The 72089-nt window shown below is 34.2% G+C and overlaps 5 protein-coding genes across 12 annotated transcripts; 1 reads left to right on the top strand and 4 right to left on the bottom strand.

Moving 5' to 3' along the window:
* Positions 1-36476: 36476 nt before the first annotated feature.
* Positions 36477-39493, bottom strand: LOC110860929. 3 transcript variants are annotated; one of them, XR_004837443.1, is made up of 3 exons: positions 38385-39493; positions 37446-37956; positions 36477-37360 (listed from the first exon to the last, which is right to left on the bottom strand). XR_004837443.1 is itself a non-coding variant. In XM_035860806.1 (3 exons), exons 2-3 carry the CDS (start codon positions 37938-37940, stop codon positions 37202-37204), a joined length of 654 nt encoding a protein of 217 aa, XP_035716699.1. In that variant the 5' UTR covers positions 37941-37956; positions 39074-39482; the 3' UTR covers positions 36477-37201. The 3 variants fall into 3 exon arrangements, 1 of the variants encoding a protein (XP_035716699.1); XR_004837444.1 differs by having other exon boundaries at positions 38456-39492; XM_035860806.1 differs by having other exon boundaries at positions 39074-39482.
* A 4031-nt stretch (positions 39494-43524) lies between these two features.
* LOC118439480 lies at positions 43525-45026 on the bottom strand. The gene is made up of 2 exons (XM_035860807.1): positions 44699-45026; positions 43525-44088 (listed from the first exon to the last, which is right to left on the bottom strand). The coding sequence occupies exons 1-2, from the start codon at positions 44803-44805 to the stop codon at positions 43608-43610; spliced, it is 588 nt and encodes a 195-aa protein (XP_035716700.1). The 5' UTR covers positions 44806-45026; the 3' UTR covers positions 43525-43607.
* Positions 45027-52770: 7744 nt separating this feature from the next.
* LOC118439440 lies at positions 52771-57366 on the top strand. Its single transcript, XM_035860743.1, has 2 exons — positions 52771-55643; positions 55995-57366. Exons 1-2 carry the CDS (start codon positions 53768-53770, stop codon positions 56867-56869), a joined length of 2751 nt encoding a protein of 916 aa, XP_035716636.1. The 5' UTR covers positions 52771-53767; the 3' UTR covers positions 56870-57366.
* Positions 57367-57647: 281 nt separating this feature from the next.
* LOC110860947 lies at positions 57648-61903 on the bottom strand. Of its 4 annotated transcripts, XM_035860744.1 has the most exons (10): positions 61770-61903; positions 61358-61575; positions 60740-60935; positions 60018-60448; positions 59694-59880; positions 59043-59404; positions 58793-58975; positions 58235-58496; positions 57939-58091; positions 57648-57858 (listed from the first exon to the last, which is right to left on the bottom strand). In XM_035860744.1, the coding sequence occupies exons 2-10, from the start codon at positions 61559-61561 to the stop codon at positions 57827-57829; spliced, it is 2010 nt and encodes a 669-aa protein (XP_035716637.1). In that variant the 5' UTR covers positions 61562-61575; positions 61770-61903; the 3' UTR covers positions 57648-57826. The 4 variants fall into 4 exon arrangements, 3 of the variants coding, with proteins under 3 accessions (XP_035716637.1, XP_021965754.2, XP_035716638.1); XM_022110062.2 differs by having other exon boundaries at positions 57648-58091; XM_035860745.1 differs by having other exon boundaries at positions 61358-61896.
* Positions 61904-64193: 2290 nt separating this feature from the next.
* On the bottom strand, positions 64194-68173 carry LOC110860925. Of its 3 annotated transcripts, XM_035860742.1 has the most exons (9): positions 67995-68173; positions 67614-67828; positions 67204-67399; positions 66258-66688; positions 65985-66171; positions 65496-65890; positions 65235-65417; positions 64736-64994; positions 64194-64395 (listed from the first exon to the last, which is right to left on the bottom strand). In XM_035860742.1, the coding sequence occupies exons 2-9, from the start codon at positions 67815-67817 to the stop codon at positions 64235-64237; spliced, it is 2016 nt and encodes a 671-aa protein (XP_035716635.1). In that variant the 5' UTR covers positions 67818-67828; positions 67995-68173; the 3' UTR covers positions 64194-64234. The 3 variants fall into 3 exon arrangements, with proteins under 3 accessions (XP_035716635.1, XP_035716634.1, XP_021965732.2); XM_035860741.1 differs by having other exon boundaries at positions 65235-65890; positions 67995-68169; XM_022110040.2 differs by lacking the exons at positions 67204-67399; positions 67995-68173 and having other exon boundaries at positions 65235-65890; positions 67614-67739.
* Positions 68174-72089: the final 3916 nt, after the last annotated feature.

The raw sequence follows: 72089 nt of genomic DNA, 5'->3' as shown, positions 1-72089 counted from the left end.
GATTTAAATTAGATTTATTAGAAACAAATTGATAGGAAACCTTACCGATTTTGAATTTCCCGGTCAATTTTAACAAATTAAATAGATGGATTTCGCAATTTTACACAATTTACAAACATATCGTACTTTCTTTTGTGATAACTTTTCATTTTATTTTTAACATAACCACAATAATCCAAAGAGATTCCCAATTTTGACGCAAATTCAATAATAATGTTTTATTTAAGTAGAACCAGTTTTTAAAATGATGAGGGCGATCTGTCATTGGAATAAATTGATTGATTGATAGACAGATTTGGAGAAGGTCTGTCAAAGTAAAGTAAAGGTGTCAACATGCCTATCTGAGTCGTGCAAGAAATATGTCATTTTCCAATAAATTTTCAAACTACTACAAAGTCCATTATCATCAACAGAATCTCAGGTTCTAAATATTTCACGAATCAGAATTATTTTGCTAACTCTAAATATTATTATCCCACTTTTTGGGAAGATTTGATTTTAAGCACCTAAATAAAATTAGAATGTGGCCTGCTTATTTTCAAGGCAGGCCAGATCATACAGTTTTAAATGTAATCAGTACTAATAAAAAAGGTTTAGAAAATTCTTTAAATTAATCGTTTACCTTATCTCACCGTGTGAACTTACCTACAATTTGTTTATTTAGTTTGATTAACTAAGTTTCAATTATGGCATCTAAACTGAACAATTTAATCTACATACTGCTAAATCTTGAAATCTTACGCATGTACTGTCTACTTTCAAATAAAAAATCTTGCTAAAAACAAAAATAGATCAGTACACCTAGATAGGTTAGAATTATGCGTTCGTAGATAAAGCTAAAAGATGGTGACAAAATGCGGTAATATTTAAATTTATTTTGTAATGTTTAATAGGTCGTTAGTTCTGTTGTGCGAGTCATGAAAATGTTTTATTTCAAAGTAATCTATCGATCTAGAAAACTAGCATATTTTCAACTGAATCCAAATTCTATAAATTTAATATTGTTCAAATTTTGAATCTGTGTATTACCAAGATTCAGATTAATATTTATGGTGCGAAAATATCAATGTATTTCAAACTTCAGGAGGAGAGCCTCCGCACATGTACATTTTTGATCGGCTCCAAATTTTGGCTCATGGCAGTTGACGCTGAAGCATACAAAAAAATAATAAAACTTCAAGATGGAAATAAGTAAATTCTGTACTTCAGCGTCAAATAATAGAATAAAAATAAATTAATATTATTAGGCGAGGATTTTTCCGTTTTCATTTAATACAGACTAAACCAATAATAAGCCATATGTTTTTAGGCATCATTTTTGACAACTTTGAGGGGGTGTGGCGGGCGCAAATGGAGCCATGGCATCAAAACCTTCAAGGCCCTTCATCTACATACCTAAAACTGCCATGAGCCAAAATTTGGAGCCGATCAAAAATGTACATGTGCGGAGGCTCTCCTCCTCAGCCGAAATTACAGTTTTTTCGGATAAATCTTCAAACTGCAATGTTTAGTAACATTTAATTTGACTGTTTGAATATTTTCACAAATTCGATATCTGAAAAAATCTTAAGTTTGCCAACTCAAACCTTAAGAATTTCTTAAAATATGTAATTAAACCATGTTAATTATCAGATCCTCGGACTGTGCAAAATTTAATTCCCTCGCTAAATAAAAAAATAAAATCAGACACTAGATCTGTCATAAACAATTCAAATTCAAATTAACCTAACAAATTAAACTTATGCCTTAATTTAGCAAATTGGATTTATGGCGTCTAAATTAAACAATTTAACCTATATATTGCGCAATCATACATAAGTTGAATTAAATTTATTTTACTTGTTATAAAATTTCTATCCCCCTCGCAATTATGATTGCTTAACTTTTTGCCGATAAAAAAAGTTTCGCAATTTTTATACATAGAAAAATTTATGTAATAGATAAGCAATTACTACCACTGAGGATATTAGCAATTTAGAAATCTCAAATTTTCAACACAATTGAGGAAAAATTGCGAAACAGACTGCGACACTTTAAATTATTTCTTAATAAATCCCTGTGATTCTCGGAGAAAATTTTACTTCCTCCAGATTACCATCCAAATGGGTGGATTTCGGAATTTTACACAATTTACAAACATATCATACTTTATACTGTGATAACTTTTCATTTTATTTTTAACATAATAACATAAATCCAAAGAGTTTCCCAATTTTGACAAATTGAATTAAAATAATTAGCTGATTCAAACCGTGGTGTTCCTTAATTGAAAAATAGCTTTACAAGTTCATCATTAAGACGCTTCCCAGAAATCGTACCTAATTATAGAAGACTTTCATTTCATAAATTAATTTACAATACTTTCACGCCACAAATAGTGTTAGCAGGAATCCACAGAAAGAAATTAATATTAGATAAATTGGTCGTTTTGCAAATTACTAACGGTATAAAATGATTTCACTCACTTTATGGATCTCATCTGCAATTTCGGTATCTCTGCTCATTGGGGTGGCAGATTTCGCAAGGACGCGCGACTAAGGGATCCCCTTTTTCTAAGGTGACGTAAAAAGCCCATGGTTACAGTTACACCTTAGTATGCATTCGGACCCCCCCCTTCGAAACTTTCCCCGCGCTCTACCGCCAAATGGGTGCGTTTTACAGAAAAATGTCAAGACACCTAAAAATCAATTACGGAGATAATCTAGTGCTATTGACAGGGATTTTTCGATCCGACCTCCCAGAAAAAAGTTTTAATGGTGGTGAATTTTTGAAAATGCGATTTCTCTATGAAGTAGAATATCTGCATAGCTGAGTGGTTGATTTTATGAAAGATCGCACCCATTTTTTATAGTAGAAAAAAAATTTCAACTCAATTGGTCGAAAACCCACCAACTTTTCCTTATGACAAAAATTAGCAATTGGTTACTGGAAAGTAACCTATGGAAAATACTTGTAACTATATAGTTACACCCACACAACGTTGTGTTTTAATGCATGCTTAGTAATTTGCACAGATTTAGTAATTTTTATTGGGGGATCAGCCAATTTGTTGCAGCGGTAGATGCCAAATTTTAACAAATAGAAAGCTGAAATTTGATATGGAGGTCACCGATGACAATTAATGATAGAATATGAAGTAATATTGAAAAAATAAATCGGGGGACCCGATTGGGTTGTCCATACCAATTTTGCCTTACATTTATGTAGCCCGATAAATTTTAATCCTCACCATCACAGAAAAATAATAAAATAAAACATAACTTGAAAAAGTAAAAACTTCTAAGGTGAGGGAAGTGCACTTAAAAGTATGAAACAAGCCCCCCTCCCCCCTTAACATTACCTCGCCTGGGCTGATGAAAGCAACCACAAAGAACTTGAGTTGATTTAATGAATCGTGAAAAACCAACATCTATTTAAAAAGTTTTTATTTACTAAAATTAGACATGTAGGGTGGAGGCTTAATTATTATTATTCTGGAAGGGCTGTTAGGTTCACAAACAATATTTTAGGCACTATCTGGAAATCTGTTTCAAAATGCAAATAACAAAACCAATTTAAACAATGAATGAAATAATTAAGTAAAATATTGTCCACATGAAGTGTTTAATTTGCTAATTAGCAATGCCTTAATTAAGTTAATTGAGTTCTTTGTGGTTGTGATCATCAGCCCAGGCGAGGCAATGTTAAGGGGGGAGGGGGGCTTGTTTCATACTTTTAAGTGCACTTCCCTCACCTTAGAAGTTTTTACTTTTTCAAGTTATGTTTTATGCATTAATATTTTATTTTCAAAAACCTGGTAATTCTAAATTTGTCAATAGTCGACTTAGCGACCTAGTTTAAGATAAGACCCACAATTTTTCTTCTTGAGAAAGATCAATTCTCTGTAATTGCACCGTCATTTGTAAGCCAGTCAGGATCTCCAAGTCCAATCTATCTCTGTCAATTTAGCAAATCAAGACGGATTGTTGCCATTTCTCGTAATTACCGCCTAGACTTTTATTTAGACAAAGATAACAAGCTATGCGGCAAAACCGCTGAAAAATTCTATTTTTTCACATTAAACGTGTGAAATTACGAGTTATTGGCATTAATCTTTGAATTTCAGAAATCGCGCCATATCTCAAAAACCAGGTCAATTTCGAAAAAGTCATAAATGTGAGGAATCTAACAATGCGACATCGTGAAGTGTTTATCGCCAATTTTAATGGGACAAACTTTATTTTGTAGACTGATTAATATTATTAAACAGATTTTTCATCATTTTCGATAATGTTCACTTTGAGTCCAGCAATTTGACCTCAAAGTTCGAAAAAATGGTCTTTTTCATCGTGCGAGGTCAACCAAATTCTCGCTCCACCACTCAACTCGCACCCTAGCTTTCACATCCACACTCAAGTCACTTTCTCGCATTTTTTTTATCAAATTTGTCAACTTGGGTGCAAATCCTTTAAAATATAATTATCATTAGATAAATCTTATTACAAATTCTGATTTTTATTCATAGACTATGAGAATTGCAACATGACGACGTATTCAATTAATATTCGGTATGCTATGTATTTCCTTTTCTAGACGTTTTGCATTAATTAAAAATACTCCTCAAAAAATAATTAGTAGACATTTTGAAGTGTATTTTTATAACTTTATGTAGATGAAGATGGAATAAAAATTAATATCGTTAATCGTTATCGTTATTTAATTGTTGGCAATTGAAGTATAAAAACAAAGAAATTGAAATTTCGCACAATTCAGAAATATTGCTTCACTTTTTTTCACCAATTTCTTTCCAATGATCCCTTATTGTTGCTACTCAAGTGGAATATGTATAATAATTGATATTATTCGGTGGATATGGATTAATTGGAAAAAGCCAAATTTTAAAAACCAAATTTGTTTCAGTCCGAAGAACCGGCATTGCAATCAGATTGACAATATTTCTTTCATTAAATGTAGAGGGTGTAAATTTTCCATCTGTTTTACTTATTTTTATAATAATTGCCACATGAAAACTTGCAACAAGAGTTCACTCAATCAATTAAAAGTTCATTTCATATAAAATTCAATGAGAGGTGAGAAAGTGACTTGAGTGTGGATGTGAAAGCGAGGGTGCGAGTTGGGTGGGGGAGCGAGAATTTGGTTGACCTCGCACGATGAAAAAGACCATTTTTTCGAACTTTGAGGTCAAATTGCTGGACTCAAAGTGAACATTATCGAAAATGATGAAAAATCTGTTCAATAATATTAATCAGTCTACAAAATAAAGCTTGTCCCATTAAAATTGGCGATAAACACTTCACGATGTTGCATTGTAAGTTGAACCTTCCTCTATGCGACACTGTTAAGTTTAGGTCACCAAAATGTATCGTCTTGGCTGTAGCTCAGTGGAGAAATGGGTATCTGAAAGTGCGAAAATTTTCGCAAAAGAGGGTACTGGATTTGCCATGGGAGTTGGGCCACGGACCATTGATTTCTTATTAAAATTCTGGGCCACGCCAAAATTCACGAATTTCAATATTTTCGAATTTTAACCCATGGAGATTTTTTACGATTTAAAAAAAGAACCACAAGGATATATAGCCCGAGCCAGAATTGTGGTTTATGCAACCATTTATGAATTGCCGAAATTGTGTTTAGTATACAAAACTCATGCAGTGTATTTTTTAATAAGTCAGGATCTTTAAATTTTCTTAAGAAATCGTACTATAAGCAACTTCAGGTGGTATTTTAAGATTTGGTACTACTCGTAAATTATTATTGTCGCACACCGTGGTAACTTTGTAACAGTAAAATCTGTGAATTTACGAAGCTTACAAAGAGCTTGGTGTGAATTCACTTTGTAAAAAATGGAAATTAATGTAGGAAATTTGTATTTATTTAAATGGGTCCTTCCCAGGAACCGATGTTCCGATGTTTCAGAATGACTTTGTGACCTCCTGCTCCACACTACTTGAATAAAATTCTTTTTCAAAAAAGGATTCTTAGGTTCGGAGTCGCGGTAAAAAGTGGAAAACAAGTTTATAATGGATAACAACTTTACCTTAATATTTACTATAATTAGCGATTCCTGCACTATTTGCTGAACCGCGGGCCAATTCTTTAGCCATACTGCTTTTGTCAGGAATGTCTATTATCAAAATCTTCCGCAGTAGTATCGGATAATACTTTCTCAGATTGTTTTAAGATTTGAAACTTGTATTGTTATGTAGTGTAATACTTAAAAAATTAGTACCATAACTCGATTTAGTTACCTTTACAATTTTTATGGTAATTATCATTGAATATGTAGAAAATTCGCTATTGGTTTCCAACAATTTTATACTTTTTAAAGTTTAATTTGTTTATAAAATCACAGAATGACGTGTTTTAGGGAAATACTTGAAACTTTATAATATGACAGCGTTTAATTTATCATCATAAACAAAAAAGTACGCATATAATTAAATTATACGACTTAAAGGATTGGCCCGCGGTTCAGCAAATAGTGCAGGAATCGCTAATTATAGTAAATATTAAGGTAAAGTTGTTATCCATTATAAACTTGTTTTCCACTTTTTACCGCGACTCCGAACCTAAGAATCCTTTTTTGAAAAAGAATTTTATTTCCTAGTTTTTATTCGGATCTATTTTATTGTATATCACACCCTGAACGCAGAGAGTATTAATTTACGGTTTACGGATTTAATCCTAATTCTTAAGCCGCGAAGGGCCACAATATATTTAATCCGATACTAATCCAGGATTAAATTTAATCCTTAATCTTAATCCAGAATACCAATATAATTAATAATAAATTACGACCCCAGGTATTGTTTTTGCAACAGGAATTTTTTAAGTTTTCAAATATGTAACCGAATTTGGCTGAATAAATAATTCATTGGTTTGTTATTAAATATTAAATAAATTAAATACAAAATAAAAAATACATAGTTATTAAACACATACATTTAATGAAGTTTAATATTTATTTTATGAAAATGGAAAAAAATCCACATTTTCAAAGTAATTTCAAAATCAGGAGAAAAAATTTTCTCTATTTTTAAGACACATTATTTTAATTTGTAAATTTTAGTCGTATTTACCTTTAAAAAAATTCGAGTGGTAAAAGCAAGTATATGCCAACATTGGACTAGTTGGTGGATTTTATTTTTTAGGCGTAAACCCTACGGTAGCCTGCCTCATCTGCATCTGAAAACATGTACGCCTGAATATGTCTGAATAGAAGGCGACATTCTGAAGGTCGCAGAGTCCGATGTCGGCAGATACTTTGCTTCTCCTCCAAAAATGTCTCTCTGGCTCAATGAAAATCCCCGTGAAATTGCAAATATATTCATATTTTAGGCCACCAGATATTAAATATGCAAACATATTTAGCAAAAAGCCGCCCAATAATTTTTTGACCACCCCCACTATATAAGGGGGTGTGGTGGCTACCTAACTGGCTTGACAAAAATTTATACGTGCATTTATGATGATGTGCAAGTTAAAAAAATGTTGCAAAAATTACACATCCAATGAGATTCGAACTCACAACTCCCTCAGCAAAGGTGTGCGCGGTTTACCTCTAGTCCACTCTTACTATCGGTTACTTGTATCGGTCATTTGGCCGTATTTACTACTAATATTTCCATTTATTTATCTAAATTAAATTCTTAATTAGTGGATCACCAATTCAATAAATTTTTAAGGTCAACACATGTTATATATGAAAAATAGAGCTTATCCTAAAGAATAATTTGTACAATTATGGTAATAAGAAAGTTTAAATTTTTATCAGACATTGGCCGTTTGAAAACTTCAAAAATCGATTGTGACAGAACTACTTAAAATTTTAAAAATTTGAATTTTCGGACACTGGGAAATGGAATTCTCTAACTATTTTGCCTCTTGGCATTTTTCGATAAGATGCGTGGTTTAGGCGTGAGATTTGTGCGACTTTTTCAGAGGTGGGTCGGAATGCATACTTAGGCTTCGCCGGGCCCCACTTGCGCATATTGCATTTGCTTTTTGAGACGGGGCCCAGCTTTCCGGCTTTGCATCACCTAAGAAATATCATAAAATTCGCAATAAATTCGCATATTTTGGCCTGTATCGCGAAAACGGGCTGGGGCCCCCCCTATATTATTGCGGATTCTTAATCTACACAAAATTACGCAAATTTTGATGTATAATACATCAAAATCCTTGGAGCGGAAAAAATTCACCTTATGATTGTATAAGTATGTACTAATAAAGGCAGATTTGCAATTATTTTCCGAAAGTCGGCTATTTGCAAATCTGGTTGATGAAATTTTTGCAAACTTTCGAAATGAGTGCAAAATAATTTTTGGAGCAGTTTTCACCAATATTTGAAAAATTTTGGACGAGTTTTGGCCAATATGCAAATATCTCAAAATTCGCAATAAATTCGCACATTTTGGCTTCTAGCGCAAAAACTGGCTAATGACCATAGCAATATTATTACGGATTCTTAGTCTACGCAAAATTACGCAAATCTTAAGGTATCATACATCAAAATCGTTGGAGCGGAAAAAAATCACCTTATGATTGTATAAGTATGTACTAATAAATGAGAAATATTCAGAAATTTTACCTGATTTCTCGAAAAATCTTATACAGCTTACACAGAAATCTTACACAGCACCTTATAAGATTTTTCCAACTTCATAAAATATTAATTATTTCAGAAAAATTGTTATTTGCCGCTAAATTATATATTTCTTTGTAAATCTAAATCTCATCATATTTTCAAGATCAATCGTTTTTAGATTTTTGGAATATTTTCGTACTAATTCTAAAAAGAGCAAAATTTTGTTTAGCATTGGTTACTGCTGAACTTATTAAATTAACCAAGCTCTGTACTTTTTCTATTTTTAGAATTATTCAGACAATATACTAAATATTCAGCGTCATAAAAGATAAATTAAAGTCTTGGCATTTTGTCTTTTTCTGAAACCTCCTGCACATTAGTTATGGCAGGTACACCACAATTTATTTCTCATCAGAAAGATCAGTTCACCGTAAGCATTTGCAAAATCACATCGTGAATAATTTAACAATTGATCTTAATCAATATTGTATATATTCCGTGCCGCAGAGAAATAATTTAATTAAATTATTTCATTGGAAATAATCAGATTGGTTCTACCTTTTGCAGTAGCTGGTTATACGTAATTAACATTTAACAAATTATTGACAGTATATTTTCCATTTTACAGTCCAATCAAAAAATTTACGTTTTCCATACAAAATTAATTGCTTAAATTTAATTGATCTCGCTCAATTAATTAATTTATTAAATCGGGTCAAAGTATTGCCAAACGTGTCAAACTTGCTTCATTTAAATCTTTCGTATAGGACTTTAAATATTTTACAAGCACCTTAAATAATAATTTGTGCTAAATTAGACACCCTAATATTTAAATGTGGTAACAAAATCCTTACCCGAAATTATTTTCAGTAATAAGTTTTAACCCTTTTCCTAAAACATTATTTTGATTTTAGGAAAAAATGAATTTCAGCATAAAATCATATTTTACCAAATATCTCTCCAAAATTTTATTACCATAGCAGCGTCGGACTAATTCTAAAATGATGTATGTCGATCCTTAATTTGAAAATGACTTATGTGACAACAAAATATGTTTTCACATAAGTCTTTTTAGAATAAGGGTAAACGGAATCGTCGGCTTAATGCTACAATGAGCTAAGTACCGTCTTTGCTTAATTTTAAAATGAGCTAAGTGCTGCAACCATAAGCGTTTGTGACAATGCACTCACAAATGCTCATGGCATGATTTGACCTTCACCTTGCTATATTTAATTTTATAATTAATTAAAATTAATTAAATCATAGAATAGTGAGACGGGGTATTGCAACGCCCACAATTTCCAGGAGAAATAAAGTTTTCCTCGCCTCGTCTCTCTCCTCAGTAGTTAAGAGGTAATAGAGTAGTAAGTTAAGTAGTAATAATATTCCCACGAGGTCTCTCCTCTTTCTAGAAAATAAGTTTCCTAAGTTCATAAAATTTCACTTCGAGCAAATTCAGTCTATATTTAAAGTCTCTCCCATAAATATTTAAAACTTATTTCCACAAAATATAAATTTTGATAATATATTCACGTATGAAATCGACAAACCCACTGTCTTTCACGATTTATTCATCAACAAGACGAGAATATGGTAGAAATCATGCAAAGATTTCTAGGATTAGGTCACACCCTCTCCCCATAGGTAGAAGAGTGTTACAGTGCATATAAATACAATGTTAAATGGCTGCACTTAGCTCATTGCAAAATTAAGTCGACAGTATTACATCTGCGCAACCTCTTGCTCAATTTGGATTGATAATTTATATAATTCGGCGTTAAAATGCGTCATATTAAATTTCTAAGATTTCTACTAAAAAAATTATCTTTACGTAGCCAACAATTAAATTTAGAAATGTGCATGTAAAACATTCCAGTCAAGACAAAATTTAAACTCATAATTTGTCCCAACTTCTAACACATTTTGGACATGCAAACCAGCCCACACGCGCAATATTCTTGTATAAGAGATGAAACAGCAGAAATTATATTAGTTAAATGAAAAGTAAGACGCCTAACAAGAGGACAAATTCAGCACAGCCTAAACCACATTTAACCACATTTAACCTTTAATTATAGCGGGCCTTATGTAATGAATCCGCAACACTTTAGTTAGCGAACGGTGCCAACGTTTTTTTAGCCTTCACACTCCCTCACAATTTTCGTGATAAAGATCATCGATATTATTACTACTATTATTATTATTAATAATTACCGATATTATTTATCGGTGATGCGGGATAGATTGGAAAATATTGACCACTTGGTATTATATTTGTAATTTTTCCAACTTACAGAAAACTAGTAGGAAATTCTGACGTGAGCGAGATCAAATGGGTTTCAAATGTACTGTCTAATGTTTAATAAATTGCTGAGAATATTAATACTGATCTGAAGTGACCTTTTCCCATAGAGATGTGTAGCTATAGAACTTTATGTATGTACTATGCATACGATAATCACTGTTAATAATGTACCTTATTTTTCTAGCTTTTTTACAAAAATCCCTAACACACATGATTACAGTACTAGAAGTTCATGCACCGAATTTGGGAGAGATCCATTTATTTCTCGAGGTATTTTGTTACGGAATAGAATAAGTGATGAGCTAAAACGGGAATCAGATGATTTAGTATTTAAGAGAAAATTGAAAACGTCTTTATTCATATAATATGCTGAAATATTTTACCTTATAATACTAGTTCGAATAATTTACTCAAATATTGTGCCAAATCAATTCAATTATTTTAAGGTATGTAAACCGTATTTTACTCTAAATCTGTGACTTACAGATCCAGTATTTATTGTTTATCGGAGTTCGATGTTTTTTTGAATGCATTTTGGGCGTGATTCTTTGCGAATAAATCTGACCGTGACTAAATTTATGATTAAAATTAGTCTAATTTAGTTTTACGGAATTATAGATCGCTAATTTTCAAGTTTGGAAAGCTAACTAAATTACAAATTTTCTTTTCACGAAAATTTTATTGCTCGTGTTTCATTAACTTGACTTAAGTTTCGTTAACAATTAGTTTATTTAATCGTGCAATTTTTTTTCGAGTATACTAATAATCTGCGACAAGACGGACGGCGTGTCTTTACAGAATTTTGAAATAAATTTTACAATATTCACAATCGGAGCTTATAATTCGCAATTTGTGTCAAATAAATAAAACCTGTCAAACTAATATTCTTTTCCTAAATTGCAATGTAAAATGAGCCCTAATTAAACGGAAAAATTTCATTATTTAAATGACAATTAAGACGTTGACAATCTTATTTGTATCCATATAGTGCACATTCATAAAATCCAAAACCACATTTTAGCCTTGCCTTTGTTTATCTGGAGCTTTAATGAATCAGCAAATTTGTAGTATTCTGGTGTACCCGCATTGGTTAGGTCCAACCCCTACAAAAAGTTGAAATTTCATAAATAACCAGACAAATATTTTCAAAATGCGAAATTTCACGAAATTATATTTCTACGTCATACCTTTTCATATTCATTCAATTAGTATGAGATGAATAATGAGTGAGTGAATAATTCCTTAAAGGAATGCAGAGTGAATGAATAATTCCGCATTTCAAAATAAACGAGTAGATTTTTTATTCATTCATTTGTTGCTCTATGTTAAATACATGGGGTGAATTAAGAATGAATGAATAACTTATTTAATTTCGGGATGAATGAATTTTGAATAACGAACAAAACTTTGAACAAATAGAATATACATGTTTTGATTAAGGTTTTCAAAAACTTGATCTGTACGTTATTTATATGTAATTATAAATCGCTAATTTTCAATTTTGGAGTCCAACATGGACAATAAAAATGGTTGTTTTTCATACAAAATTAATTTTTTAACTTTAAGTAACTACACTTAAGTTTTACTCGGGTCAAGATTTTTACCAATTCTTGTAAATTTCAATCAATTTAAATAAATGTATTTCCTTCATCCGTAGCTTTCTACACAATTTTTTCCTTTGTTTAGTGCAGATTTATTAAATATTACAATTTAAATTGCATTATATAATTAATTAATTATTCTTTAATTTATTCGTAAACTTGATAGGGATTTAGTTATCAGAAAGTGAAGTGGCAGGAATTCAGGTCATTACATTTTACAAGTTGTGCATCATACTTCAAACAATTAAAATATTCTTTATTTTTAACAGAGCGACTACAATAAATCGTGCATGAATTAATTCTGCGAAATTTCTTAATTTTACAGATTCCTACAAAAAACTTGGGCACATTATTTACTTTTCAGTCATTGATCCGATTACAATTTCAGTTCAGCAAGTTAATCTGCATGTTTTTAATCACTTAGCTAAGTATCCAATTAATTAGTCTCACTCTATTTTTTTTACAACAATAATTTATTTAGAAATATTATTTTTAATATAATAATTTATAGTGTAATTTTTTGTATAATAATTAATTTAAATTATCCGCTCAAAATATTAATCCTAAGGAAAAACAAGCATTATTCTATTCTTTAAATAAATTGAATGAATTCTTTTTACAATTTATCATATAGGAGAACGGTAAAACTTTTTCCAAAACGACAACCATTTGCAAAAAAATGTATTTTCAAAAATTGCAGTGTACGTAATTTAATTTTGGCCGCGTAATTAATTTCATTTGTGTATATACATGTACAAATTTTAGCTATTTTACACAGTTGCTCAATTTTCGTAATACCTCACTAATTTACAATTCACTAAAATTATTTAACTAATTATTTGACAGTTCATTTGCGAAAATTTTATTACACGTATAGCTAGTAAAATTGCAAGCGGCGAGATATATGGTGAGGAGGACCCGTCATGGTTTGAAAACCAGAATGAAAGTTTCACAAGAAACTGTTTCTGATATCTGTTGACGTTAAAGGATGTGATTTTTGATTTTATGAATGCTACGAGCGAAGGAAGCATGACTTGAGGACGAATTCGGACTTTCCGCTGATTAGACCTGACATGGAGAAAGCTCTGGAAGCCGCGGTGGAGAAAGTAGCCGACATGGATGATATTGAAATTCAAGAAACCGATGACGATCACCATGACCATTTTCCCGACATGTATAATGGAAGTAATGTCGTAGTTCCACCCCAGCATGATGTCATACCACTTACGGATGAAGCAATTTTTGCTGCAGAGTTGGTGAAAATGAACGCAGAACAAAAACATGTTTACGATCTCGTTAAACGCTACTTAGTCGACCCTACGAATTCGCAACTCAAGTTGTTTATCTCCGGGGCTGGTGGGACAGGGAAATCATTCTTGATTTCTCTAATAACAAACTTAGTACGCACAAATGAATATGGGCCAGGGCATGATGGTGTGGTCTTAGCCGCCCCAACTGGAGTTGCTGCGCTAAACATTAACGGACAAACACTCCACCGCCTTTTTCACCTTGCCGTGGAATCAGGTAGTGTCCCCAGCTACGCAAAACTTGGAGCCCAAATGTTACAACGAATGCGAGACAAGTTCAAGAACGTCGAATGGATCATCATGGATGAAGTTTCTATGGTATCCTATGAGGTGAGTCAACAACATATTTTTTAATGAAACACAGACAAAAGTTTAATATTAATTCTAATTATTCTCTTGGTCGCAATATAGGTTTTTAAACAGATTGATCGACGACTTCGTGAGTGCTTCGACACGGAAATCCCTTTCGGAGGGAAGAATATCATATGCGTCGGCGATCTTTTCCAATTAGAACCTGTCAACGGACATTGCATCTACGATGCTCCTCGACTCTTCATTGGAGAGGACAACATCTGGCATTCGTTCTCATTTCTGGAATTGACTGCTAACATGCGCCAGGGAACAGATCCGCTATTGAAAATTTGCAACAACCTTCGTGAGGGCAACATCACCACGGAAGACCTTGAAATACTAAGAACCAGAGAGCTACGCGATGATGACACTTCCGAACACATGAAAAAGATGCATGAAAAATTTTTGGGACCTGAACTTTTCGCACATGAACAAGCATATGGCGCCTTAAGTCGTGCTAGGACCCTAAGTGGGGTGGCCATTCTACAACAGGACGACACAAAGTTATGCCAATTACCCAATGCTAAGGTAATTGTCGAAATTGAGAGACTTCGAGAATTGTTGGTTCACTAAGTATACTTAATAAATTTGAAATAAATAAATGCCTCATCCTAATTTGACTACAAAAATCAAATAACTGAGAGAAAATTGGTGGACATAATCTATTTTATCCATATGTTTGCATGTAGTAAGAAAGCATTTGATAATCATAATAGCATCTATGCATATGTATAATTCTAGCTAAGGAAGTCATCGTACTTCCTCAAAACAATTAGGAAAGTAGAACAATCGCTTACAAAATTTATATTGTTAAAAAAACTATAAAAAAGTAGATGATTTTCCGCGGTTTTAAGAGTGTTGGAATTTTGGAATAAATAAAACAAATTAGTTTACATAATGAGATTTGTCTATCAAATGTTTATTTAGTTTGCAATAATCCATGAAAGATATCTCGTTTCGCGTGAATGTTCCTAGTTATACATACCTGTAACTGTAAGTTAATGACACTATACTTAACTATGTGTATTCTAAAACATATGTAAAGGAACCCTTCGGTCCTAAGAATAAGGCTAATCTAACATCAATTCCAGAATAATTAAAGTGCTGCACCCACCGGAAGAACAGTGGGGTATGAATGTAGAAATTGGTGGTTTCAAGAAAACTGCTACCACCATCTTTCAGTGCAAATTAATATAAAAGCAATTAAACAAGTTATACAATAAAATATACGCACACTTAAATTAACATAGGTTAAATGCCGTTACCAAAATTCGGTCATTTGCAGAAGATCTTCAAATTATTTCTCCAAATCGACATGCAACGCTATACTGGTTTGGATTTTAGAATGGTATCGTCAATTTATGGATAAATATCTTCGCAAAGTTCTACGTGGAGAATACAACCTTTCATTTGAAACAGGTCTTGTTGCAGAATAAGGTCATCTCATGCTTCATCAAATATTAAGTCTGATAACGAATTTCGACCAGAAATGCAATTCCAGAAGCTAACACTGTGCTACCGCATAATACAAACATTGTCACAATTGCCCCACCGATTTACATATTCTTTAATTAAATATGTACATATATTAAATAAATAAAACCAGCCTATGAACATACGGATGCACGTATGTAAATATGTATAAAGTTGAGTAAATTATTTACCTTCTACGTAATCACTTATTATTACAATAATAAATGCTGTCGCCATACTTCCGTCACAAGCATTGGTAGAAATTTATAATATGTATGCACTTTCCGCTTCCAAATAATTACTTAGATTTCCCTACCTCACACCTTTATATATTGATTGATATCTGAACTTGTATACTTAAATATCTCACTTTCTGTCCACCAGCTTACCCAGTCGAAGACATTTTCTTTAAACTAGAAAAATGAGTAAAGTTTTTATTTTACGGTGCATTAAACGCCACCTAAAGCTTGGGGATTATTTTCCCGCAACGTTCGTAACATGGAATTCGAAGTTTGACAAAATAAAATTAATTAGCAAAACCAAGTCTGCAATTGTTCGTGCAGGAACAATTTTGCAAATGGTTGTCATCGCCATAAAAATCTGGTCGGTGGTTATGATGCCGGCCAGTCTTATCCAACGGGTCATAGGCATCGGGATAATATCCGTTAAAACGATCGCATTTCTTTTTCCGTTCGAGCTTTCGTCGGATCATCTTCCAGCTCAATTTCTAAATTACATCTACTCCACGAAAGGTAGGTTCTCGTGGGAGATTTGCGTTCAATATGAATTAATCTTTAGAATCACAGTTTAAAATACAGGATACTGATTCATGTTGGTACACAACGAAAGTTAGGATTAGTTGAATTGCGATAAATTTATAGCACCGATAGACCAGACTAATTTATGCATGTGTTGCTATTAAAGAAAATCCCTCTAATGGAAACTTTTTTAACCAAGCTAAGAATTACACAGCAAAGAACCTACGTAATTCCAGTAGTAACAGGAACATCCCGAAATATCTGGCCTGAAAAATCAATTTCAAAAAGTGATTGTTCATTATTCAAATCTCTTCTTCCAGATCATCCCTATACATCATTGGAGAAAGTGTTTCTGACTTGCTTACAACTTTTCATGGATCTTACATTGCTCACCGGCCCGATAGTTGCAGCAACTTTTGGACTCTTATGCATCCTCCTGGCTTGCCAACCGGGATTGATCAGCTCAGTCATGTGTCTAAACCAAGCGGACTTACCATTCACACCATTTTGTAGATCATGCATTCTGATTTTCTTCGGAATTCTCGAGTTTGTGATCGCCATGCAGCTCGCATTTGGTGGGATATACTACATCGCCATTATACTCTTATCTGGAGTCATATTCTTATGGATCGAGTGTCAAACATTTATCCGTAGATTTAGGACGGGACTGGTCGATCAATTGGAGTACAGGAAGGTGCAAATTTTTGAAAAGATCTTGAATGCTTGCACTCGAGACAGAATATTTTTAAAGGCGGCGATTCTTATGCCCTCGCTACAAATTTTCTTATCATTCGCGGTTATTAAGATGTATCAGTCAAGTCAGGTAGTTGGTGTCATAACGGCCATTTTCCTCACAGTATATCTTTTTGTTTTGGCTTTTACCCTTCAGTCCTTCTCTGCAGCGGCTAAAGCAAACAGTTCAAGTCACAGCTGGATAAATTCGTGCAAAGTTAAAAGCACGAGTAAATGTGAGAAAAAGTTCCATAGATCACTTGCTCCCCTGAAGCTAATGTTTGATAACAACTTTGTCGAAGTATTGACCTTGGTGGTGCAGGAATTCTGTATAAGGCAAATGGTTTCGTTTTTGCTGATAATGAGAACATAAACAGATTTGAATTTTGGGCTGTTCTGATAGAGTTATGGAAATTCATTCACGTTTATCTAGCTAATATTTGAGATAATATATGAATTAGTCGTAGAATGCACGTCGTAAGAAATGAAGGTAAAAAAGTCTATCTTTAATTGATGTCATTCACTAAATAGTCACCATTTGGCAATACCTGATATCGAATTAAATACCGTCTGTGCAGTTCATACTTGGAACACAACGTTCGTATTATGCTTAAATAATTATTTAATTAAGGTACTTATATATATTACGTTACAAAAATATTAGGACACTCATATTAATAAAATAACGAATGCAAATCAATCTATATGTATATGAATTTAACTTACACACTAGATATAAGCAGTTCATACATAGATGGTTTTTTACAAACTATCAGAATTTATTGACACTTTGGTATAGTTCCTTTTAGTACAAGCAGCTCTGGATTTCGAACAACTCATTGAAAATATCTGACGAGATGAAGTGGTTACAATTTTCATAACGGTATAAATTTTACTACGAACTTCAAACAAAAAGGCTATTCCGGCTACTATAATCGTAATCCCGCATATAATAAACACCGTAACGATTGCCCCATCTAACCCCAATGACTCGAATAGCTGCTGGTCCTGGAATTTTTTCACAGGTTTACGATTCAAATACTTAAGTCGGGCTTCCTCTACCTTTAACCTGCCGTATATTCCGGTCTCAAATATATCTTTGAAATATTTAGGCACATTTGATGCAATAGTTTCAAGAAAGTATAAACCAAATGGAAAATACTCTGAAATTTGTGTACTCTTGTAAAACTTTTTTGCGAAGTAATGTTTCCTTAAGTATTGGTACTCAGCCCGAATGATGTCTGATTTTGCAACGAAAACAGTTTTCCCACAATCCAACAGTTCAGTTTCCACGCTGTCTCGTAAATCAGAGAAAGCCTGATATGGGTTTGAATGTTGAAATCCTTTCGGGTAGTGGGTAAGCTTTGGGTCTAACAAATTATATATTAGCAAATGTAATTTACTGAATTTACTCACTGCGACAATCTCAAGTAAAATATGCCTCAGTAAATCAATAAATTCTGGAACCTTGCTATAGATTACAGGAGAATCTGTGTAGTCCAAAGGTAGAGAAAGTATATGGAAGCAATTATTTGAAACAATTCGGCTTCTCTGTCTATCGACGATTTCATTCATTTCATTGGAGTTCTCTAACTTAAAAGGACTTGAAGTAAATTGGATGTAATGCAAGTACCAGGCAATCCTTTTATATGAAATTTTTGAAAGGTCAACATCTAAATCCTTGAAAGCTGTAGTATTCTCGTACTTATGGTAGGCGAGAACGATGTTTTCCGTATAACTTTTGTCCTCCCGGTGGCACAGTAGCTGATGAAAATTTGACAAATGCAAGGCACTAAGAGGAGCGTTTAGTTCTGTAATCATAATTCCATTGTAACAATTCGTAATGATTACGGACATTAAACACCAAGCGCCTAGAATTAGGCGGATGAACCATTTTCTACCAACATTCTCAGGTAGGTGACCCTCCTCTTCTAATATTGTTGCAACAATGAACAACCATGGGACGAAGGAGGTGTTACTCAAACCCATCAGAGAATTAAAGGTTGTCGTAATTGCGATAATTAATATCAACGAGATAAACAACGTACCCCGCAACCAAGGTTTGAAAGGGGTAATGTAAAACTTGAACGTCATATATTTTTCCCGACTGCAAGTGACATACTGGTACCCAATAAACTCGGAAACTATAAAGTTCTCAAATGCAGAGAGCTTATGGCTTTCAATTTTCTTGCTTGACTTAAATCTGATAAAACTTTTTTGAGCATACGTACAGCTAACTTGAATAATCAATGTTCGGTTAGCTTTTAAGAATATGATCTTCAGGATATGCTCCATAATCTTAGAACTGGTGAAATTTGGGTTGAACGGGTTTGATAGCCTTTCTCCAATGCTAAGCCTTTTACCAACTATGGCGTTTAATTCTGCACCGCCATAACACCATTCTTCAGGGGGGGCCTGAATTTCGCGAATTGTTTTGAATACACTTCGCCTCAGCTTACCCCTTGTTCTGTCACAGAGCAAACCGCCACTAAGATCAGAGTATAGTCCGAGGCTGATATCTCCCGGGTGCGGTTTGCGATGCCAGTAGCACACCTTGAACTTTTTTTCAGCTAAAATAAATAACACTCCTATTCTATTCCAGTTTCCGTGCAATAAGTTTCCATCAAAATATACGCTGTGAAGTCTCTCTGGATTAGCTTGCGTTCTGATAAACATAACAATGGCGTTATCCCATGGAAGAGTACGTGGATACCCATTATAAGTATAAAACATGTAGCATTTACGAACCATGTTGGTCCAGTCGTGCAAGGGCACCTCTGGTAAATTTCCAAATTTGACTACGTTGATTTGTGTCTCCTCCAATCTATTTTCCATTTCATAAATCTGGATAATTTTTATAGGGTGAACGACATTAAACCAATCAATATTACCATACATGATTTTATGTCCAGACTGAAATATTTGGATATTGCAAGGGTCTAACTTCTCCATAATGGTTTTAAATACGGGGAGCATTTTTGAATTATTTGGTGAAACTTGGGAAAACAACAGTAAAGAGATTCGTAGAATATATTCAGACCACATACTGTGAAAGTAGTACTGTCGTTATGGCGAAATGAACCAAAGATTACAATCCAACTTGTATCCGCAAAGGGTAGTTTGCTATGAGTGTTGTCCAATAATTAAGCCACCTGGGTGGGATTATTTTCTGGCCCAGTATTCTTGTTTTCGTCATGTAGTGACCATACCAGAACGATTAATTACAGCAGAACGAATTTTTAAATCCTTGCGGACTTTTACGTAGAACATATGTACTGCGTACCTATCATATACATCGTTGACTAAGCGATTCGACTTCGATTTCCAAATCAATAGTAGACGTCGTGCTATTATACTTATATAGTTATTTCTCTCGATTCATTAGTAGGCGAGCATCCATTAACTATGACAAAAACTAATGGTTTTGCTTGGTATCAAAATATTTTCTTCAGCGATGTGGATGAAAAAGATATGACCGTCAGAGTATGACGTTGAATGCTCTTTTGATTAAAGTATTTCATTCGATAGACATCGCTTACATATTTACGTATAAATAATTAAGTATGTACCAGCGATCGCATGCCTAATCTCGAGAAACATGCGAGAAAAATTTACCACAAAATTATGCTTTTGACTTGGTAACGATTTGTTTCAGTACCCGCTGATCCATAGTAACGGTGTCCGCTGGTTTGTCCATAGCCGTTCGTAAATCTTTAAACTTCTCTTTTATCGTAATATGTACATATACATACATCGTTTATGCTAATATTTAATACAGATGTGACACAATAGTGAGTATGTACCCCCAGCACCTCTAGCTAATCGTATATATGTACATAAGTATGTCTACATACTTACCCTGGTTGCAATGGTACAGAACCATTGTGAGACACATCATAAGGGCGATTTACCAAGTAAATATGTGTTTATATTGACATGCATCAAATTCATTCTTCGTAATTAAAAAAATGTTTAAACATACATGTTTTCAAGTCCTTTTTATTATTTATTTATCGCAGATAAACATTATTTTTATTACCACCAAAAATAATATTCCTCAATAATGTTTACTTATCTTAAACACTGAATACAAAGCCTTAATTAATATTAATACACAGTAAAAATTGTTAAGAAATGTTTTAACAATCCATTTGAGGCAAAAGTTAGGTCTAAATTGAATGTCTATAAATAGGTCAAACATACTTGGTAAACACTATGCATGTAAGTGCATGAGTAAGTAGTAACAACTAAAAACTTTTTATTAATTGCAAAGACAAGGACATTCTAAATGTTATAAACTCATAAAAATAAAAATATATTAAAAACATTAAAAATACCGTCATTACCACACCCACGAAATCTCATACGGTTATTTAGTTATTTGTTCATGCCGTTATTTAAATTTACGAAATATTAATATGTACTATCCAAATGCTTTGTCATAAAGTGTTATGGAATGAAATATGTATCTTTAATAAATAAGTTTTCGCGATAAAAAATGACAAATATTTCCTTGGTACGCGTATATGTAGCCTACCACGACGTTACACAAAAAAAATAAGTGATATGTCATTAGCCATATTTATTTCTGACGACAACACATAACTGTATTATATAGTGAATAATTATGTGCGATTTATACGAAAAATATTATTACGTTTAATGTCTCGTGTCTTTTATCTAGAAGTAAAAAAAATGTCCTAGCCTAAGTTTTGTAGAATCTTGAATCAAGATACGACGATACCAACTTCAAATAAATTAGATAAATAAATATTTAGTACTTATTATAAGTAACGTATATTTCCACTAACACAAACCTAAATGGTATGACTACACGCAAACGTAGTGGTGTTAGAGGGATTAAGTCGTCATTCGTGTTGGCCAAACCGGTTTGAATACTATCATTCTAAGTAAAAACTGGGAAGTCATGCAATATTTTTAACTTAAAAAGCCAATATATATATATAAGTGAACGAAAGAAATATTTAACTTCCAAGCTGAAGGAGTTGAAGGAATATAAGTTATTAAATTAAATTATGATGGTTAATTTAAAATAACCGTCTTTTCCATGCTGAGTAGAATAGGTTCAATTGAGCAGAAGTAGACCTCTCAATTATTCAATCCTTACTTAAGGATAGTAGTGGTCCCGGATATAAATCTAATTTTAATTTTGGCTTAGGAAATATACGCATTTACATTATGCCGTACCAAATACTTTTTTACCGCAGCTTTTTCTGCATGGATCAGTTATAATTATCTTACATGTAATTTTAACTGTCAAAGATTAATAGGAATACTTCATTATCATAAAAATCTATAACTAAGGATGAGCCAATCAAAGCTTTCACATCCGGTAAGAATGTGTCAGACGAAAATTTCGAACCACACATTTATCGATTTCCCAGATTAGGCCTAATTAATTTAAAACAAGAGACACGGATTTTCTCAAGATATTCTTAAGGAAAACTGTCTTGAAAGAATAAGCAATATTTTGTAAGGATAGCTAACTTAGCATGTGCTCTTTAGTACTTTTTGCAAACTTACATCTATAGTATCATTGCTTAGGGGTATTTTGAAAACGAAACATAATACTCATAGATTGTACTCAACACCTTAGAGCATAATCGTAAAAAAAATCCTTAACTGTAAAATAAGGTCGGTATGTATAAGGCAAGTATATTTTTTTCATTCATATTTATCATAATAATTTAAATGTATGCAATATAAGGATGCAATGATCAAGCTGCATCTGCACCGTATGTATGTACATCTTTACATATGTATACCCCAATCTATCATAACGTTGTTGATTATTGACTTGTACATTCACTTATTAAATCATTCAAAAATAGCGACATAAAATATATAAAGTAGCGACATAATGACATATTTATATATGTCGTTACGTCTGCATCGAACTTCAAGAATGATTTTACGGAATCTGGCAGAAAATTAGAAAGAGCATACTTGCATCAATGCAAAAATTCAGGCGAATCTGTTTGGCACTGTATCAAATCCAACTTTTCAAGGTCATAATTACAGAAATGCTACTCTGTCAGGGTGAGCTTTACCAATGCCACATCAAAGATTTATTGCGGACTTTGATTGTGCATAAAATCTTCAGTACAGTAGAATAACTTTGCGGCAGAAATTTGAAAATAGTTTACCCGGAAACTAAAAAATACCCTTAACTAGCGACATATTGACCATTATATAACGAAAGGGGATAATAAGTACTACCCGAAATTAGTTGTACCTGTATACAAGACTAAATGAATAAGATAACCCTAATCGGTTACGAATAAGTAAACCTGACATAGAGAGACCTGTGTCAAGCGTTTTACACACATACATATATACGTCGCAGTTGTTGTACTCTTTGCAATCTTCGAAACCAAAATTAGAAATACCTAACGGTAACGTAATATTGATCAGGATAGCTGAATCTGTCTCTAGTTGTTTGATTGCTTAAGCCTTGAAAAATTATGATCTTTCTTCTAATTGAGATCGGATGTACCACACTATACCGGAAGTGTGGAAACATTTTATCTGTATTAAATGTAATGTCTATATGATTTACTCAGTCCTATTGTAGAGATTACGCAAAATCTGGTTTCCTCGAAGGGAGAATCTTAAATTTTAAATAACACGTGACATTGGTATAATTCCAATACCACAGATTTTATACATATTAATGAACTGTAAATAAAATTGAAAACTAATCATAAATACAGCTTAACCATTAGGCCGTAGGATACACATAATTTATCAGTATATCGCATAACAAATAGAAAGTCATTCAAGAATAGAGTACTAACGTCGTAGATAAGTATTTTTTTCGGGATATTTGGCATGATGCAGGGAAACATATTATAATCTAAATCTTTACTTTTGAGTCCCAGGAGTTTATATAATTTTATGGTAAAATCGTTTTTATTTAATGGAAATTGAATATTTGTTGGCTGGCATTTTAGCTCATTTTGGAGCTACAAATGAGCTTTCCGTAGATACATACTTGTACGCAATATGCATATGTATGAACCTAAAGATTTGATGATCGTTCTTAACGAAAAGCAAACAGTAAAGGGTAAACTGTATGAGATTTCTTTGAGTATTGGAAAATACTATGGTTGAAACTTTAATAGAAGAGACTTTTTTGCAGGCAAAAACCTTATCGGACGTCGTCTCTTATTTAAAAATTCAAACCAAAAAATAGACGCGATCTCAATTGAAATTATTGCGCTCAACCTAAGTGAATATTCGCTAATTAAGGTTACAGAAATAATGCGAACTGTGAAATTAAATAAACATTGGAATGAAACATCATGGACTAATATACCCCTTAGCCTATAATATGCATGTAAATCTACAACATCATTTTATCGAAAAATATATGGTGAAATTATAACATCTTAGCTGCATTCTGTACCCTGACCAGACACGTTAAAATTTCCGACTTGTTCTTACATAACATACATACATGTAAGGTTTTTCTTTCTGTCCTACATGGTGCCGTCCAAGAGTGGTGGAGGTGGAGTACGATCTTGGAGAATTAGGCCACCCGAACCTACATACATATCATGGATAATGTACCGTTTTGTTAAAATATGACTGAAATATAGAATAAAATAGAAATTGTTGAAATTCAGTTAAATATTTTACCGAGTCTTTAAATCGTAAAAAAAAGTCTGATGTGAGAACACTGCACCATCATCCCAGCAATGGAATGTAAATTCAATTAAATATCTGCAAACATAAAACAAATTGGGTGAACCAACAAATTGTAAAGTACATGTATCAGTTAAATCAATTACTTACGATTGTATATAATTATGTAGATCCTATTTTTTAATGTGTAACATCTTTGCTGATAATTAATTGGCTTTGAATCAAAGCTTTTGATAACTAGACCATTTGTTTCACTTCTAGACCATTTCCTGTTGTAAAATGTGACAAAAATATGTGAAAATCAGCTTCTCAAATCTTATAAATATTTTTCTTAAAAACTATTTAATGGAATGCACCATTAAAAATATTTTAGATTGTTTGAATATTTAATTTAAAGTAGTTTTATGAAAAGAGTATGTAGAGTACTTACCTGATCAAATATTGAAAAAAAGTATTTGCAGAAAGAACAATATGACACGCAAGCATTGCCACGTCATTTACTTTCTAATTATTATAATGGCTTGGTAAATGTATGTTGAACTTGTAGTACCAACTTGGAAAAACAACTATAAAATCAATTTATGTAAATATACATTTCAAGTTTCAGATTTTGGAACGGATGGGAAAAAAATTACGAAAATTGCCAGACAGAAAATTTAAAGTATTTAAGAAAAAGATACGTATCCAAGGCTGAGGCGCGATAAATTATTGTGTAGAATTTATCCATCCTGTCGAAATGGCATGACCACAATTCCATTGTTGTTGAACATTAATATTTTGTTTACCAAAACTGACAATTGAAAAAACATTATTTTTTTATTCCAATCAATACACAATGGAGCTTTGTATGTATGTATTGTATGGCCAAAATACGTTCCAACTTATTTAATCAAATAAGTTGGATAAGAATAAAGAGTAAATTGGATAAGAATATGATATTGGACATGTCCAATATCATATGATTTTGGATATGGATATGATATTGGATATGATATTGACGAAACTTTTTTAAGCACATTTTTAAGTACGTTTTTCTTTATATTCAATTGAAATTGATCCTCCAGTTTATAAAATCCTGAAAGTGCTTATCATTTTGTGTGTATTGATCTTGTCAATTTGATAATGTGTTTTGTACTTACATTCTCTACAGTATGCATTGAATATTATGCACAAAAATAAATTTGTCACTTTCCTTAAACACTTATTTATTTTAAGTATTCAAGTGACATTACATTTACATATTAATTACACACATAGTCAATTATTGCATCAACCAATTCTTAAAATGTGCATTTAGACTTAAATTTTAAAATCACTTGGTCCCTATTTAGTGCAAAAATGTCTACATTTAAAACTACTATTTGACAAATTTTTACAAAAAGAAGTAATCCCGATTATCAATACTTTATAAATCCAATAACGAATTTCAAGTACACCATGTACCGGATCGATCTGGGCCAGTATGCCTACACAAAGTTTGAATGTTATTATCTCTGTAGATAATTAAGTTTGGAATCTGAAATTTTTATGGGTTATACCCTAGTATCTAGTGTGCCCACCACCGCTGTCTAGCATTTCCTCGATCCAATTCTTAAATGATTGTCACAGTTTTTTCAAAAGTTCAACCGGAAGTGAAAACCACTTTTGGCGGAAACGAGCCTCCAGTGTCTCTAGATTCGTAGGTTGTGTATCCTTATATGCCGAATCCTTGAGAATAGGCCGAAAATTTTCAATTGGATTTATATCCGGACTGTTTCTAGGCAACACCCCCTTTCCCCATGTGGTACATGGTAGACTGTCCAAAAGCTGTTTTGTTGCCTTTGAAATGTGGCTGGGGGTTCCATATTTTTTAAAAGTGAAATTGAAAAAAGCCAAATTGACTCCCTGTAGTCCTGTCCTATAATGGTTTTCCTTTTTGGTACTATATACAGGTCGCTCACCCTTCTTGCATAAAGTCCTCTAGCAACCATCAGTTTCGGGATGTGTTTCGGTCTTAAAAAGGGCGGAACGTAATTCTTTCTTCTGTCCTATTCAGCGGGGTCCTTCCGAATAATTCTATCCATGGTTCATCCCCCAAAAAAATTCCAGCTCGTTTTTCTTGACCACGTCTTCAGAGGTCCAAGAAACCCTGTTCTCTCACCATTTCGTCGAATTTTTTTCTCTCTTTTATATTTTTTTCACTCAGTAAAGGTTTTTTTGGTCTTCTATATGCCTGCCGTCCCCATTTTGTTTTGTTTAGAACATTTAGGGCAGTTGTCTTGCTGATTTTCTTCACTTTATTCCGATACCGTTGTGAATAATTTAGACGCTTTACACATTTACGCAGGGAACTATTAGATTTCCGGCACATATGGGACTTAATTGATCTTTTTGTTGAAGGGGACAACTTTACCGAATTTTCTGACTTCATTTTGCCCATGAAATTTTTTTTATTCTTCCAGACACGAACGGTTTCTGGAGAACATCCAATTTTTGTAGCTATTTCTCTCTCGCTGCACCTTGCAGCACTGAAGGCTTGAATACGAGCCCGAATCACCTAACGACTTTCCTTGACCTTTGTTTTCATTGTGCAAAAAAAATTAAGACTGCAGGTTATATGTGGAAAAAGATATAAACCATTTTCTCATTGTCCGTGAGGAAAAATCATGTGGCCCAGATCGATCCGGTACATGGTGTAGAAATACAATTACAGCCACCAAAATCGTGCTACCACATAAAATAAACAATGTCACAATTGCCCCATCCAAACCGAATGGTACAAATAGTTCCCCCTTCTTTAAGCTTTCTTACCGGCGCACGATTCAAATATTTTAACCGCCCCTCCTCTTTTTTTTTAATTTACCGTATATTCCCGTCTCAAACACATCTTTGAAGTACTTGGGCACTTTTGAGAATTTTATTTCAAAAAAGGACCAGCCGAATGGGACATCCAAAAGAATTTGATCACCGACATAAAAGTGTTTTGTGTAGTAATGTTTGTCCAAGAATCTATATTCTGCCTGGATTTGGTCGGATCTAGCTATGAAAACAGTCCTCCCACAATCCAACAATTCGTCCTCGATGTCGGTTTGTAACTGAGTTATATTTTGATGTGGGTTTTAATGCTGATAAACTTTCGGGTGATGGGTAAGTTTTGGGTCCATCAAGTTAAAAAGCAGATAACCATATGGACTATCTGTAGGAAAATTAACTTTAAGATTCCACAATTGATCCAAGAATTCCGGAATGTAGGCAGGAATTTTGTGTAACACATGATACCATGATACATGCTGTAGTGGCAATGAAAGAAGGTGAAAGCATTCGGTTAAAGCTAGCTTGCTTCTCTGTTTCTGTTGATAATACTCGTCAATAAAATAAAACCCATACCAGGAAATCCTTTTATATGCAACTTCTGACATTCCTTCTTCTAAGGCAATTAGGGCACTGGTGTTATCACTGTTCATTGTATATTCCCAAACAAAAGTTTCGGTCAGATTTTTGAACTCAGCTTTACCCGCCCCATGACAAAGTAGCTGGTCAAAGGTCGACAAACGTAAAGCTAAAAACGGAGCGTTGAGTTCAGATATCATAATTCCATTATAGCCAGGAGTCAAGAATGAGGCGAATGAACCACTTTCGACCAACCTTTTCCGGTATGTGTCCACCTTCTTCTAAAATGGTGGCGAGTATAAACATCCACGGGGAAAAGGAGATGCTTCTCAAAGCAGTCAGATGTTTGTAAGTTGTCGTAATTACGATAATTGATACCAGGGTTGTGAACAGCGAAAACCATAACCAGGGCTCGAAAGGTGTAATGTAAAATTTAAAGGATATGTATTCTTCCCAACTGCAGGTTATAAATTAGTACCCAATAAACTCCGTAACTAGAAAAGTATCTAGAGCAATCCTAGGGAGTTCGGTGCTTCGCAGAAACTCTTCCTTGGTTGACTTAAATCCAACAAAACTTGCTTTCGTAAACCTGCAATTGCTTCTTTCAATAACCAAGGAACGATTCGCTTTTGAAAACACAATCACCAGCATATGCTCTGCAATTCTTGAGCTATTGAAATTAGGTTGGAACGGGTTGAGAATTTTTTTCTAACGTCAAGCTCTCCGCCAAGGATACGCATTTCTGAATCATCGTAGCACCATCTTTCAGGCGGCTGTTCAATTTCGCGAATAATTTGTTGCACGCTTTTGATCAGATAAGCTCTTTCCACGTCACAGTACAAACCGCTACTCATATCTGAGTACACCCCAAAACTACACCATGTACCGGATCGATCTGGGCCACATTATTTTTCCTCGCGGACAATGAGAAAATCGTTTATATTTTTTTTTACAAATAAATTGCAGTCTTCAAATTTTTTGCACAATGAAGACAAAAAATAAGGAAAGTCGTGAGATAATTCGTGCTCGTATAAAAGCGTTCAGTGCCACAGGGTCGACTGATATACAAATAGCGTCAGAAATAGGATGTTCTCGAGAAACTGTTCGTGTCTGGAAGAACAAAAAAAATTCATATGCAAAATGAAGTCAGAAAATTCGGTAAAGTTGTCCCCTTCAACAAAAAGATCAATTAAGTCCCATATGTACCGGAAATCTAATAGTTCTCTGGGTAAATGTGTAAAGCGTCTAAATTATCCAAAACGGTATCGGAATAAAGTGAAGAAAATCAGCAAGATAACTGTCCTAAATGTTCTGAACATAACAAAATGAGGACGACAGGCATATAGAAGACCAAAAAAACTTTTACTGAGTGAAAAAAATATAGGAGATAGAAAAAATTCCGCAAAATCGTGCGAGAACAGGATTTCTTGGACCTCTGAAGACGTGGTCAAGAAAAACGAGCCGGAATTTTTTTTGGGGATGAACCATGGATAGAATTATTCGGAAGAACCCCCTGAATAGGTCAGAAGAAAAAATGACGTTCCGCGCCTTTTAAGACCGAAGCACAGCCCGAAACTGATGGTTGCTAGCGGGTTTTGTGCAAGAAGGGTGAGCGACCTGTATATAGTACCAAAAAGGAAAACCATTACAGGACAGGACTACAGGGAGTCAATTTGGCAGTATATTCTGATGCTATGGACTCTTCTCTATTGTTTCCAATTGAGAAAAAAATATTTTTTAAAAAAGATGGAACCCCCAGCCACATTTCAAAGGCAACAAAACAGCTTTTGGACAGTCTACCTTGTACCACATGGGGAAAGGGGGTGTGGTCTGGAAATAATCCGGATTTCAATCCAATTGAAAATTTGTGGTCTATTCTCAAGAATTCGGCATATGAAGATCCACAACCAATGAATCTGGAGATGCTAGAGGCTCGTTTCCGCCAAAAGTGGTTTTCACTTCCGGTAGGACTTTTGGAAAAACCGTCACAATCTCTTAAGAATCGGAGTGAGGAAATATTAGACAACGGTGGTGGACACACTAGATACTAGGGTATAACCCATGTATGTTCTTATCTACAGCGATAATAACATTCAAACTTTGTTTAGGCATACTGGCCCAGATCGATCCGGTACCTGAGGTCAACGCCGCCGCGCCGACGCCGCCGCCGGCCCCAACGCCGAGAGTAAAATCGACGCCGCCGCCGCCGAATAAAATCTTCGGCGCGCCGCTGAGGCTAGATTTTTCACGCCGATCCCATTATTCACCCTATAAATGCTTTTTCAGATATATATAAAGCGCTGTAACGAAATACTATATTGCGAGAACAAATTTTTCCCCAAAATTTATTAAACCGCAGAGCAAAAAATAATCATTTTCCGCCAAACAAAAGCATTTAATAAGAATTTGTATGATTTAGTGGAAAATGACAATTTTTTACTTGCATTTTCGTGAATTTTGCGAAAAACTATTTGCACCTAGGGCGCCACACCGCCGATAATTTTTTTGGCTTCACGCCGCGGCGCGCCGCCGCCGCCAGTTAAAATCTGAAATAGTCACGCCGCCGCCGAGTATATGGTCGGCGTTGATCTCTGTCCGGTACATGGTGTAACTTCATGAGGCTGTATGCGATGCCAGTAGCATACTTTGAATTTGTTTTCACGCATTACAAATAAAACTCCAACGTCATTCCATCTTATTCCAAGTTCATTTGCGTTAAAATAAATCCCTCGGAGTGCATCTTGATTAGTTTGCGTTGTGACAATCGTAATAATGGCTTTCTCCCATGCAAGAGGGTATTGCCAACCTTTCCTATCATAAACAATATACCAAGAACTTAACATCCTAGCCCAGTTATGCACAGCAAAATCTGCTGATTTTCTTGACCTGTCGTTCTGAAGATGATCAAAGGAAAGAAATATGGCAAGATTACAATCTGCAGAAAATCGAGATTTGAATATGTTGAAGCTGGTCTTCTCGATTCTAGAATTGGTTGCTTCACTTGCTTCCATAACTTTTACAGTTTGATAGATATTAAACCAGTCAAGGCTACTGTCATACCAGCGATGTCCATAGTGAAGTATCGCGATATTGCAGGATCCCAACTTCTCCATCATGATTTCAAATACAGGAAGCATTTTTGTCTTAACTGGTGCAGATTTGTGACCAAATAGTAAAAATGTTGTATTGAAAAGGAAAATATATGGGGATCTCATGCTGCTTGTTTTAGGCCACGGCATTCTATATAAAACTAGATTATCCTGAGCCCTAAATCAGATATAATAATCTGAACATCACAAATTCATGGAAAAATTGCCGATTTTTACGTTACACGAATTGGTATACCGCTTGAATCGCCTAAGCATTTACTGCTTTACATTATCACATCTTTAAAGTTTTGGAAGGAGAACTTATGACTGCAGAAAACTGCTTGATGTTTTGACTCAGTAATTTTAAAATACGGTTTTACGTAATTTTGTAAGCTGCATTACAAGAAGTATTGTTTTTATAAATACATACACATGCATGTATCTGCTACCTTGTTACTAAAATTTTGTATGATTTGCAGACAAGAACCTAGTCGTTCGTGACATTTATTTCAACTAGCTAAGTATGTACGAATGTAATAATTAATTCAAAAGGGACTCAGTAGAATTTATTGAAAATATCACATATATACATTTAAGCTGATCAAATTCTTCAATGTAAATTCACTCTTAGAAATTTGGACTTGAGTAGTCTTCATTTGGGCTCCTACCGCGTTGCACATATGTATCAAAGTAGACTTGGAAAATCCGGTTAAAAAAATATCGAAGTGTGATACAGAACTTCCAAATTAATTTGGAATAAAATAAAATAAGTTTTTAAGAGTGTACCTATTATGTATACATATTACATTTCGGTTAATCCATTAGCGGGTCACTATCAATTTACCTTGCTAAACATGCAGACATATGTATGTTTTATGGTGTGTTTTGATAAATTTAAGGTTCTCACCTTAGCTGTTTACTCACGTATGTATGTTTGCAATGCGTACAGGATACACATAAATATGTAAACTATAGGTGGATATCGATTTACATATAATTACATCTTAAAGATTGCATGTCTGATGTTGGACAATGTAATGTATACCCTTACTATTTTCTTGAATACTTTTTATCCATGTTTTGCAGCCCCGCTCACCCTCAAGGTATAGAACACTGCTTGTACATATACATATGTATGTGTGCACACTTCCCCACAAGCACTTTTAGACTATGACTATGGTCGATGTATTATACGTAAGTAGTAAAGTAAGTAAGTAAATTTGGGTTATTACGTACCCAAATTTGCATTTCGTGTCAGCCTAGTTTGGATAATGCTTATTTTAAGATTTTAGAATACTCATTAGAATGGTCCATGAGTGTCCTCAGTTTGACCAAAATATAACTAGAATCAAATACAGGATGTAGAAATTTCGGAGGAATTATAGGGTGATATTGATGCGCAAAGACTTTACGTCCACAGCGTAAAATCCTAGCTGTGAAACCCCCAACACGTCACTAGCGAAAGACTTTGGTGAAAAGAGGTTAAAGCAATTACTTGAGGCCAAACTGTTTCTCTGCTTAACAATAATATCCCGAGTATCTTCACAAAACAAACAATCCCATAATTAACTAAATATGATAACGGCAAGCCTGAAACTAGAAATTTCATGAAATAAAAGAAATACTCATACTAACAACAACTTAAGTTTTAATGCAAAGTTTTTATTTAGGTTTTTCCTTAGCCATACATATTAAACTGAAATTGATCCAACTGTTGACAAAATCCTGAAAGAGGCTAGCATTCTTTACTACAAGGCCCACTTTCCCAATTCTTCATTGAAGTACATAATTTGAGAATTTGAAAATTTGGCTTTGTAGTAAAATTGTCCTCTTGACTCGGCAACGATTTGTTTCAATCCTCGCTGACCAGTAGCAACGGTGTCTGGTATTTTGTCCATAACCGTTCGCAATTAAGTTACGAAGGTTCACATAAATAAAGTTGTCTTTATTAATATCTTATTTTTTTATATTTATATACACAAAAATTACATCTTATACCACTAAAGGTTACTAAAATTATATAAGAAGTAAATTAACCGTATAATTTATAACGTTTTCAAAATATTGCACCTTAGTTTCTCGATTAAGACAAAAAACATTATTCCCATTCACACCCGCATACAATCTTAATGCCCATACAGATCCTATTTTTCTCTTATAATATTTAACATCCCGGTCAAGTGATGCTCTTAATATTCTTCCAAATTCCATTGAATTTTCATAAATTTCATGCGTGAAAGGTAACGTTAGATTAACAATTATCGCCACTAAGCCGGCCAATGAAGGGAAAAAGAAAAATACTGAGAATGGCAATAATCCAAAGAATCGCAATGTTACAAAATTAGCGCAAACAAAGATAACCAATCCCAGCAACATTAGTGATAAAGTTCCCAATTCTTGAAACAACGCAAATTTTTTTACCGCAAGTTGTAAACTTGTGTGGGTATGAAGTAAATACTCGATTTTACGGCTAGTTTGGAAATTGAGATTTTTCAAACTTACCGCCTCCTTGATAAAAATCATAAAAATATTCTTGCCCATTAGTAACAAAGAGATAAAGGATAGCACAACGAAAAGAAAAGTTGAGCAGATTTGGATTGAATTGCATGACATTATGTAAAATCGCATGATATGGAGAAGAATAAGGAGAGGTGTGGGAAGTTTGTAGGAAGTGGAGATATCCTGCACAACCGTGGAGACACCGTCCAAGCTTAGCGCCATGTCTGATATAATCAGCAAAACTGGGTAAATTGATAACATGATCACAATTGTAAGTAGAAAAAGTTTCTGGCCGTTGAAACTCTTAGCTGATTTAGATAGGGCTTGCTTTAAGGGATATTTCTTTGGTTTTGTAGACACTGAAAGACAAAGCAAGTATTAATTTATCATCCAACTGAGACGATGATTTTGTCCAGACCGTGTACGTATTTCACAAGAGAATTGTGAATGGTGCTTATCTCAGATATTTCAATTTTACCAGATTGCACTGGGTGTGAGACACTACTGCTTGAATAATATTTTGTTTTTACATAGCGTAGAATCTAATTGCCCCCAAACATATGCAAAATATTTAAATATAAAACTTATTTACCCATGGAGGATGTAAGAATGGCTTCAACTGCCCGAACTCCGTTCCACCCGTGGACAGCTTCCCTCCCATATAGAATTATCATGATATGCATCACAGATCCGATCCAGTTTAAGATAGCACGAATCAGGAGGATCACCACGTTCATGAATTCCCTCTTTGGCCCATATCCGTACAGTTGTTGTACAACGAAGTACACGATGCTGGATGTGTATGCGATGTGCACTCCGAGAATGTAGTTGAAATGCCAGAGGAGGATGGATTTTTGTTTGACACTTTTGGAATATGTTTCCCATTGCAGCTGTTTTCCTTTTGGGTCCCATGTCATAGGAGAAGTGGAAGGGGTATATGAGGATATTTTGGAATATCTGGTAAATGCAGACGTTATATTTTCCCAGGACATGGTTTAGGTTTCAGTTCTAAAAAATGCTGTTTTTGATTATTAGTGGAGGTAAGGCTTATGTTGGAAACTAGTCACCAAGCGACTATGCCATAGGACCTGAGCAGGCTATGAGTGAAGAAGTTCAATTATACAAAAAAAGCTTTCTTAAATTCAGATTAAGGACTGTATAAATATTTTATCCAATAATGTTTACGATATAACTACTAAGCAAGGCAGGGTATGAAAAAGAATAAGGGTAGAACTCAAGAAATATCGGCAATTTATAAAACCTATAAACTTAATTAGTTTGTTTGTCGTCCAGCTTAAGTATTTCTTATTGCTTGAGTAATTCATGATATGAACTTTAGAACTATAAAACAATATTGATTTTAAATTATTCCTTAGCCAGTATTTATAACTATTTATTAGAATACTGTATTATATAAGTGCTATTATTTATCCCCAAGTTTGAAAGAACATATTTATGACAAAAACAGTTTTTCTAATTTTGGGTCAAAATTTGAATTAATTGACAATGAAGATTAGACCGCAATAGTATATTGTGTTTGACTGTTTTTTAGCCCAACCCAGGTCTGATGTAACTCAGGAAGTATATTTACATATATGTAAATTTATGTATATACATGTATATAAATTTTACTGATTGGAGAACTACTTAATTCTATTATTATTAGACAATTGTAGTTCAATCAATGTTTATTTAATTAAAGCCAGACATAGTGTTTGGATTATCTATTTCGTTATGTTGCATAACTTTAAATGTCAGTTTATTAACGCAACACCTACAGTAAGTCCTGCATAATTTACAGATAGCAATATTCAGTTTTTGGTAAACTACTTTTTTAACATTTTTAAATTTTCTTGGTACAGATATTTATATACGGTAGTCTACATGCAATTCAAGAAGATACCAGACAACTTTTTTCTTAATAAATTTATCATAAATAAATAAATCATATTTTTCATCCTGACATCAATCCGATAACGAATTTCGACCAGAAATACCATTCCTGCCCCCAATATTATACCCCCGCATAAAATGAACACCGTCACAATTGCTCCTTCTAATTCTAATGGCTGGAAAAGTGAACTTTCTACACGCTTCACCGGTTTACGATGCAAGTAATATTTCAAGCGGATTTCTTCTTCCTTTAACCTCCCATATATCCCAGATTCAAACATATCGTTGAAATATTTTGGCACATTTGATAAAACTATTTCAGTAATGTACCAACCAAACGGAATATAATCTAGGGTTTGCTTCCCCTTGTAATTTTTTTTAGTAGAATAATGCCTATCCAAGAACTGATGTTCTGTTCAGGGGAACACTGAATGTTCCCCTGAACAGTAAACCATTTCGCTAATTAAACCATGGACATCACCTATAAATAATTTAAAGCGTTAGACATCGCGTGTCTAATATTGAAAAACACAGAACCGAATAAAATGTAATGTTTTCTCCTTTAAGGTACCAGACCAACGATATTCCCTAGATACTATGGGGTTTTTCGAACCCAATTTTCTGAGTTTATGTTAATGCTACATATTTTTCGTAGTGTAAAACTTGCCGAAAATTTATAACAGAATATTATAAAAGTTAAGCTGGAGGTGACAAAAATTCCGATCTCTGTACAACACGATTTTAACAAAACTCCGTTTTGTTTCATTCAAAAAACGATAGTATTTTAACCTTTGATGCTACGACGGTCATCAAGGTCTCAAAATGTAGCTTATTATATTGTGGAGGTGTCGCGCTGGGTCTCCAGCTTCCATTATGAGTACAAAAATAAATTATTGGCAAATAATCCATAATAACAGTAAAATAAGTTGGGTTTATATTTTTTATTTTAACATAATGTAAGTTATGTGCAGTTAGACCCAGCGCGACACCTCCACAATATAATAAGCTACATTTTGAGACCTTGATGACCGTCGTAGCATCATAGGTTAAAATGCTATGGTTTTTTGAATGATACAAAACGGAGTTTTGTTAAAATCGTGTTGTACAGAGATCGGAATTTTTGTCACCTCCAGCTTAACTTTTATAAAATTCTGTTATAAATTTTCGGCAAGTTTTACACTACGAAAAATATGTAGCATTAACCCAAACTCAGAAAATTGGGTTCGAAAAACCCCATAGTATCTAGGGAATATCGTTGGTCTGGTACCTTAAGCTTTATTAGATACTGTATCATACAGTAATGAATTTTTCCTGCCTACACATATTGTACTGGCAAATATATACAATCTTGAAAATATGGCATGCGAATATTCACACGCCCACAAGTACATAATATGTACTTATTTATTGAAAACTGCTCTCCCAAATATCTATCGGTAGATATAGGTACTCCAGAGGTACATACATATTTATGTTGGGAGATCTATTTGACATCAAATTTGTAAGCTTGCATATATATTTATATACATAACCTAAAGAAATGAATTACGAAACAGTAGAAAAATTTGCTCAATATTTCTTCAAATACGTGACATTCGCGTACGACTCCCCATACAAACTTTCTTCCATTCTGCTACGATAACTCGGAGGCGGCTTCGGAGCACTTCCAGAGGGGTAACTTGAGCTCGCATAAATTCTCCCGTCTCTCATCATGAGATTGTCTGGAATCTGCAAACAGTATTTAGTTTTCAAATACATATCTTCCGTATTTCGTCTAATATATTAGAAAAATATGCAAAAATTTAACACTCACCAAACGCTGCAAGTTTCTTACAACCAATACCAGCAAGACGATCATGGCTACAAAAACAATCAAACATACCACCAACAAGATACAAAGTACTAGCGAAATCTGTGTAAAATACGAGTCGTCAAAGCGAATTATTTCTTGTGAAACATTCGAAATTAAGATTTGTGGGCATTGGGTTCGCTCCGTAATATTGGCAGTCGATACGTTTTTGGAGTCTCGTAATACTGGTGGTTGAGCATTAACTATTTCCTCCGGGAAGATTTGGACGTTTCCTTGTGACGCATTACGAACATAGACCGGTTGTCGCTTTACTGGCCGCACAGTCGGACGAGTCACTATAATCTGTTGTCTTGCAATGCCATACTGGTTTTCCGCGGTACACACAAAAATCCACGGGCCCCCATAAACCGAACTGTTGTCCGAGATTTCCAACCTGTGTTCCCATTGGTATCGGTAGAGCTGCCCGGTCTCCGAGTTAGGCAAGGGCTCCTTATACATTTCTATTCCAGGTTGGCTAAACAAATGATATTCACAAATCTTTAAAGGTGAAATGAAAATTGTCTTGTGTAAAATTTGGATATATAAATCAAGGGATTTATATTAATAAATATTGAGAATCTCAGAATTAAATAGGATAAAAAAATACTCCGCTCTACTCAACCTGTAGGACACGTGACTGAGCTGTGGACAAAGTGCCGTAATGATTTACTTGTATACGTAGAAATGTGATTAGTAAATAAGTTCGTGATTATTATTTTGCCTTGTAATTAAAATCATTAAAATCTAATTAAAATTAATTATTATCAATATCATATAATAGTCATTACAGTTACGGCACTGTCCTAAAAATCTCATCATCACCCGAATTACAGCACAATGCGTTTAGATTTTGAATTTAAACTTATCCTATTTAGTTCTGAGATTCTCAATAGTTAAAATTACTAGGTCGGTATTCTGGATTATTAATACATCAAGTTGGTCTTCACAATTAACTAAATACTTGGCATATGAACCTTTCAATATTTTTCAGTTTACATATCTGTGTATCAAATTATCCGTTCTAAATTCCTCCTGGTACCATTTGACCACGGGCTCAGGCATACCCTCGGTTAAACACTTGAGCGCAATTTTCCCATCACTCACAGTTCCACTCAATCCGCTGTATTTTAAGGGACAAGGCAACCCTTGATTTCTTGGAATCGAGGGTAATCCTCGTCCCCTCAGTTCTGGGGGTGAATCACAAATCTCGTCCTTCGAAATATCGATGTCTTTCACATTGAGTAAATATTCCCTCAAAAATTGCATATGACAATCGCACCTCCAAGGATTGCCTTTCAACGAGATATTTAGTAAACTTGTTTTCCGAAATTCCTTCCAAGACAAGGTCGTTAATTTGTTGGACTCCAGGTTTATTTTGTTTAAGAGCCTGTCCACGAATGGAGCATTTGGTAAAGTTTCATCCAACGAACAATTACTCAAGTCTAACTGCTGCATGAAATATGTAGCAAATGTTAAGTTTTTTATTGGATTTCCCCGCAAGTTTAAATTCCTCACAGATACACTTCCAGTATCTATGGATGACACGGAGTTGTAGCTGAGGTCAAGGGTTAGTAATTTGATGGGTTGTATACCGAGAAATGCGTCCTTATCGACATCCATAATTCCACAGTTGGATAAATTTATCTCCCTTAGATTAAAGAAAGCTTTATTAACGAAGATATTCGGGGTGAGATGGGTCAATTTGTTGTCACCGGAACTGAGGTCAAGCTTTGTAATGGATGAAGGGTCATGGTTGGTCGGAATATCTGTACAATTTGAACACTTCAGAACTTTAACTGTCTCAACGTAATCCTTCCAAATGGGGTCAGATATGGGAATGTCGTGAGGGGGAGAACAAATACAGGCAAAGGTCAAATGATGAAATGTAGCTAGGAGGACAACGATGGGCGGTAAAACTGACCAGATTTTATTAGCCATGACGGGAATATATGTATGTCTGTCCTTGTGAAAGTGGAGACATGGACTGGCGAAGAAAATGGATTAAATGCAAATATCTGGAAAGGTAGGAATGTTCTCGAATGCATATATAAATAGATGCAGTCCCTTCTAAATAATGCATAAATAACCTTCGGAATTTTCCAGAAAGGAGACGAGGTGAAGGTAAAGCATGCGTAGTTTCCAGTCGTATCTTCGTACATACATAATATGAACATATGGATAGTTTGTATGTATGTATAGTTCAGTACTTTGGGTGCCTTGGCCATTGATATTTTGGGATCAGTTATTGAAAACTTTTTTACAGTGTTATAGAAAAGGTTGTAAAAAGGTACATATTTGAAAGCCCAATAAACTTCCCGACTTGAAAAACTTCCCGTGTTGGTATCCAATAAAAACTACGCATGGTGTTCCGATGGAAGGCCAGAAGCTCTAAAAATTTAGAACTTAAAAATTTCTAAAAATTAAACACAATTTGGCGGAATTATGTATACATAATTACACGTAAAGAAACAAAGATAAATATCGTAACTCTACATACAAACACATGCATTAGCTAGGTAACTTATCTGATAATAGATAGGCATCAAAGTAAATTCAGAATGTTATCTTTTACAAGCCAGAGCTGACAAAAGTATTAACTTAATAGATAAATGTCTAATATTTGAACAATAATGATTGACAATATATTTCCTGTTTTTCAAGAATCTCCGCGCGTCAAAGCGGTATTTGCAGAGACAGTTTCACATATCGTCGTACTAATTCTAAATAGACTTAAGTGCAGTCGATGCTTAATTTTAAAAAGACTTAAGTGCATACGATGCTTAATTTTAAAAAGACGTAAGTGCAGTCGAGGTTTATTTTAAAAAGACCGATGTGCACACATGTATTTAGTTATGGTCGCAGTATTTAGCCATAACTAAATGCGTGGTGCACAGGTCTTTTTAAAATAAACCTCGACTGCACTTACGTCTTTCTAAAATTAAGCATCGACTGCACTTAAGTCTATTTAGAATTAGTACGACGATATTTAATTTACTATGTAAATAACTAAGCATCTACATGACAGTCCAACTTATATAACACAATAAGACCATCAAACAAATAAATCGAAACAATCAATCCATAATGTTCAGGACAAAAAAGGTGAGCTTAAATTTCAGCATACCCTTAATTAACTCACTTATTTCCTACCAAGCCATGTAGCTCACCCATTCTCTTGTAATCATATTAATTACCAACATGAGCAAACTCCTCATTCTACAGAGTATTAAGCGCTATTTAAAAGTTGGATATTATTTTCCCAGCACGTTCGTAACATGGGACAATCGACTTAGCAAGTTAAAGTTAATTAGCAAAAATAAGTGCAGAGTTGTTCATGCCGGAACAATTTTGCAGGTTATCGTCATCGCTACCAAGATCTGGTCGGTGGTCACGATGGCAACCAATCTTATCCTGGATAAGATTGGTTCTCTGACACTCTGACACTCTCTCACACTCTGGATAAGTTATCCAGGGTGTGACAGGTATCGCGATAACTTCGCTGGCAGCGATCGCATTTCTGTTACGGTTGGAACCCTCCGGGGATTATGTTCCCGTACAATTTCTGAACTTCATCTTTTCCACGAAAGGTACATATTAACTTAGACATATGTACAAGCACACGGTTTATTTCCTACTTACGTAAACTAGTTTAAGATATATATATGTATATAAGTCGTCAATTCGGCTTACGGTATAAATTAATATTTCGCACATACTTATTTCAAAATGTGCATGGGATCTTATAACGCCTTATTGCAATTAATATTCTTACTCAAGTGGGTGCACGATACTTACAAAATGACAAAACAAAATCACAAATCCCTTAAAATCCGAAAAATCAAAGATTCTTCACCAATTTGTTTTTACACATACAATTTTACTTTCAGATCTTCACTACAATCGACAAGAAAAGATGTTTCTAACTTGTCTTGGCGTCTTCTTGAATGCTATATTGCTCGCAGGGTTCGCTGTGGCATCAATTTGCGGTTTCTTGTCAATCTTGTTTCCCTGTCAACCGGGAATAATCAGCTCGGTCCTTTGTTCAACAGACACTGTCTTAGAATTATACCCATTTTGGAAAACAGGAACCCACATAATCCTCGCCGTTCTAGATTTTGTCGTTTACATTCAAGCCGGTTTGGGTGGGGCGTTCTATTTATATAAGATTAGCCCATTCTCTGTCTGTCTGTCTGACCGGAACGCATCCCTTCAATGCATTAGAAACGATAGCATTGAAGGATAGCAGCAGTTCGTCTGTGGCAGGATTTAATGGCATTTGATGGAATTTCGGAGTACTTTTCGGAGTACATATATTCTCATAATTCTCACAATTCTCAACATTCTCAACATTCTCATAATTCTCAACATTCTCAACATTCTTACAATTCTCATCATTCCCATAATTCTCACAATTCTCAACATTCTCATAATTCTCAACATTCTCAACATTCTCAACATTCTCATAATTTTTAACATTCTCATAATTCTCAACATTCTCATAATTCTCAACATTCTCATAATTCTCATAATTCTCAACATTCTCATAATTCTCAACATTCTCATAATTCTCATAATTCTCATAATTCTCAACATTCTCAACATTCTCATAATTCTCAACATTCTCATAATTCTCATAATTCTCATAATTCTCAACATTCTCAACATTCTCATAATTCTCAATATTCTCATAATTCTCAACATTCTCATAATTCTCAACATTCTCACAATTCTCAACATTCTCATAATTCTCAACATTCTCATAATTCTCGCTTGACAGAGGTGGTGAAAGTAGAAATTGTAAATTTATACATGGTTTGGATAATACATATATTGATCCCATCGTTGATCAGTTAGCCAACCCAAAAATTGAATGCATCCCGTGTTTTACACGGGCTATAGCCTAGTATCTTAATAATTCTCCTTACTGGGGTAACATTTCTGTGGATCGAAATTCAAAACTTCATCCGAGCATTTCAGGCAGGAATAGTTGATCAAATGGAGTACAGGAAAGTCCAGATTTTTGAAAGAATTTTGAATGATTGCACGCGGAAATCAATATTTTTGAAAACGGCGCTCCTCATGCCATCGCTACAAATCTTCATATCCTTTGCGGTCATTATGATGTATCACTCGGATCAGGTCGATGCAATCGTAACGGTTTTGTTCCTGTCTGTATATCTTTTCGACCTGGCCTTTACTCTGCAAATATTTTCTGCAGCGGCAAAAGCAAACGCGTCAAGTAGTAAGTGGATTGAATCGTGTAAAGGAACAGCAAAAAATAAATATGAGAGGAAATTTCAGAAATCTTTGATCTCTCTGAAGTTAATGTTTGGTAATAACTTTGTCGAAGTATTGACACCTTTGGTAGTGCAGGAGTTTTGTGTGAGACAAATGATGTCATTTCTGGTAATAATGAGGACGTGAACATGGACCAATTTAAATTGTCAACAACTCTACAGATTACAATATTGGTCTACATTCGTTACTATTTATTGTGGAACATATGAACTATACTTAGTGGTATACGTGTAATTTCTACATATTCATATTTGCTTTGATCATACCAATATTTTTTAGTAAGAATTGCTATGCAAATATCTCGCCAATCTTTATTATTAAATTTACAATACATAATCAAGTAATTAAATTTGGACAGGATAGCAATGCAAATATTTATGTAGCACAGCAACAGCAATAAATTTGTATTCCCAATTTATCACACGATTGATACATGCATATCATTAAAGCAAACTACCTACATAAGTATTTAGATGTAAAGAAAATAAATTACTCCGGATTCAATACTTAAAGTTTAGCAAAAAATAATATGTCAATTTCTGTTTCCACTTCACCAAAAATTCTAACGTGTCTCATAAATTAATTATATTTCCTGTAGAATATCTTACCAAAGACTAAACTTTTAATGATATTTACTTACTGGAAAACCTGACAGAAATGCAAATACATGTTTAAATACATACATGTGATGTGTAAACTAGATTGATGGCAATGTAAATAAATGAAATACGATCTAAGCATTAGATTCAACACTAAATCAATCCCATAAATTTATTCGCATATGATATAAATACATAAATATATATCCGTTGCAATCAGTAGTGAATTTCAAACAGTTCCTGAATTTGAATTCCTGGCAGTTCCTGAATTTCTAGATTCAGCCGGTGTCTCAAATAATGAAAAACAGACCTGGATTCTTCTCAGCCAGATACACGCTGGCAAAATTATGAACATAAATGCAGACCCGACATAAAGATACATTGATGCCAATATAAATTCTTCCGGCGATTTTGAAAGTCGCCCCCCACTCATCATCATCATCATCTTTTTCACCAGGCAGATCCAAAACATTGTAAAGAAAATTGTAAGAGCCCCTCCAACAATGATAAGCCATAAGTAATCTGGTCCGTCAAGATTTTCAGTTGGTACAACGGAGTACATCACAACCCCCATAATTCCCACGCCCACCATGGCTGCGAACAATCCCGTCAAATATGTCAATTCCGTCCTCAATTGAACGGGAAACAAGGTGATGAAAACGATACCAGACAGCGTCATCCCAGTTATATAATACATAACAAATTGAGACCTATATTTAAAGGCAATTGAAAAACAATTAATTTGAAAAATTGTTGTGAGTATTCTGCGCAAAGTAATCCGGTTATGTCCTAACTGGCACCAAATATATTACCAATGTGGTAATATTTATTAATCCATGGATTAGTTATTGTAATGTTGGTAATTTGGTAATAAATGATTACCCAACTGCAACGTATGTATGTACATGTTTGACCCTACACTGATAAGCGGTAGTAAAATAGATAACTTTCAAATTCAACAACCCACGTTCAAATTTACATCAATAGGTATGAGTACCTTACGATGGAAATTTGCTCAAGAACCGTTGTTTTTTTTGTAGTGAATTTCCATGCACCCATTTGTATAAATGCAACGAATCGGAGCAAAATTATGTCCAAAATTCATAACTTATATCATACCACAAAAGTATTTACATTATAGTGTACTGGCTCGGTAATAATTATGAACAAGTTTATTACAATGGCAGCAAGGTAATACATACATATCTGTACATATGTATGTATTTACCTGCATACATGTGTTGGCACCGCATGATAATAAATAATTTTTACCGGATTACTATGCAGGTGCATATCATTAGAAGCAGTAAAAAAACTCACGGAATTAGCGAAGTTAGGACAGGTAACAAAATTGCTGTAAATATGGTGACGAATCCCAAGAACATATAATTTATCATTGACGTTTCTTTCATCCATCCTGGTTGCATTTCAAGTAACAGGACACAAACAAAATCTAGGACAAACGAAATTACAGCCACGGAGTAAACAAAATATTTCGAATCCGGATGGAATAAGAAATCCTTCAGGGCCGGAACAAACGCGAACTGCACAGCAATTAAAAACGTCGCCAAAACTTGAACACACAGAATGGTGAACACACTCAGAGCAAAATCGCTAAACGTGGTGTCTATATATGACCTCACCGGTTTGGTAGCGATTTGCTACAGAGTTGTAGTAAATATGTTCCTATGTTGTAGTATTTCCCTACTGCGCTGTTACGGTGAGACAAAATGTGGTAGCAAATCGCTACCAAACCGGTGAGGTCATATATAGACACCGCCCGGTAGCAAATTTGCTTACTTTTTACTCTGAGTGCACTTTCCTGTCAAATTGTCAATGAAACATTCAGTTCGATATTTAAATGCATATTTTTAATAATTCAATCAATGTAATTATTCATAAATTAAATAGTTTCACCTGATAAATCCAATACGAATTATGTTGTCAGAGTAGGCATGAGAATCTCTAACAAGCTGCGCCGTGCTTGAGGTTCGACCTGGATAAAATTGCAACGGAGGAGCAGATTCGTCAACTTCGGCATGTTGTGGAATTGGCCAACGTGAATTTCTGCAGACTGATATAGGAGCACTGACAATATTTCCTTCAACTTGATTAAAAACCGGTTGTGACATTTTACAATTTTTTGACTAGTTTGAAACCAAAAAATATATGACTATGTGTAAATAAATAAAATCTGTTCCAGGTTTTCCCTACCAAACACACTACGGAAAATTTTGTTTCTGACTTCTGCAAGGGAATTTTGCAATTGCTAATTTTTATCTTCAGCAATGATTAATAACCTTCTTGTTACCTTGAGTAAAATGTGAGTTAATGAACCACATCAACGGCTATGCTGATCCGAGTTATTTGCTAAATATATACATTACGATGGAAAGGATTTTGTTTACATTACATTCTTCGTTACATATGCATGTAGAAGGATGTATGTAACTAAGTAATGCATGCATAAAAATACGATAAGATATGAAATCTACGTCAGCATTATATATGTTGCAGAGTGTATGTACAAGAAAAGTAAGCATATACTGCCTTGTTTTTCGTGGAAGGAAGCAATAAACAGTTCTTGCAAATCTGCTAACTTGACACATACTTTCCGCAACTTCGCATTGCAAGAGCATGGACAGTGAAATCGTTTTAGCATTATATCTTGCAGATGGATGGTTGACTTGCCGCTGTCCATACTAAGCTCTCGAAAGTAGAAAAATTAAATATTGGTAGGTAGGTATGCATGTTTTGCTGCATTATTATCAGGGTGTCTCTACTTGAATGATTTAATGCTCATGGGTATTGCTGTGTGATCATTTTCTTGCAAATCAGAGGTCGGGTAGTACATACATGTGGATGTAATGCTACAATATACATATGTATATATACATCAGGCAGGAAAGTAAATTTCAAAGTATTTACTAAGTTCTAAATTCACTGATTATTTATTAATATAATTTACAATTAATTTTTTTCACAAATATGATTTACAAAAAAATAATTTAGGAAGAGTAACAATCAAATTTAAATAACAATATTACCTCGATTTATATTAAAAACAATTCTACCTATTTTTACTGCGGAATGTCAAAGAATAAAGAACAATGTCAAATAATTAAACAATCATCTGAGACCGGCAACTCGACAAGTAATGCGGGTAAAATGTAGTGGAAATGAGTTTTTCGAGTGTGGCATAAATTGTCATGGAAAATTGTTAGGTCGTATTACCATCACACACTTATATTATTTCACCTAGATATTTAATTGGAGAAATATAGTGTCAAATATTGAAATCACAAATCTGAAGAATAAATTTGAGTTTCCTATATCCAAAACGTCGTAAATGAATGTATTGAAATATTTATGTCACATGTGTCAACCTAATCACTAACGTAAACACTTTTGTAGAAGGCTTTTACATTTTGCAATAACTAAAAGTGTTATTTTACACTGCATTAATCGCCAAAAGTGTGTAATTATTTTCCCTACTATTCAATGTTTATATATTATGTAGGTGCATTCATGTTCTTTTCACGTGTGCTTCTATGAAAGCCTGAGGGTAACTTGGAAAGTAACGTCTGAAGATTGAAGACAGGCAAAAAATAATTTCTGGAACGTCTACGCACTTTGTACATATTAATGCAATAAAAAAATATGAATGTCCATATTGTGCACGTGTCGTTTTTTACGCTTGTTGAATCACATTTGCCTTCACCTTAGCAAAGGTTTGTAAAAGTTTTTTCTGTTGTTGTGCATTTCTACTAGTAAGCAAATAAATATGACTTGGTTACATAGTGCAAAATTAAAGTAATATTTTTAATCAGTGCTACCACTGATATGAAAATGGCATCCATTTATTCAGTGCAACTGCGTTACACTAATATCCCTGACACAAAAGCTTGTTATAAATTAACTTAAGTTCAGAAAATCCGTTAACTAGGTAAAGCTCTATAGCTGATTTACTTCGTCCAAATTGGACGGTCCAATACATATATCCCATAATTACCATACATCAGTGGACATTATACAAATAGTCAACAAAGCCGAATAAATGCATGTTTGCACTCCGATTATAAATCAACAGTCAATATTTTCCAGGGTTCGGCTGTAATGTTGGCAAGATATCAATATCATTCGACCTATGTAACGCAAAAGAAATTATATGACTTTTAATTAGATTGCATTACATTTTAATTTATACGGTCTATAATCCTACTTTATTATCAATGCTCATATTTGTGTTTCTTATGAATTTTTTCGCATGTCGTTTAAAAAGACAGTAAGATTTACAGTACATGGATCTTAATTTTTTAAAATTAATTGCAATTTCGTTAAGTTGCTTCATGCGCAAACAAAATTCAAATTTAGCACGCAAATGATCTCGTATATTATTAGGTAGGTCAGCATACTTGGCACGAAAAAAGATTCCAAATTTATTCCTTAAGTTTACATGTTTAGAATATAGTGAAGAACACCTCACGAAATGTCATCTTATAAGGTACTAGTTAATTATTCAACGTTGCTCCACATAAAATTAACCAGGAAAGCCTTAGTTCACCACAACGGGAGAAATATGTACATATATTTGTCATTGGATGTTCTGATATCAAGTCACGCAAATGGATACGTATGTATATGCAAGTTATGGATTTATGTATGTCGCTCGCATTTAACGTAATATAATTTATTCCATGAAAACCCTTTTAAGGCTCTTGGCCAATAGAATTACAAGTTCTTCATTTACGTCTTAAAGGGCTAGACCAACTGCTCGGCAATACGTTAGGAGCTTTGAAATATTTTAGTAAAATGTTAAAATGTCTACAAAGCATATTCACATTACACTCCTGCTGATCACGGTGCCATCAGTGTTCGGCAAAGATAGCATATCATCCGGTAGTTTTGAATATTTTTGTAACTGTGTAATCAAATTCGTAACATTAAACGATACATTCGAGTATTCCGACCTAACAGAACACCTGATCCATGTCAATAATCCAAATACCTTGATCTTCACTGTCAGCGGGCGCCTAAACTTTTCTAACCTATCCATCGAAGACGAGAAAGTTGCGCGCGACTTTAAATTTTATGAGACTTGCACGATAGCCGTTTTTGTTAATTTTGGCATTGAGGATAACCAGTTCCGCTTTGACTACTTGGTTTTTACTCGTGACGTCCACAGAAGCTTGGTGCATTCCACAATGATCCTTATTTTTCGAAGACCCAATCACCACTTAATGATGCATGCGCACAGGTACGACTATGTGGTGCCTTACAGAGTTTTCGCAGTTGATTTAGAGCAAGAAGTGCTAGACCGAACGTCTATATTAATTCATCTAGAATTCAAATGGTTTTTCTACTGTACCTACTGCAAAACAATGTTTATCCCGGTTCGTTACACGTCGCAGATTAAGACGTTAACTGTAATGTCGCTACACGCTCACGAGTGGATGAACGACGTTTCGATCGGGGCAGTATACATAGATAGGTTTAAACCAGGTGGGATCTGTGGCAAAGGGCAGTACCATATCGCACCTACTAGGGAGCAATGTTCAGTCTGGGAGAAGCAGTACTTAGTTATGAGCAATATTTTAAATGTCACTTTTCATCAATTTATTTTTGGAAAAGAACAGCCATGGCGATGGATTTTCAAAAGTGTTATGCGACCTTGGTACCAATTTTACTACATGAATACGTTATTCTCATTCCATTATCACGGACGCGACCTGATATACTGTAACTTCAACGTCTGGTCAGATAATTCGGATTTTGACGTGTGGGTTTCCCCTTTCCTCACAGGTTTGGATTAGTTGGCTTGCATTCATGGTGACTTTAGTGATACTAAGATTTGTGATTGACTTCTTTAAACCAGAAAATATTTTGAACTTCGATGTATTAAAAAGCATTGTAGGAGTTATGTTTACAATTTGGGCGCTGTTTCTCAGACAATCGGCAAATAGTAAACATCTCTCAAGTTGGATCATGGCGTCTTTGCTCTTCGCAAGCCTTGCATTACTTGGCAAGTACGAGGTGCACGTGATGGAAAATCTAGTTGCGCCACCGCCATTTCAGAAATTTCGTACTCTGGCCGAGTTCCTTTTCAAGGGTTATACCCTTGTTTACGAGTCGGAAGAGTGGACTGGAGTGTATTCACCAAGAACTCGCTTGCAATGGGAATTTAATGAGATGTCACTTGGCCAGTTTCCGCATGACAAAACCATCGTTATCATGTAAGTATCTGTAGGGCAAATTCTGAATGCCGTAGCTTATGCTAATTCAAAACTTTTTTATGCCTTGTTCAGCTAGTTTTACTTATAGATTTAATTAATTAAATTTTCAGGTACAACTGGAATAATTTGACTAATTACGTTACTAAGGAGAGTTCAAAAATGGGCATCCTAATAAGGGATGAAGATCGCGCTCAAACTGTTCTCTACTTACAAAATTTACTCCTCAAAGGACAGTATGAGTGTTTGGTGACACACCACGTTGCCCTGTATGGGCATTATTTTTCTATTGTGGATAGCATTTTAAGACACGAGATTGGACAGAGTATAAATGGATTGGAGATGGCAGGTATGTTAGAACTGTGGCTGCGACGGTTTAATCACTACCTTAAATTGAAAGCGGCTAAGTGGGCAACAACGGGAGTGGCGTCACCTTTTATCTCTATCAACACACTGTCATCCTTGTTCACCGTTGTAGGAGTAATTGGTCTTACAGCTGTTCTACTGTTAACAGCAGAAATTATATTAGGTAAAATAATACTAGGGCAAATATGGGGATTTAGTAGAATTGTTGTATGTGTTGGATTTACAAAGATGCGGTGGTATTTTTAAATCTGTAGTCAAATTAATTTGGTTTTGCCACGCAAGTACATAAATCGAAGTCTTACTTAACCAACTAACCTTATGGTAGATCTAGTATGTACAGCCGTAGTATTTTCTGTATGCACGTCTTATGCGCATGCCACGAACCATAATGCTTCGTGGTTCGTGGGCTTCGTGGTTATTAGGCCACGCACATAAATACCCAAACTTTCGATTTTCCTCTATGTAACCTAACCTAACCACTAAAATATCTAAGCCATTGTAATCTTGCGAATAAAAAGGCGACATTGTTCTAAGTACATACACTGTCGCTAATAATTTAGTCGTTGAAGTCATCTCCATAAAAACTAGTTAGAACACTATCAAATTAATTACCCACCCTGCAAGTAAATCCAATTTGGGCAAGCAAGTACATACTTAATTGTCACGGTTGAGAATCGAGGGAAAGTTTTATTTGAGAAAATTGTAATATCTGCTCTGATTTTGTGATGGTATGTGTTTTACGGAGAGAGCGAGAGGGAAGAAAGTTGTATTTTTAGCAATCATGGTTTGTGTACCTACATTCTGTTAAAAATATATTTATGAATTCATGTATGTATTCATCTCCTTTTATGTACATGTGGCTTTATTTGGTAATGAGACCGGGATCCAGTGAGACATACGATTAAGTGTGAACTGATCTGCTTGAGACTTTCAGTTCTTTTTCTAATAATTTCCGTCCCTCGTGGACTTGTCCATTTTTACAATTTTCATTCTCATCTTTTCAACATCTTAGCATAGTCACCACGTCTTACTTTTGTGAGCGTGACATAATTAAGGAAGATCTTGTCTTCCTTAATTGTTTGTATTAGTTGAATACCCTTATCATAAAATTTTTTCAAAACCCGGAGGCACCACTAGCTGTGAAGTACAATTCGTAGTGAGAAATTAACATAAAACTTGTGAATAACAAGGACACAAAGATTGACAGTGTGCAATATACTTGCGAGATTTACGAATATCAATGTGAGTACTGTCAATCCATAGATAAGGTGAAAGTAAATAAACACGTGGAAGTATACATACATAAAAATGATGTCTGATAGTATCAGATATCATTTATATGTATCACACTGATATCAATAGGCATATATAATAACTGGGCCATAGCCCGTGTGCAACATAGGTTCCAGTATACGTTGAATATCCACACAATTTCACATTCTAGATAAGATTACTCCATTCTCTGTCTGTCTATGGGGAACGCACCCCTTCAATGTATTACAAACGGTAGCATTGATGTATAGGTGGATGGAGGTGGTCGTGAAGGCCTTATTTAAATTTTAAGTAAGGTTAGTTTAGGTTTCCTGTGTTTCTGTGGAATCTCTAGTGTTTCGGATGTTTTCGTGGGTTTGATGGTGTTTGTGTGGGCTCTTTGGTGTTTTCTTGGGGTTTCCGGTGTTTCTTTGGTGTCAGTAGTGTTTACCAAAACATCGAAACACCAAAACAGCAAAACATCAGCAACACCAGAGAGTCCTCAGAAACATCAGCAACCTAACCTTACATACCTAAAATTTCTATAAGCCCTCCCGACCGCCTCCATCCACTTCTCCATCCACCTATCCGTCAATGCTACCGTTTGTAATACATTGAAGGGATGCGCTGCGCACAGTCAGACCGACAGACAAACGGACAGACACAGAGAATGGACTAATCTTATATGGAATGAAACACATTCCATAATATATTTAATACCCTTCCAGCATTCCAACATTTATTGGACAGATACAGATTATAGGATTTAAATTAAATACCAACATTTCTTGTCAATTACATCCTTCAATCAATATCTTCGTAGCAGGAGTGAACATATACATACATATTCGTATACATACTTATATGTACACGAATTCTAGTGGGAAATTATTATTACTGTACTCTATAGGCCGTGGGCCCGAAAGGGTAGCGAATTCGTAAATTAATAAATGAATAAATGTAAACGAATTCAGTTTACATCTTTAATTGCATCACCGTCTGCTTGTCAGAAATCAGTCACTGATTAATCTGGAGAAACATATGCATACTGCTATGAATGAAAATATGAATGAAAATAAGAAACAATGTTGTCTAATAAATTCCGTTACGATGAGTGTTTTACTTAAGTATCTCACAAACTGAAATTGAAAGGTATCAGTGGTGTTTTACTCTAGAAAATCCGCATCATGTAACAGGAAATACTTTTTTTATTATAATGTAGTCCACCCATGGATTACGTCAACTCAACAATATGTACAACAATATCAACATATTATGTCAACAATAAGTATGTACATAGTTATGTCATGCCTTATCAAATACAGCAATGGATATTAGACAAATCACTTTTTCACTCATATATATATATAAGTAAATACTAGTGTAGACTTATAAACTTGTATATACATATGTATTTACATATTTTATTCGCTTGTCATTGTTCAAATGTTTAAAAAGTGCTGAACTGATCAAAATAAAGTAAAATTGTTTACACTGATTGGGGTAATCTCAATATTAATATACTCCGATTAACTGTGTGCCTCACCTATAAATGACATCAGCTCGTGTTCAAAATTACAATACTTTGTTGACTTACCTGTTGTTAACTGCAGTAAATAAATTTCTGTGCAATACATAACTTGAATGAAAAGTGCAAATTTTCTCAGTCACATCGTGAGAAGAAAGAAAGTCTCAATTTTCGATATCCACGCCGCAAAACATAAGTTACCCCCAAAGTCTGTAAATTACAGAAGTCATGTCTTACGGCTACTCTAAGGGTAAAATCACTGAGGATATTAACATGGAGAATGAAGACGACACAAGCGAAACTGAAGACAATAGTGAAAATGAACAAATAATTGAGCTGGAAACGTGTGAAAGTGAAGAAAACAGTTTTAATGCAAAAGAGCAGTGAAAATGGTGAAATAAGTGAACTGGAAAAGAGTGAAAGTGAAGAAAATAATGAAACTGAAGAAGGCAGCATGAATGCAGAAAATGATGAAACTGATGAAGATAGTGAAAATGAAGACACCAGTGTCAATGAAAGCATATCAAATTCATCAGTTAAGCCGGCTAAGCGTAAAAATAAATCGCTTCCGAGAAATCTTGGATGTCAGCTTCATAAAATTAAAAGCAACGCTTAACATTGATGACGAGATAATAAAGATAATTAAAACTTATAATGACAAAGAACTGAAAAAGCGAAAAGATGACCAGGTCCAATTTAAAGAACGGCAAATTCAACCGCAGAATCTGCCCTCGAACACCTACAATTTCAAAACCGTCTTCTACGAAAGAGTTGTTCCTTCTTCAGCCCCTTTCTCAAATTCGTATGGATTGAAAACTTCCAAGAGAACCGTTTCTCAATTATGCTTCTATTACCGACTCAAAAAAAAATTCGGCAACATATATAAACAGTAGCGAGACACAATCATACGAAGCATATGTCGTAACGACTGCATTCGCATACATACCAATTCTGCCCTTTGCTGATTACTCCTTCGTGAATAAAATTGCTGCCGTACTTTTCTCCCCGGATGGAATGTACTCTGACACAAACAGACCTTTATGGGGGAGTGATATTAAAAAATCTAGGACCTCAAGAACTAACAAGATTCCATCTCGTTTGGATTATTCGTTTATGCTAAACTATGAAACTACTTTGCGAGAAAATTCTTCTCTTTTAGAATTGGCATGTTTCCCCAAGAGAAGCAAAGTATCCATTAAAGCTGGTGCGGCTAGGATACGCTTCGTGAAGAAGATATCCGCTGCGGATATTTATAAAATACTTGACCACTTTTCAAAAATTATGAACGACGAACCAACTTACGAGCACAACGTTACTGGTATAAAAAAGGAAGAAGCGAAATATCCAAATATTCACAGAGGTATTGCAAGTGTTATTCCAAACGAACATATATCAGAAGGTGAAACTGTCTATCAATATTTAGACAAACAATTAATCGCCGCATATGAAAATATACGAGTAAATCCGTCACTTAATAATGACCTGCAAGATTTGGAGTTTTATGATAAATGTATAGATGACTATGTATCTGGAAGTGAGTACCGATTAATAAGAGAAGACATAAAAACTGACGCAGATCGTATTGTCCACAAATGGAAATATCCACCAACATGGCTTGACGTTCATGAATGCATAATAAAATTTGCAAATGAACTTCCAATAAATAATACAGTGCATCCAATTAGTTTCGCGACTGCCATGAAAAAGTTACGCTTTTGGTATAAAAAGCCTTGCGATTCAGACTTTACCAAACGTACAATACTGTCCCTGTTCCAAGGAGGATTTGTGACGGAGTTAAATTCGACAACAAAAATTAGATGGAGAATTAGCAATATTTGGTGCGAGATTTTTGACGATGCTCTATTAACAATAGAAAAGGAGTTTGTTGAGAAGATAAAACGCTACCTAATCCTACCAGGTAAGCCTGGGTATTTACCGTTTCACTATAAAAGGGATAAGAACGCTAAATCCAAAATGCCACGAGCAAGTGGTGATTCCGCACCACGTAATAAAAAATCAAAGACGGTTGACGATGATAATGAATCAAAGGCTCGAGAAAAATCCTTATATGAAGAAATTTACAACTATTCCTACCTACATAGCCCTGGCTATTTCGTTGGGGACCAGGTAGAAGATTATAATATTGAATTCTTTGATATTTTATACACCAGTGAGAAATCTGCATTCTTATACCACGTTAAAGAGAAATTTGGACAGAATACACGAAATGCTGCTTCACAGCTACGCATTTCATTAAGTCTTGTACTAAATAACATTATAAGTGGATTCCCGGGGTTCCAAAATTATGCCCGCCTTGCTGAAATAAACGGTGACAATTTCTCCAAAAGATTTAGGTCTGAAGATGATTTAAGAAAATGTTTAAATTCAGCAAGTTTTGTGTATGCCTTTGCCGACTCAAATAATTCCAGCGATTGTATTAATTTTGCTGATGAGCGGAGCAGAAGTTTTCAAATGCGATTTGACACATTGAGGAAAGGCATTAATGAAAAAGTTGAGAATGCTTTGAAAAGGAATTACGATACCGAGATTGACCGCTCGATAAAACTATTTCAGGAAAGACTAATCAGTCGTGGGTATCTTTTACGTTGCGGATCAATTACTGCCAAGTTACTATATGAGACAGAAACAAATTTCGTTAAAGAATTTGTAGGAAAGAATCCGAACACAAGCAAAATACTATGGACTGGAATTTTGAAACCGTTTACAAAGAACTATAACTCGCTTCTTGCTAAAATTGAGTTGATTGAATTGGCAAACTATATAACGACAAGAAACAGGAAGTTTAAAATCTGTCAAATTCCTTTCGACCACACAAACCAGTCTTCACAAGTTGTCCCAACTGACGGATCGGTGCACTGTGACGAAAACGGTATGTGTTTTTCTTTGCTTAATATTTATTTAGAACTTATTATTATTATCCGACATACATAATACATAAGTACTTGTGTACCCATACATATGTACATATAAATATGCCGCATTAGTGCTGCAATTTTATATGTTTGGCAGTAAGTTGAGGCAAGTCTCTATCTACATATACTCTATTTCTATAAAGATATTTCCGAATCACAAATAGTATCAAGCTCTTGTAGATATATATGAAAACTTTGGATATGATCAACGTTGGTAGTTTTCCATCACAAAAATTGCGATGGCCTCTGAATACACACATACATATGCACATAATTTGCGTAGTTTTAATTACTTTTTTTGTTTTAAGATGCCATGGATATCCAAGATGCGGATACAGAAGTGGTCGAAGAGACTGATGAATATGAAAGTATGGATATTGGTACAGAATGGCCCAGTCAACGGTATGGAATTTCAAATCCTGGTAACACCTGCTATCGTAATGCAGCCACACAACTCCTTTTGGAAATTCCTGAATTTGTCGCAATGTTTTCATCAAACAATGCTGATTCTCAATTAAAATCTTGGATTGGGGATAGAATTAATGAGACAAGGTCATCAAATTCCTCCAACATAAGACCATCAAGTCTGACACAATCACAATGCACGCTCAGCCAAATCTTAGGCACACCAAATATGTTTGTAGAAGGCGAGCAGGATGATTCGTCTGCATTCCTTTTGGAAATAATAGATAAATTAGGAGATACATTCAAGCGATTGTTTGAATTTGGTGTCGTAAGAACTAACCAAAATTTTCAATTAGAAGGAGTATTAAATATTCCATATCCGGATAAAAAATTGACAATGAAAAAATTATTTAATAAATATTTGAAAGGATTTGGGAATCGTGCTGAATCCATGAGAATATCACTACCCTCCAATTATCTTATTCTTACGTTATCCATATTTAACAATAACTTAGTAAAGTTCGTATGCAACAAGATTACAAACTTTGCAGATAATATTAGTTTTGTGTCAAATGGCAAAAAATATATTTATGAAGTCGTTGGTTTAATCTGTCATATTGGGGAAACAATCAAGGGAGGTCATTATGTTTGCTTGATAAGACGTGACAATAAAAAGTGGATAGAATATGACGATAATAATGCACCACGTGAACGTAACGTTATTCCAAGTGGTAAGGATCCCTACGTTATTCTCTATCGAAAGTTGGTTGACGAATAAGAATGTAATCAATTCAATTAAAAATCTGTATATACCTAAATTATGTTTATACTACTGAATTAAATATTTTGAATGCGTCAAAACTATAAATAATAAGAAATTTGGACACTTAACACCGATACAGTCGTTACGTTTAATTAACTTTTTCAAATTGGGTTCGGCGGTGGAAAGAAAACCTGTATGACTACTAAACAATGTGTTGTAAAGGGATAAAGTAATTTATTTATATGTATTATATATGTTTATCAAATAGATGCACATATTTAATATCTACGTTTCTAACATATCTGATTTGACACAATCTATTCCAATTATTTATATTTTCGGATTCTGTTAAATATATTTATGTACATAGAGTCAATGTTGACCGTTAATTAATTTCCCATTTAAAATGTTTCCCTTTTCCTTTATCAGCTTAGCAACTTTATTTAATACATAAATATAATTACATTTCATTGTATGTATGCAACATATGCATATTTATCTATTAGCTAACTTTAAATATATTTATCCACATAAATACATATGAACTAACTGGAAATAATAAAACCTATAAAATAATGTACCCATATTTTTTAATTCGTGTACTCAAAAATTAATGGTCTAAGCGTTATTGCCAGTGCACGGTGTATGTAGACATTTAATTTATCAAAGTGAAATGCAAAATTGGATGTCTTTGGTGGGAAAACCTATTCTCTCGCTCCTGATATGTTTGAGGGGAATGTTTGTGCATGCTTTGTAAGACGAATTGATTTTTAGACAGCTTCTTAAAATGTTGTACAGAAATTATATTCGAAACTGTATTTATTACATAATTAACTTTAATAAATTGACAACAAATATCTACTGAATAAAATCATTGAACAATCCGGAATTGGAATTATGAAGTTGTACAAAAATCCATACATATCTCCCACAACCATTTTAGAATGCCTTAAAATGTCTGTCATTGAAAAACTAACTCTCCCTTTCAAATAGTATGCAAAATGCTAAATTTTAATAAATAAATTTTAATATGTCAACTTGATAAAATTTAAACTTTACGTGTTCCACGTTATTTTTTATTTACCTAACTTCTTCATGTGGCCTCGGATTTTATTAGATCCATAACAAATCACCTCATTTCTCATATCTTTCTCAACAGAAGGTGACCATGGACCGTGGTAATAATCTGGCTTGGAGACAAAATCAATTCCTCTTGAGGTAAGATAGCGGATGACATCTGAAAATTTATAATGAGAATTAAAAATTTATTAACTAAACAAATTTGGGGAAAGCTTAATTAATATGTACAAAATGTGTAACTTTATTTAAACAATTATTTTGCTATTTTTTGGCTTGGATTTTTTACGTTTTATTGCTTACCAATTATTAGACACTGCTTCTCTTCATCTAATTGTTTCCGTTCTGTATTTTTCTTGCCCTTCATTGATCTTCCGGAGGGTGTGGAATCGCGGAATTCGTCCTCATCAAAGATATTTTTAAGTAAAAGATTTCGTCCCATGTGGATCGGGCCATTGGACTTGTATAACGTCTCTGTCGAGGTCCACGTCCCTTTGGAAAGAGCGTGGCTTCTTTTAGCTTCTTGCATTATACCATTCGTTAACTTAATTGGGAAGCGAATCGTCTAAAAATATTATGCAGAGGTTTCAAATTTTAATACAGGATGGTCCAAAAAGTGACCCGACCATGGATCAAAATTTCTCGATCCAATTCTCACTTGCATGTAAGTTATATAAATTTACTAAATTTTTGATCATGGCTATACTTTTCTAATACATACATATGTAAATGAAAAATGCTGTGGATTTGTAAAACAGTGTGAAATCAAGCATAATGTGTTTACGAATCTTAGGAGCTTAAAAACTGTTCCATTATTACAGCCCTCTAGACATTTTATGTTGATAGTCTTTAATAAATTACCAACGATATATAAGTCGGGTCTTGGTATTCATCCCTCAACAATTTTGGCTCGATCCCATTAACGCCTCCATTCAGTTTGAGCGCTTTTAGTTCCTCCTTATTCAGCGGTAATTCAACCCAGCTAAAATTGGCGCCGTCATGATCAGTTCTGCTGACTCCAATTATTCCAGGATTCTGCGTTATCTGAGATATGTACAAAAGGCAATTCAGTATTAACTGAAAATTATCCTCGAATGGTTTCACGCCTTACGTTTTCCACGCCTAAATTCATTATGCCCAAAACTTCCAAAGGCGATGGTAAATTTCCGAGGTCTATATTTTCAACATTTTGAACAATCGGTAAGACCAATGGTGTGGTCGGCGCTTGTGGTAGAATAACGGATGCTGAAGTGCTCGGAATCCCTTTTTCAGCTGATGAAATGCCTACTTGTTCTTGCAATAAGTCTCTTAGCCTGCCAAGAACATTGTTCCTCCCATGGAGAAAAATCTCTTTATCGATCTCGATACATTCTTCGACCGTGGGGTATACGTTGTGAGATGGTATTTGGGAATCATACATTTCTTCGTATCCCTGCTTCATGTCCATTATGTTGTGTAGGAATTTCGACGCGCCTGTATTGTAAAGAAATTTTTAGATTTGTGTCTGAATTTTCGCTTTATTCGAAATGATCGATTTGGTAAGCTGTTTGAAACTTGGAAGAATTTATGTAGGAAACATTTCAGAGGAGATACGCATTGTAAAATTTTTGGAATTTTAATTAAGTGCATAATTTTAGGTGGAAGTAATTAATTGGGAAGGTTGATCCTGGGCTGAGTGGTTTGCTACATGCCACCGAAGTAATTTTTAGTTTGTTAAGTTTTTGTCCTAATTTTCGTATAAAATCGTTGGTTAAAAACTTACGGTAAATTGCCAGCATCTGAACAGCGCAAAGGGATTCGACTCCAATGAAGGATTCCATTAGTTCGACAGTGTCACCAAACTGTAGTCTGATAATGGTGCTTGACAACTTCGCAGCTATTTTTGCAATTGAAATGGACCCACTTTTAAATGCGGCTTTCCATCGTTCCTCACTAAATTGGACGGCGTCCTAAAGCAAACATATTATTAAGGTATATGTATATAGGTCCAATACCCAATATCGTAACGATTTTAATTTGTAAGATTTAAAAAAGAATTGATTATTAAAAATTTAGTATTCCATATTTTTTAGTATTCAAATCATACCACGATTTGATCCGTATTCTGCGTAATTGTGCCTTTCGTCAATGCAGCAGCTATTTGAGCCGTGTCCATTTTCATATCTCTAACATTGCCGGAGTTTCTCACCACAGTCACACATTTTCTAAACATTTCCTCATAGTTGGTCTCCTCTCTTGCCACATGCTCGAGAAAATCTCCAAGTTCGTCGGGGAGGTCGCGATCATCCCAAAAATTATCGACGATTGAATCCATTCTATCAAAGAGTTCGCCAGTTTGGGACGGTGCATCCTGTTCTACGCGAGGATCGAATCGTTTGAGTACGGATCTAATATTGGATGCTAGATTATCGTCCAGAGATGGAAATTTAGCCATAATTTTGTCAAAACTGGACGGAAATGACCACGGATTTATGTACGAGGTTGGATTAAATTTCGACATCATGAATATTATGGCTCCTGAAATTTACAAATTTATACAAAAATTGTAATTATTGAGGGTATTCATAGAAAGTTTACACCCTACGAAATTTAGAAACATAAACAGAGGTTTCGCGAATTCTGAAGTGGTAAATTCATGCTTGTTAAATTTTAAAAGCAGAAATTAAAAACAGACAACAGACAAGCTATTCATTACAAATTTACGTATTAGCTTGTAATAAATAGTACTAAAATTTAGACCCACGCAAAAAATTATTAAAATTATTACTTATGGAAAAAATAATTATCTTAATTGGAATTTTGTCTCACGTTCAATAATTTTGAGCGTGTTGTGTCTCGCAATTCTGTCGGCGATGATGATACGACGACATTCCGTGTGAACGATCGCCTTCAAAACAAATTTTGTGGTAGATTCGAGGTCGCGTTGGTTGAAAGCTGCTGCCCAGGCGGCTGGTTTAATTTTAATTTCGAATAGATTTCCAAACTTTTGAAGACCGCTTGGGACCTATAAATTATAAAATAATGTTTTTGTTTTTACCAAATATTTTATTAAGATTTTTTAAAAGTCATCATCACCTATACAAAAAAATTATTACATTAAAATGGTTATCTATGTGTGTACATAGAACTAAATTAATGGAGATAAAATTAGACTTTTTTTAAACTTAATTTAAAAATTTAAAGTTGCTCTTTAATTTTATTAAACATGATTTCGTGTTTAGAACTTTAGGAAAAAGGAAAAAATAGATTAAAAATGTTTAAAACTTTAAGTGTAAAATGTATTCTAAATTTGAAGCGTTGCCCTTGGTTGTGTAAAACTTAAAAGATAAATTATGTACTAACGTGTTCGTACCATCGTACCAGAAGTTTTCACACATTCAAAACATCACATTTTTTCAACATATTTTTTTATTTAAAAAAACTTACCCTTGTGATAACCAGGTCATAATTCAGGAACGGCTGATAATAAATAATATGTTCGTTTCCCGTCTTCTTCGTCAACGAAGACTCCGGTTCAGTTCTGACAAAATATTTTCTAGATTCGCCAATCTCTCTAGGAAAATTTTCTTCCATGAATTTCTGCGTTATGGAAACTTCACGTGGGCGTTTCTTTCCTCGAGATGTAGTCATTTTTCTTACACTGGCTATAATTATTTAAGACAAACAATTTTTTTTACTATTGCAAAAATGTAAGATTGTGCGTAAATTAAATTATAACTCAAAGGTAATGCTCTCAAAGAAATTCTTCTAAAAAAAGATCACTATGGTTATACAGGTTTATATGCGATATGTAAAATTGCACTCTTTAAAGTTATCTATCTCTATCTATGTAATGTACCTCACACTAAATTATTGGACTTAGACAAAATCGTTTCCATAAAAAAAATAGTAAACCATGACAAAGTTTATCGACTTGTTGATAAATTTGTTGTAAATGATGTTCACAAGTAGTTTACACTAGCTCAACTCACCACTGAATGATGCAAAAATCAGTCAATCAACATTTATATATATATGCAGATACTCACAATATTGTTTTGTATTGGGGAAGGATCCTGAATGAGTTGCTGTATGTCTAATGATGAATACAGACACACCATTGGAGACATATCTGCATGTGTATAAATCGGGGGTTAATAATAATTTACTATGCACAAGTGGAACAGGATTCGCAAACTTACCCACTAAATATAATGCAATTTAGACCACCATTGACGTATGTATTTATGCACATCAGTAAATAAATACATATGCACACAAAAATTGGACACGTACTTAATTAAATACTCCGTTGGGCTCCATTTAATAATCGGCGACTGAAATATTATATACTCACCGGCAGGATAACACTTATCCCACTTGTTTTATATCAGGTTAGAATGTTTGACTTGAGTCACTCCATTCATTCATGAAGGATTTCAGGCTTCGTGAATGGTTTTCATAAAAACCTGCAAATCTTCATGAAAACCATTCACGAAGCCTGAATTTGCCAAAGTCCGTGTTACTTTCATGGAAGTGTTCATCTTAGATGAACATCTTAGATGATTCATCTACCATGAAATGTTGCGTACTTTTGTAAATACAATTGCAGGTTGGAGCAAATGTTTGATGAAACGCCCTTCAGGATTAGACGAATGGAGAAATTATGAAAATTTTTATTGCAATTAAGTGAAAAATCCGAAGGTTGGAAAAAATTGAATTTATATTTGTCTATTTTCCGTTAAAAAAATTTATACACTAATTGTTCATAACTTGATGGCATTGAGGAAATCGTATTGCAATTGAGACGACAAGGACATATGGACGCGTTTCGTGGAATTCCTTGGATACCAGTGAGTCGCTCGCTACCTAATTAATTCGTTGGTTTGGTTTAACCTCGCTGAATTCGGAGAAATTAATCTGTGCAAATATTTAAGTTGGGATGGATTATATTCAAACAATTATGAATTTTGTCCCAATTTACAAACTCCAACATAAAATAGTTAAGGTTGAAATATAAGCGGATATTGTACATAAGTCAAGCTACTTTGAAACGTAAAAATTAAGGGAATATTTGCACCATTAATTTGTATACAAGACTTATGACCAAAAATTATGCATTATGAAAGGGTATCTATTTGATTCCATCATATAGAAATGTAATACTCTTCATCATATATATTTTAGTAAAATTCAGCCGTAGTTAATATTTGGCGAGGAATTAGTATCTTCTGGATATGTATAGTTTAAACTTTTAATTAAAACCTGGCATATTAATAGTAGTATGAAATACTAATAAGTGACAATAACTTATGGTTCCCAAACCGTGATAAGTATCTGACGCGAAATAATTTACAAGGCACGCGCAAGCCAACATTTTGTAAGAGAGTTAATATGTACATACATTCATAATGAGAGTGTTGCTCACCAAGAACTACCCATAATTACTGAATATGTGGTAAAGACTTAAATCATCATAATTATAGAAGGGATTTTTTACTATTTTTTATTTCCTTTTAAAATTTTTAAATATATACAGAATTTTCGAAAAACACAGGATTTCATGATTACTTATGCGACACAAATTTCATCCACTCTAATACCATTAATAAAATTATTCACAGTTTAATTGATATAGTGGAGGGTGCAAATAAATATTTTATGGAGATTGAGACTCAATCTACAAAATATCGCATCATCAATGTCGTCTCAACTTATTATTTATAAACGCACGTGAACTCATTAATATTTACAAAAGTTTAAACTCGTAAGGTGTAAACTTGTGACTTCATAACGATAAGTGATACATACGTATGTACATATGTATAACTTATAGTTATTAATTAACAATGAATTTTACTATGCGTAAAATGGCACCGTCGCATAGCGTTTCGTCTACACGGTCACTACAAACTATGTAATTAGCAGGGCAATGCATTTATTTGGAAATTCCCAATCTTACTTGTTCGTGGATTTAGTATACAACGCTGCGTACGATACGCCTATAAGTGACCGAGAAGGTCCTTTCTGTTGCTTGGAAAAAATCACGAATGCTTCCTTGTACGGTCGGTATGATAGGATTGATGAAATTGAGTCATGAAATTGTTATAGTAACAAATTAAGAAATGTAAAAAACGAGTAAGCTGTTGAGTTATTTTGAAATTTATGTATATACATGTAGGTAATACAAATATATATATTTATCGATAAACATGTCACAGATAAAAAAATTGTATACATAATTCATTTACATTAGTTTCTAATATTTTTCTCTAGGGTGATGCATTTCTCAAAATTTAAGCTTCAATTTTTCAACGTTATTTCTTACCTACCTAATTTCTTTAGGTCACCTCTGATTTTATTTGACCCGTAACAAATCACCTCATTTCTCATATCTTTCTCAACAGAAGGTGACCATGGACCATGGTAATAATCTGGCTTGGAGACAAAATCAATTCCTCGTGAGGTAAGATAGCGGATGACATCTGGAAATTTATAATGATAATTGCAAATACTTCGTACATCCAAATCTAAGTAAAACTAAATTGAAGAAAATATTTGATTTGATTCAAACAATTATTTCGTCATTTCTTTTCACATAAAAATTTTAATCTAAATTAAATTAACAACAAATTTCTATGACGGGATAAATTTCGTTCATTCCACTCAGATTTATGTAATGTTTTTTACGTATTTTTATGACCGAATAATTCCGTGGGGATTTGTACAGTCCAACCAAACGTCTAAACAATTGGAATTGAATAACTCGACCTACCTGGGGTCAGTATATACTTAAACTGTATTTGTTGAAATATTTTTACTCACCTATAATTAACCACTGCTTTTCCTCGTCTAACTGTTTCCGTTCTGTGTTTGGTTGACCCTTCATTCGTCTCCCGGTAGGCGTGGCATCGCGAAGTTCGTCCTCATCAAATATATTTGTAATGAGCCTTCTTCCCATGTGGATCGGGCCATTGGTCTTGTATAAGCTCTCTATTGATGTCCACAACACCTTAGAAATAGCGTGGCTTCTTTTAACTTCTTGAATGGTGCCGTCCCCCAGTTTAAGTGGGTATTGAATCGTCTATTAAATATAAAAGAAAAACAACATGTATGATCTTTCTAAGCATAATTAGGATGCAAATTTGTCTGCTGAGAGATAAAAATTTTCAATCTAAAAGGACGGCTTTATAAAAAACTAGACCTTCGACAAAAACTTTTGCAAATTTCAGCTTAAAAACTACTGCATTACATTAGTTATTACATTTATTACATTGTTATCCAAGCAACCCTGTAAATATTTCAAATAAAAACAACCATTTACCAATGAAATATAACTCTGGCCTGGATATGAATCCACCAATAATATTGGCTCAATCCCATTCAAAGCTCCAGTCCTTTTGAGCAATCTTAATTCTTCTTTATTATGCGGCAGTTCAACCAAATTAAAATTGGCGTCGTCATGAGGTCTAGGACTGACTTCGATAATTCCAGGATTTTGTTTTATCTGCGGTTCACAAGACGACGCAATATTAAGTTCGCTTTGATAAGACGAAAATGGCCCTGGAATGCTTTGGTGCACTACATTGTCCACTCCTAAATTGATTAGGCCATCAATTTCAAAAGGAGATGGTAAATTGGTGATGGGAATATTCCCAAAATTTTGAATCATCGGTTGCACCGGTGTTCCGCATGAGTTAGGAAGTCCTTGTGGTTGGATTATGGGTAAAGTGCAAGGAATTGCTTGACCACCGGACGAAGGGCTCGGGATTACTTGATCTACGGTCGTGACCATTTGTCCCTGGGCCAGATCTCGAAGCCTTCCAAGCACATCGTTCCTCCCATGGAGACGAATCTCTTTATCGATCTCGATACATTCTTCAATTGTTGGGTACACATTGTGAGCCGGGATTTGGGAATCGTACATTTCAACGTATCCATGCTTAACATCCCTTCTGTCGTGGAGAAATTTAGAAGCGCCTGGAATAAATAGTTAAGTTGACACTTTCACTGGTATTCGTCATTTGGCAAGATGTTTTCGTAACAATTTAAAAGTAGATGTTAACAAACTTACGATAAATTGCTAACATCTGCACCGGGCAGAGGGATTCGACTCCTGTAAAGGACTCCATGATTTCTACAGTGTCACAAAATTGTATCCTGATGAGGGTACTGGACAATTTTGCGGCTATTTTTGCAATCGAGGTGGACCCACATTTAAAGGCGGCTGTCCAACGTTCCTGACTAAATTGTATGGAATCCTGGGACATATTTAACATAAGTTTTTGCATTTTAGAACAATGGAACTTTAAAAAAAATAATAATTTTTGGTTTTTTTAAATTATACCACGATTTGATCCGTATTTTGCGTGATTGTGCTTTTCGTCAAAGCAGCAGCTATTTGGGCCGTGTCCATTTTCATGTCGGCTAAATTGCCAGAATTTCTCACCGCGTTGACACATTTTCTGAACATTTGGTCATACTTGGTCTCCTCTCTGGACACGTTGACAAGCAGCTCATTGTAATTCTCAGGAATATTGCAATTGTCCCAAAAACCTCCAACGATGATGTCCATTCTATCATTGAGTTCACAAGATTGAGAAGGCGTATCATGTTCAAAGCGAGGGTCGAAATTCCTGAGCACGGAAGCAATATCGGAGGTCGTTTTATCGTCCAAAAGTGGAAATTGTATCATAATTTTGTCGAAGGTGGACGGAAATGACCACGGATTAATGTTAGAGTTAGGAATAAACTTGGACATCATGAAAACTACAGCTCCTGAAATTGGAAAAAAATTTAATTTAGGATTCATAAAGAGTTATTATTTTTGCTTACAATATGCTCCAAAAAATTTGAGCATGTAAAGTTTTCAAAGAATTTTTCGTGCAAATTAAATTAATATTTTTCGCACAAATTAGAATTATGCTATGAATGAACACCATAAAGTTTAGGGAAATATTTGCCTTAAAAATATTTGCTTTTGAAAATCATTTTTAAGTGTGACGCAAATTCACAAATGTTTATAAAGCCTTAGATTTACTATTGTCTTAATATTCCCAGCATTTTTCTTGACTCAGTGTTTGAACCCACTTTTTTACCACGTTATTTTCGTAATCGCCCACTCAAACACTTTTCCCCTTGGCACACCTAAATGTGCATGTTTGCGTGTAATATGTGAGGCAGCTGTGCTCCCGTGTACAATTGCGTCACAAAAGTATTTTACGGGGTGAGATGAGAATTGTCATAGAAATAAAGTTTAAACACTGAGTCAAGTTAAATGCGTATGATATTACTTTCAATAATTTTGACAGTGTTGCATTTCGCGGTCGTGTCATTGCTTATAATCCGAAGACATTCAGTGTGAACTATTGACTTCATCACAAACTTGGTGGTAGAGTCGAGGTCACGTTGGTTAAAAGCGGTTGCCCAGGCTACAGGTTGAATTTTAATCTCGAATACGCCTTTGTAATTAGCCAACTCGTTTGGGATCTATTGGATTACACAAGTATTTTTACATGAGTAAAGTTACTTAAATATTTAAAAAATTAAGCATGTAGTACAGATCTAATGCGAAAACTAAACTTTTTTAAATGTTAAGCCTACATCCCTAAGTTTTAGAAACAAATAAAATTGGGACCTCTAATATTATACTAGAATATCTTAAAAAAATGTTGGAAAATTTAAAAATTAAATAAAATCCCACCTGCGTAATGACAAGGTCATAATTAAGAAAAGGCTGGTAATAAATAACATGTTCCGTTCCAGTTTTTTTCGTCAATGAACTTTCAGGTTCTGTCCGAATAAAATATTTCCTTGATTCACCAATCTCTGCATGGAAATTTTGTTCCATGAATTTCTGCGTTATGGAAACTTCACGAGGGCGTTTCTTTCCTCTGGTTGTAGGCATTATTCTTTTTTCTGTAGAAGACGAAAGAAATTATTTATTATTACTTACTGTCGTAAAAAAATAATCCACTCGAAACAAATCTTCTAATAAAAAAAGTACTGGTTGTTTTTACATGAAAATTTGCACTCTTCAAGTTTATCTGTATTTTTCACACACTAAAAATAAATAATTGCTTACCTTGCAAAAAATTATTTTAATAAAAATTTTCTTCTAGAATGGAAAAAATTTCCCAAAACGAATAATTTATTTCTGGAGGATGTTCACAACTTCACCAACATGTTCCTAGTTACTCTGCACACCAGCTCATCTCACCATTCGATGCAAAGATAATTTGACAAGCCAACGTTTATATACGTATGCACAAATTCAGAGTTGTAACGACTCGTATAAATAATTGGGGACGGAACCTGGCTAATTTACTTCACGTGATGAATATACACAATGACTTTATTTATTGGAGACATATATATGTGCAAAATATATACATGGGGGATTCAGACAAAATAATTTACTAAACACAAGTGGAACAGGATTACCCTACCAGGATAGGATTCGCAACTTACACTCTGCAAATACATACGTACATTGCAATTTGGAGCAACATTGACGTACACGAGTTGAACTATGGTGGCTATAACTTACCGAAGACTGGAATATGTTTATCGGCAGGATGAACACTGATCCCACTTGTTTTATATTGAGGTGATGATTCATTCAACTCATGAAGGCTTTCCAACCTTCGTGAATGGTTTTCATGAACATTTGCCAAAATCCGTGCCACTTTTGGGGAAGTGTTCATTTGACATGAAATATTTTTTTATTAGGTACTTACTACATGGTTCCTTTAAGAGGCAGACTGTAGATAATTACATTAATTTGTATAATATAAATTTCAGACTCGTAAATGCATTACAATTTTTAGTAATAATGGTATATCGATAATAAATGCATATACACATGTTGGTAACTTTTACTATCAATTGATAAAGTATGGAAAAAATGAATACCTAAATTTTTCTCATCATATAGTCAGATTGTTTACCTTTTTGCAGACACGGATACGTCGCGAGTCAGTATTATGTATTTGATTAGTTGACTATGTATTCGCAGTGGATTCAAGAATATGCATATATTTCGATGTGTTTGTGGCAACGAAGGTGGAGAAATTAATGGAACTCGTTTTATTTAGCGTAAAGTAAATGTTCGTATAGATTATTGCTATAACTGTGAAACGAGTACAATCTACCTCGTGAAAATTGCATACAAACTAAAAAAAATTGTACAAATTTTGCCCAACCTTGCGCAATATTTTGATCAACCCTGAGGAAAAAAGTGATGGAAACAAGTCTTGTACAAATTTTGTACAAGCCAGTTGAGTGATTTGTTTTGTTCAATGTTGAGTAAATTTTGTACAACTAAATTGATCAAATTTTGCCCAAGTACTTTCTAATCCTCCTCAAATGCTTGATTAAATTTTCCACAACTTCTGGAGATGTTTTATGCAATAATTTGTACACATTTTTTACAACATTTGGCCAAATATTTTTTAGTATATTTATTTAAATTCAAATAAAATATTTAATTGCACACAAATTAACACACACCTATTGAAGAAGCTAAAATTGTAACTAAAATAAATATACAGACATAACAATAAATTAACCTCAAATAAGTTAGATCACAGTTCCACACCTATTATTATTTTTACGTTTGACTTAATTAATTTTTGCCCTATCGCGACGACGGGGTAGGTTATATCTGATTGTTTTGCAATGTATATAATTGCAATTATTTTAAATGTGCAATAACGAATTACAGCAGAAAGAAATGATTTGCAAATGTTATGCAAATTTAATTCGTAAATAAAATTCAGTTTCGCACTACTCACAATTTTAAAAATTTTCTAACAATGTCCGCCACCGGGTTTGGTTTATCCAAATGGAAATGATGATAACCTTCGGTGTTATGTCGTTCTATATTTTCACGACCTAAACTATCTTCTAAAAATTTAAAAAACTGTTGACTTTCTTCATCCGTTTCGAAAACGTTGCCCGAACTTGCTTTAATGAAACAGATCGGTGACTTTATAAAGGTCGAGAGTTCTTTTAAATGTGAAACGACGATTTTAAATGTGATGGTGAAACGACCTTCTTGACCTGGGATGAGGGTCCGGAGGTTGTGGGAATATTGATACCTGTAGTTTAAAAAAATTAAGTAAATGTCAGTTTAAAATTGTTAGCAAAGCACAGATTTTTAAATTACGTACAAATCACTTTCTCCTGGAATAGGAACTGCCCCCCTTTTCAACAAAGTTCTACATCCTTCCAACGACACGGGATTTTGTCGTTGTCGCCCCTCATAAAATTTTTGCACCAATTCATCAAATTCTATCCCTTTTCTAGGAACTTGGTCCCTTTCTTCGACTTTAAAGACAAGGTCAAGCGACGATTTTAAGACTGGGATGAGTGGATAATGTTGAATCCGGATATTTTCGAGGGCGACGAATTTATGGACAAAACTAAAATTGCATAAAAATCCCAATTTAGATTAGTGTGTTTCATCAAAATATTTAATGTGTAAAAAAAATATAGAAAAATTTCGAGACTCACTCAGGATGAAGAATATGACGTAATGACGTAAAAATGAAATCTATAATCCCCCCCCCCATAAAACTCTCCTGTCATACCAGGTCTGTGGACAATACGTCGTTAATCCGTGACCGGGGAGGTCTAAAGCAAAAAATGTAGTGGGCGGCGAATCTGGCGACGTCAAGAGGGGGATGAGGTTATCGAAAGATCCGGCATTATCAAGCCATCCGTGGACACATTATTGGGGGGGGGGTGTGGTTTTGAACTTGAGTTGGTTTTCTGACCGGCAGAAGAAGATTCCCATAATTTTCCTGGAAAATAGATCAAATTTCTTTAGAAAAATGTGCGATCTTATCTTACAGTGTAAATTTAATTAGACTTCTTTACCTTCAATTATTCCACCCCCTGGAACAGGTATTTTAACTTCGGTCACAGAATACTGCGTGACTTATCCATCAGCCTCGTGCCACCAACTGACGATGCGAACAAACATTGGACCCTCGTGCGGGTTAAATCAATGCAAAAGTTGAGGAAGTTTTCCTCAAGTTTGATGAGTAAATTTTGTCCAGGTAGGTTGAACTTTAAATGATCAACTCAGGAGGTAAGGCCCTCTATATGCAATTAAGGACCATGGATGCCCTTTGGATATTTGATAGCTCTAGGTGAATGGTGGATAACCCTAGAATGGTTAGATGCCATGGCCCCATTTCCGCCCGCCACACCCCCTGAAAGATGCAAAAAATGCAAAAAAACGCCTGTTTTCATGTGCTAAAACAGTCGTCAAAAATCCAATTTTGCTCTAAATTTGATAATTTTAGCATATTATTGGTCCTAGATAGTTGCTCTATCATATCCAATAGCAATCTCAACTTTTTTGAAATCTTCGAATTTTCAAGCCATCCCTGCTCAGGAATCATTCGAAAATTTACGAAATTTCAAAAAAGTTGAGATTGCTATTGGATATGATAGAGCAACTATCTAGGACCAATAATATGCTAAAATTATCAAATTTAGAGCAAAATTGGATTTTTGACGACTATTTTAGCACATGAAAACAGGCGTTTTTTTGCATTTTTTGCATCTTTCAGGGGGTGTGGCGGGCGGAAATGGGGCCATGGCATCTAACCATTCTAGGGTTATCCACCATTCACCTAGAGCTATCAAATATCCAAAGGGCATCCATGGTCCTTAATTGCATATAGAGGGCCTCCCCTCCTCAGTTGATGATTATTTGCACAGGGTTCAGTACAAATTATTCAACGTTTGGGGAAAGTTTTTACAATATTGAGTAAAATCCATATAGATAACCTATTGATTGAAATTTGTCAAATATTGTGCAAAATCAAGTTTGTACAACCCGATTGACTATTTTTTAATTTCCATTATAGTAAATTTTAGCCAACGTTGAGCAAAATTCCTCCAATTTGATTTTCCTCAAGTGCTTGTGTACAACAGTTTTTAGTGTGTAGGAAAAAAGCTTAAAAAACGAAATAGAAAATTTACTTGTTTTTATGAATATCTGTACTGGTGTTGGATAAGTTGAAAAGTCTTTTTCTCTAAAACCACATAATGTTTTTACATTAATACAGTTTTGCTAACTAAAATTATAATTACACTCTGTCTCAGAATGAAGAGATAATAATTGAAAATGCTCTCATTTTGTCATGCATTAAGCCAGGGTCCG

The sequence above is a fragment of the Folsomia candida genome, unplaced genomic scaffold, assembly GCF_002217175.1.
Source record: "Folsomia candida strain VU population unplaced genomic scaffold, ASM221717v1 Fcan01_Sc036, whole genome shotgun sequence".
In the NCBI taxonomy this organism is placed as follows: domain Eukaryota; kingdom Metazoa; phylum Arthropoda; class Collembola; order Entomobryomorpha; family Isotomidae; genus Folsomia; species Folsomia candida.
Note: the sequence above shows the minus strand (reverse complement) of the source record. Positions and strands in the feature narration are given on the sequence as shown.

Coding starts and splice junctions, on each gene's coding strand:
- LOC110860929 (XM_035860806.1), bottom strand. CDS start 37,940: ATGTATAAGGAGCCCTTGCCTAACTCGGAGACCGGGCAGCTCTACCGA. Junction 37,361..37,445: donor TAAGAAACTTGCAGCGTTTG/GTGAGTGTTAAA, acceptor TACTGTTTGCAG/ATTCCAGACAATCTCATGAT.
- LOC118439480 (XM_035860807.1), bottom strand. CDS start 44,805: ATGCAACCAGGATGGATGAAAGAAACGTCAATGATAAATTATATGTTC. Junction 44,089..44,698: donor GTCCTAACTTCGCTAATTCC/GTGAGTTTTTTT, acceptor CTTTAAATATAG/GTCTCAATTTGTTATGTATT.
- LOC118439440 (XM_035860743.1), top strand. CDS start 53,768: ATGTACTCTGACACAAACAGACCTTTATGGGGGAGTGATATTAAAAAA. Junction 55,644..55,994: donor GGTGCACTGTGACGAAAACG/GTATGTGTTTTT, acceptor TTTTGTTTTAAG/ATGCCATGGATATCCAAGAT.
- LOC110860947 (XM_035860744.1), bottom strand. CDS start 61,561: ATGACTACATCTCGAGGAAAGAAACGCCCACGTGAAGTTTCCATAACG. Junction 58,092..58,234: donor GAAGCAGTGTCTAATAATTG/GTAAGCAATAAA, acceptor ATAAATTTTCAG/ATGTCATCCGCTATCTTACC. Junction 57,859..57,938: donor AGGCCACATGAAGAAGTTAG/GTAAATAAAAAA, acceptor ATTAAAATTTAG/CATTTTGCATACTATTTGAA.
- LOC110860925 (XM_035860741.1), bottom strand. CDS start 67,817: ATGCCTACAACCAGAGGAAAGAAACGCCCTCGTGAAGTTTCCATAACG. Junction 66,689..67,203: donor CACTGTCAAAATTATTGAAA/GTAATATCATAC, acceptor TTCCAATTTCAG/GAGCTGTAGTTTTCATGATG. Junction 66,172..66,257: donor AAAATACGGATCAAATCGTG/GTATAATTTAAA, acceptor AATATGTCCCAG/GATTCCATACAATTTAGTCA.